This window comes from Hakea prostrata, chromosome 3 (genome assembly GCF_041222555.1).
Source record: "Hakea prostrata isolate BN-2017 chromosome 3, UWA_Hpros_2, whole genome shotgun sequence".
Lineage (NCBI taxonomy): Eukaryota > Viridiplantae > Streptophyta > Magnoliopsida > Proteales > Proteaceae > Hakea > Hakea prostrata.
The window spans coordinates 60204495-60276583 of NC_142602.1; the positions used below are offsets into that span (position 1 = coordinate 60204495).

The following is a 72089-nucleotide window of genomic DNA, read 5'->3' on the forward strand; positions in this document are numbered from 1 at the left end:
GGTTGTGTATGTTGTGACTGAATTGGGAATTCAATTGAATAGGTATGATTTGGGATTGCGAAGTGTCCTTTTGACATTTCTATCTTTGAACATCAATGGGAATAGTATGGGATATTTTCGATGGTGCCCTTCCACACTTTCCCGGATTATTGGATGTCATACCTAGGGCTTGTCTAGCGGTGTTTGGCTAGGAATACCCTGTTATATCAGACCCGATTCGGAAGGGTATTGAGACCGAACGACCCGTGGTAGCAATGGGGATTTGTGGGTGCTCAAGATAGGTAACCAACCCGTGAGAGAACATGAATCACATTATGGATACTCGTGAGAGGCCATTTATAGGTAGGGTTGCAAATAGTAGACTTGGGCTCATGGGCGTTCAAGACCGATAGCCAACCCGTGAGAGGACATGAGAGCTTCCCGTCTATTATTTGTGGATGACCAATAGGGTTGATGAGTTCGTAGTCCGGGACTATGCTAACTCTAGTGAAAAGGATATCGGAAAGGATCGCTCAAGGCGAGGAATGGATGTATCTGGACCTGTGTTGATATAACTAATTAGATGACTTGCATTTGGCTAGGCTTTACCTTGACAGACGCCAATACTTAGACCAAACGGTGATGTGAGAGAGCGGTGACCTAAACCCCAATCATGAAATGTCCCGAGGGATGAAGGACCCTTTGCCAACCAAGGATGAGTGATTTGAGACCTTCCCAAAGAAGTATAGGTGCTATAACTTAAAGCATGTCTGCCTATAGAGACCAACATATATAGAGTTAGATTCATACATGCATTGTTTGTTTCATATCATATTGCATCATGCTATGTTTGCTATTATGTTATTTATGTTGTTGTGGAATAACTTGCCTTGCTAAGTTCTTTTGAACTCACTCCTTTTTGTGCAAATATCTTTTGTTAGATTATTCTACAGGTGTTGATTACTATAACAGCCAATATGAGGAAGCGCAAGCTGAAGAAGCATACTTCACGCAAGGTGTTGGCGGTTACGAAGATCTCAGTTGTGAAACCCAGCCTTAACCTTGACCCGGAAACCCTGTTGTTTGTAGGTCCAGCAACCCGAAGTAAGGCAAGAAGTCAGCTTTGGGCCATTCCAGTAGAAGACTTGGTGGCTGTAGTGAAATACATGAGTGTTGATGTCAGTGTTCCATTTATGGAAACTGCACCCTAATGAAGATCGGATTAGTTGATGGACTTGGAGTGCTCTCTATATTGGTTCGAAGGCATTTCTACCTACTAGGTATGTCACTTTAGGTGTTTGCAAAACCCCTTGATGTTTGGACTTGATCTGAGCCTTCAATTCCCTGTTTTGAAGTTGTTGTTCTGATTGGTCGACTCATTGGTCGACTGGACCAGTCGACCAATCAATCGACCAATTGATTATGTTTTTGAAAATTAGGTCGTGGCTACTCTATTTAAGTTTAATCTCGGGAATACTCCGCCTCATCTACTTCCTAAGCCTCTGGAACGAGTTAGAACCCCTTTCTAATCAATTCCCTTGCATCCTTGGTTGATATCTCGCAAAAACTCAAGTAATCTTCATCCTCCTGCATCAAAGGTATGTTTATAATCTCTTTTCTTTTCTATCTCTAATTTTCTTTTCTTTGATCTATTCTGGATTGAGATCAGGAAGGAGATGCTGCATTCTTGCAACCATCTATTCCATGATCTCATTCGATTCCTTGAGATCTATGATCACCGTCATGATCTCAACCTTAACCAGTTAGATTCTTGAAACCCTAGCCAATTATTTCTTGAAACCCTAACCCTTGTATGATCATTCTGGAAACCTTTCAGTAACCTCCCATGTGAGGGAAACCTCATGGGTAATATTTAGGCTGATCTAAATTTAATATTCTTTAGTTTTTCTTGTTGTTATTGGCAAATCATTAATTCCCTCCCTCCTGTGATCTCAACCTTTTTCATGGGAGCCAAAAAGGGAGAAACCCTAATTCTTGGATATATGTTAATTGACCCTGTTAATAGCCAATCAATGTGTTTTCCTTACAAGAATTGTATCCTATCATCCTCTAATTATTTACCCTTGATCATACTGTGTTTTCTTCATGATCTATGATTTAACCTAATTAGGTTAACCTTTTGGTTCCGAAGTTGTAACTTGGAAATTTGATTTGGTTGGTGGTTTGATGTCCTCTATATACTAGGATACTACCATTATAGTTTCCCTCTTATTTTGTACCCTTTTGAACCACCAAACTCGGTTTCTTAATCTAAAAATTCTGATTCTTGAAGGCTACTGTCTCTGTTGGTCGACTCATTGGTCGACTGGGGCAGTAGACCAATCAGCCGACCAATGAGTACATCAACCTCATTCTTAGTCTGTTTTGATTGATTTGTGATCTTTCCTTCTATGTATCTTTCCTAACATGTTGTATACACTTGTTTAGGACTTTCTTCTCAAGTTTAGTCAAGGTCTTGCTTGATTTCCCTAAGTTCCTTTACAAGTTAGAAGGTAAGGACTGTTATTCTGTAATTACATAGATTGCATACTCTTGAGTTTATACTTTATGGAACTCTGAGTTTAACTATTGTTCTTATAATTTATACTTCTGATATACTACTGTAAGTGCAGTAGTACTTTACTTATGTTTTCTTTTTCATTATTCAAGCTTATAAGAATTGCTTATTACTATATTGTCTAATGATTTGATCATGATTGTATACTCTCGTTTATATGATGATGTGTTGACTGTGTATGTCATGACTGATCTGGGATTGTACCTGATTAGGTATGATTTGGGATTGTGAGGTGTCCTTTTGACACTTCTGTCCTTGGACATTATCGGAAAGAGTATGGGATGTTTCCGGGTTTGTCCATCGACGTTTTCTCGAATTATTGATTGTCATACCTAGGGCTGTCTAGCAGTGTTTGGCTAGGATGTCCCCGTTATATCAGACCCAAATCGGAAGGGTATTGAGACCGAATGACCCGTGGCAGCAATGGGGATTCCCGGGCGCTCAAGACCGGTAACCAACCCGTGAGGGGAGGGGAATCACATTGTAGGGGCCATGTATTGGAGGGTTGCATATGGTTAGACTTGGGCTCATGGGCGCTCGAGACCGATGAGTTATATCCGTGAGGGGACATAAGAGCTTCTCGTTTACCATATGTGGATAACCAATAGGGTTGATGAGTCCGTATTTGAGAGATTCGAATACGCTGACTCTAGTGGAAAGGATACCGGAAAGGATCCCGAGAGGGGAGGAATGGAAGTATCTGGACTTGAGTTGATGTAACTGAGTAGATGACTTGCATTGGGCTAGGTTCTACCCTGACATGCGCCAGTACTTGCACCAAATGGTGATGTGAGAGAGAGATGCCTTTACCCCCAGCCATGGAATGTCCGAGAGGGATGCCGGACCCACTACCAAACGGAGCCGTATGCGTGACCTACCCAAAGAAGTATGGTGCTATGACTTAAAGCATGTCTGCCAATAGAGACCATCATACATAGAGTTTAGATGCATACCTACATTATCTTTTTCATACTACATTGCATTTTGCTATGTTTTGCCACATGTTATTTATGTTGTTATGGATTAACTACCTTACTGAGTTTCTTCGAAACTCATTCCTTTTTGTACATTGTTTTGTTAGACTATTCTACAGGTACTGACTACTATGAAGAACCATACACTGAAGCGCAAGCCGAATGAAGCGTACTACAAGCAAGGTGTTGGCGACAATCAAGATTACTCTGATGATCCCTCAGTTGATCAAGTTGCGTACCACGATTAAAGGCAACGTGGAATTGGAACATCTCAAATGGATTGATGAAGTCCACTATTTTGAAGATGTCATCTATAGGATAGAAAACTCTTATGTTTAGTTATCTTTCTTAGTTCCTTTGATTTAGTTGTTATTTCTTTTAGACTTACATACTGCGTTCCGTTGTATTTTGTGGAGTGAATTTCTGCCTCTCTCTACTTCTTTTGATATCTTTGGATATCTGGTATCATTTTCGGCACTCTGATTATATTGTTTATTCACTCTATTGTTTTGAACCTTATTTATAATATTAAACCTTGATTATTTCCTGTTTATGATTATGTTATTGTATATGTGGGAGGATGATTTCCTCGATACTTGATCTTCGGGGCTGTGGATCACACTCTTGGGTATGCCAGTTAGAGTACCGGCTGGGAGGATGTGACATCGGTGATGATCCCTCGTGTGATCATACTACGTACCATGATTAGCCCAACCATGGAGTGGAAGCCGCCGTGCTTGATTTCCGAAGTTTATACTTATAAAGATGTTCTTTATAAAGTAGAAGATACTCTAGTTTAGTTTGATTACTTCTTTCCTTACTTTCTTTTGGAATTGGTTGTAATCCACTTCTTCACTTTTGAACTACATTTCCACTGTAACCGTAGAGTGAGATTCCACCTTCTCTACCCTTTTTGATTATATACATATATATTGGTATCATTTTCTGCGCCCTGATTATATTGTCATTCTCTTTTCTTATCTTGATCTCTTGTTTATGTTATTACGCATTGATTATATCCTGTTCATGATTATATTATTGTGCATGTGTGAGGATGATTTCCTCAATACTTGTTGTGAAATTCAGCCCTATCCTTACCTTGACCCGGAACCCTTGATGTTTGTAGGTCCGAAGACCCGAAGCGGTGATAGAAGAGACTTGTGGACCCTACTAGTTGATGATCTAGTGTCGGAGTCCGAACCCATGGACATTGACGATGATGCCCCTTACTTGAGCACATTGTCAGTGTTTAATGAAAATCTGCGCATTGAAGAGGGGTGAACTAGTTGAAGTACCTAATGAACTCCCGTGCACGATCTGAATGTATTTCCCAAAACTAGACTTCTTGATTGACTTATAGAAGAAAAACCCACTCAATTTGACCATGTATGGCCCTCCGAATCCCTATTCGAAGTTGCTGAAGTAGTGCTGATTTTCTGCAGAACTATGCTTGGTCGATCCCATCGACCAAGGAGCATCGACCAAGGCTGCCAGATTCGGGTTAATGATTCCTTTGGAATATTCCCTACCCTATTTATGCTAGCCTCGTGTTTTGAACCCTATTCTAATCATTGCAACACCTGAGAACGTGGAGAAGGTTCCCCAAAGCTCCTCGTTGGTATTTGTAAAGGAGATTCTACTCTAATCATTGCCAATCATTTGATTCTTGCCTCCATATTCATCTACAATGTATGAACTCTCATCTTCACTCTCTATCCTACTCTTTTCTTTTCTTTTCTTGCTGTTGCAACCTTGGAGTTGATGCTGCAACCTTGCAACCATCACTCCAAGTGTACACTCTTAGCTAATCATTGGTCTTATTCCATTTCCATTAATGGTATGCTCTCATTTCAATCCTTGCATATGCATTCCTTTGATTCTCTTCTTAACTTCATGTATTCTTGTCCTAAACAGAGGTATATAGTGTGCTATGTCTATGTTTATTGCTAGAATATGATTCTAACCCAATTCCTATTAGTTCCCCTAGCTAATTCATTCATTTCCAATGCATATTCATTTGATTTCAATCCATGCTATAATTCTTGTCTATAGAACTTAGTATTTCAATTTGGGGCTTTCTAATTAGACCTTTAGATTGTGTTAATTACTTGATTAGTAGTGTTCTTATACTGTTATTAATCATCCCTCCAAGTTCCGGATCGATCCGAGCCCCGGAATGCTGATTTTGGACCAAAATCCCAAAATCCACTATGCAGCCCCGAGAATGTCTTTGGTTGATCCTGCTTGGTCGATCCCATTGACCAAGGAGCATCGACCAAGCATGCTGCTGAACTATGTCCTTTGCCGTTTTGACCCGTTCGACCTCCGATTTTCCCGATTATTTCTCTAATCTTTCATTTATGTTTGTCTAGGGTCTTAATACCATCATTGGATCATTCTTGTGTGACCTTTGGATCATTATCATCACAACTTAAGGTAAGGATGATTATCGCCATAAATACATAGGCTATGTGACTATGTCTTGATGTTCATAACTTAGTGAACATAGTTTCCTTATTATATTTGAATATCATAGGACTGCTATACATGCCTTAGAACAGTAGTATTGTGTTTATATTTATTCTTGTTATAATGATTAGTTATTCTTGTAACTTATATATATGATGAACATTGCGATGTTATGACTTAACTTCTATTATGATGATGAATCATTTGTGTATGGTATGATGGACTTGAGCATGTGATTGCTTAGGTATAATTTGGGATTGGGGAGTGTCCTATTGACGCTTCAGTCCTTGGGTGTCGGAGGGAATAGTATGGGATATTCTCCGAAGGTGCCCATTGACACTTTCCTGAATTATTGGATGACATACATAGGATTGTCTAGTTGTGTGGCTAGGATGTCCTTGTCATGTCAGACCCAAATTGGAAGGGCATTGAGACCGAACGACCCGTGGTAGTAGTATGGTTTGATGGGTGCTCAAGACCGGTAACCAACCCGTGAGAGGACATAAACCATGCTTCGGATACCCAAAAGGGGCCATTTATTGGTAGGGTTGCAAATAGTTAGACTTGGGCTCACGGGCGCTCGAGATCGGTGAATCATATCCGTGAGAAAACGTGAGAGCTTCCCATCTACTATTTGTGGATGACCAATAGGGTTGATGAGTCTGGTGGGTAATATCCGTGACTCTAGTGTGAAGGATACCGGAAAGGATCGCCCGGGGTGAGGAATGGAAGTATCCAGATCTAACTTGATGCGACTGAGTGGATGACTTGCATTGGGCTAGGCTATACCTTGACATGCGCCAATACTTAGACCAAATGGTAATGTGAGAGAGCGGTGACCGAAATCCCAACCATGAATTGTCCGAGAGGGATGCAGGACCCAATTCCCCCCGGTGCTGAGTGACTGAGACTTACCTAAAGAAGTATGGTGCTATGACTTAAAGCATGTCTACTATAGAGACTAGCATTCATAGAGTTAGAATCATATTTGAATCATGTGTTTCATATCATATTACATCATGTTATGACTTGTCCTCATATGGTTTATGAATTACGGAATAACTGCCTTACTGAGTTCTTTGAACTCATTCCTTTTGTTCAAATGTTTTGTCAGATTATTCCACAGGTGTTGAAGACCCAGATGGTACGACCTACGAGACAGACCGTGATTCCGCATACTACCCTCCTGCTGGTGGCTACTATGAAGATCAGGGTTATGGTGTAACATCCCGTCCTAAATCCACCAAGGGGGTACCCTATATGGATTACCCGGGGGAGTGAATCACGGTCCCGCCGATCAAGTTTAGGAACGATCATAGTCACTTAGCACAATAATATAATAAAAAGCAAGAACAATTCTTTGTATTCAAATAATTTAATAATGAAAGTCAATAAAGGATCTCAGAAGGATCACAAAGGACATCAGAGTGCGGAAAAATACCAATAAAATAAATGATCAACATGAGGAAATGAGGTGGAAATTCCCTCATACAACATTAGCGGAAGGTAGATCGAATAAAATTAAGGGTTATAACTGGTTCCCAAAATGACAGGGGACAAACTAAACTACGGTCTCGACAAATCAAATAAAAAAGGTTAAAAAGGGAATGAGGTGATATCCCATCCCTAAAACATAAGTGCGAAACTGAACTGCTCAAGATAAGTCCCAATCTCGGACTACTAGTCTTTATCAACTTGTACCCCATGACCAGTGGGGTACAGGTCATCAACTTGGTCTTTAGAGTGTTGATTGTCATAGTCAACAGTAGTAGTACCTGTAATAGAGTCTAACAAAAGATGTTGGAAAAAGGAGTGAATTCAAAAGAACTCAGCAAGGCAGTTATTCCATAAAACATAAACCATATGATACAAACCATAACATGATGCAATATGATATGACACATGATGCAAGTATGATTCTAACTCTATGAATGCTAGTCTCTAAGGTAGACTTGCTTTAAGTCATAGCACCATACTTCTTTAGATAAGTCTCAGTCACTTAATCACCGGGGGGAATTGGGTCCTGCATCCCTCTCGGACAAATCCATGGTTGGGGATTCGGTCACCACTCTCTCACATCACCATTTGGTCTAAGTATTGGCGCATGTCATGGTAAAGCCTAGCCCAATGCAAGTCATCTACTTAGTCATAGCATATCAGATCCAGATACGTCCATTCCTCCCATCCCGGGATCCTTTCCGGTATCCTTCACACTAGAGTCATGGATATTACCCACCAGACTCATCAACCCTATTGGTCATCCACAAATAGTAGACGGGAAGCTCTCATGTCTCCTCACGGATATGACCCACCGATCCTCGAGCGCCCGTGAGCCCAAGTCTAGTTATTTGCAACCCCACCAATAAATGGCCCCTTTCGGTATCCGTAGCATGGTTTATGTCTTCTCCTGGGTTAGTTACCGGTCTTGAGCGCCCATCAAACCATACACTACCACGGGTTGTTCGGTCTCAATGTCCTTCCGATTCGGGTCTGATACGATAGGGACATCCTAGCCAAACAACTACACAATCCTATGAATGTCATCCAATAACCCGAGAAAGTGTCGATAGGCATCTTCGGAGAACATCCCATACTATTCCCTCGGATGCCCAAGGACAGAACCGTCAATAGGACACTCCCCAATACCAAGTTATACCTAAGCAATCACATACTCAAGTCCATCATATTGCATACACTTGATACATCATCATGATAGAAGTTAAATCATAACATCGAAATGATCCATCATATATACAAGTAGCAAGAATAATAAATCATTATGACAAGAGTATATGAAATCACAATACTACTGTTCTAAAACATGTATAGCAGTCCTATGACCTTCAAAAGCAATTGAGAGGTTATGTTCACTAAGTTATGAGCATCAAGACATAAGTATATAGCCTATGTATTTATGGCGATAACCATCCTTACCTTAAGTTGAGTTGATGACGATCCAAGAGTCACAAAGGAATGATCCAATAATAGTGTTAAGACCCTAAACAAACATAAATAAGAGATTAGAGAAGAAATTTGGAAAATCGGAGGTCGAATGGGTCAAAACTGGGTGAAGTTGTAGTCAGTAACATGTTTGGTCGATGCTCTTGGTCCATGGTATCGACCAAGGAGGATCGATCAAAACTGTCTTCTGGGCTGCATAATGGGTTTTGGGGATTTTGGTCCAAAATCGATCTTCCGAGGCTCGGATCGATCCGAAACTTGGAGGGATGATTAATAACAGTGTAAGAACACTACCTAGCAAGTATTAAATTAATCCAATTGTCCAAATGAAAACCCCCAAAATGAGGTCCTATGTTCTAAAGACAAAATCCTAGCATTCATGAGAAATAGATGAAATTGAAAGGAAAGCTAGAGAATAAGTTGGGGAATGGGTTAGGAACAAGATTACAATCAATTGCAAGCCAGAAGTTAGGCTAATCATACTCCACATTTCAGTCTAGTATAAGAAATCAGGTTGTTAAATAAAGAATCATGGTAATGCATATGCAAGGATCAAGATGCAAGTGAGGCATAGCAAGAATGAAGAAAAAGCAAGTATAAATTGGAAGAGACATTCAAGGCAAGGTGTTTGCAAGGTTGCAGCACCTTGGCCATGGTCTCATCAATAAAAGAAGAAGAAAAGTGGGTAGGATAGAGACCAAGAGAGAGAATCATACCTTAGAAGATGATAGTTGGAGAAGAGAGACAATGATTCTTGTAGAAGATCATCACCCAAGCCAAGGAGGAGCCTAAGAGGAACCTTCCCACGTTCTCAAGTGTTGAAATGAGTAAAATATGGTTCTAGGTTCGAGGTTTCACTTAAATAGAGGAAGGAATATCCAAAAAGCAAAATTTTCTCGAATTTGGGCTTCTTTGTTCGATGCTCTTTGGTTGATGGCATTGACCAGTTGACGCTCTTTGGTTGATGGCATCGACCAAAGAGGATCGACCAAAACAGGTTTCGGCAGAAAATCCAGAAATAGCTTAGCAACTTCGGACAGGGATTTGGAGGGCTATGTGGTGTCAAATTGAGTGGGGTTTTCTCCTACAAGTCCATCAAGAAGTCTAGTTTTTGGAAATACCTTCAGATTGAGTACAGGAGTTCATTAGGTATTTCAACTAATTCACCTCTCTTCGGTGCGCAGATTCAAAACTACACTGACAATGCTCTCAAGTGAGGGGCATCATCGTCAATGTCCATGGGCTTGGGCTCCGACACCAAATCATCAACCAAAAGGGTCCACAAGTCTCTCTTTCCCCCACTTTGGGTCTTCGGACCTACAAACATAATAGATTCCGGGCCGGGCCAAGGTTAGGATAAGGATGAATATTACAGATCTACCCTAAGGGAAAGGTCTGGCATGACTTCCTAAGGTGTTCATAGATAATAACACATAAATCAAGGTCCAACTTTAAGGTCTAACATCAAACAAGTCTTTCTTCACCCAAAACAAATAGGGTGTCCTGGCTAGGTTTGGGCCGGATTTTACATATGGTATCGAGGAGGATTACACTACGTACCAGGGTTAGCTCCACAGTGGTGAGGGAGCGGCCGTGTTGGGCTTTCTTTGTATACACTTACGAGGACGTACTTATTAAGATGGAGGAAACACTTGTCTAGTCCCCCTCCCCTAGATTTTGTTAAACACTTGGATATGTAATTAACTTTCACTGAGTTACTCTTTAGATGTTGGATTGTAACTTAATTTGATTTCTTACTACTTTTCCGCTGCCACTAAGGGAGTGACTTCCGCTCACTCTCTCTTTCTTTTGATCACACTTATACATTTGGTATCATATCTATTTCCGTACTCTGATTATTTGTTTTTATCATATCCATGATTGCTTTTACCTTGATTATTATTGTTCATGATTGTGTTATCACGTATTTGGGAGGCATGGTCCCTTGATGCTTGATCCATGGACTATGGATCACATACCCGGGTATGCCAGGTAGGGTACCGGCTGGGTGGATGTGACACTTGTTCTTCAGGGCTATGGATCATACACTCGGGTATGCCAGGGTAGGGTCTGGCTGGGTGGATGTGACATGAAGAACTTTAGAATTTGCAAGTAGATCTTCCACAACACCAAGAGAGGCTTTGAGAGGGGCTCTCCACATTTTCTAGGGGTTTTAGAAACAAAGAGGCTAAGAAACTTGAAGTTCTATTATATAGAGCACCAAAAGACCTAAACAAAGGATCTTCACAGATTTTGTCCCTATTGGTTGATTGGCTAGTCGACTGGCCCAGTCAACCACCCAGTCGACCAAGCATGACAGCAAGGCCAAAACAGGGACTTCAAGACCCAAACCTCTTCCAAATCCAATGGCCTTCTCCCAACTCAACATATGACTTACCTAGCATAGAGGAATGCCTTCAAATCATGTCCTACTAGGCTTGAGGTCCATCAACTAGACTCTTCTTCATAAAGGTGTAGTTTCATTTATAAATCTGCCAAAGCTTCCAAGTATGGAAACACCATCATCAACTTCCATGGGTTCTGAGTCAAACACCATGTCTTCCACTGAGATTGTCACATCCACCTAGCCGGTACCCTACCTGGCATACCCGAGTGTGTGATCCACAGCCCCGAAGATCAAGTATCGAGGTAATCAACCTCCCACATAGACAATAACATAATCATGAACATAAATAATCAATGTGCAAAAGATAAACAAAAGATCCAAATAAGGAAAGAATAAATCACATATCATTAGAGTATGAAAGGCAATCAAAATGTCTAAATCAATAAGTAAAGTGAGGCGAAATCCCACTCTACAACAAGCAGAAAGTAGATCGCAAGTCAAAAGAAAGATTACATCTGGTTCTAAGATAAGAAAGAAAGATATAACAAACTAAACTAAAGTCTATTCTATCTTATAAAGAACGTCTTCATAAACATAGACTTCATCAATGACGCTCAGACGTTCCCACTCCATAGTAGGGCTAATCCTGGTAACATGTAAGACCACTTGAGGAATCCTCAATGTAATCTTCATGGTTGCCAGCACCTTGCGTGAAGTACGCCTCTTCAGTTTGCGCTTCTTCATATTGACCTTCATAGTCATTAGTACCTGTAGAGTAATCTAACAAAAGATATTGTACAAAAAGGAGTGAGTTTCAAAGAAACCCAGTAAGGTAGTTAATCCATAACAACATAAATAGTAGGAATTTAAAGCAACGTAAAATGCTATATGATATGAAACACACGATGCATTATGATTCTAACTCTATGTATGCTGGTCTCTATTGGCAGACATGCTTTAAGTCATAGCACCGTACTTCTTTAGGAAGGTCTCATCACACAACGCCTTTTGGTAGTGGGTCCGGCATCCCTCGGGACATTCCATGGCTGGGGGTTAAGTCACCACTCTCTCACATCACCATTGGTCTAAGTACTGGCGCATGTTAGGGTCAAAGCCTAGCCAAATGCAAGTCTCCTACTTAGTTACATCAAGTCAGATCCAGATACGTCCATTCCTTGCCCCTGGCAATCCTTTCCGGCATCCTTCACACTAGAGTCCTCATAGTCCCTGACTACGGACTCATCAACCCTATTGGTTATCTACATATGGTAAACAGGAAGCTCTCACATCCCCTCACGGGTTGGTTACCGGTCTTGAGCTCCCGTGAGGCCAAGTCTATCCATATGCAACCCTACCAACAAATGGCCCCCACAATGTGATTCCTGTCCTCTCACGGATTGGTTACTGGTCTTGAGCGCCCATGAGTCCCCATTGCTACCACGGGTCATTCTGTCTCAATACCCCTCCGATTAGGGTCTAACATAACGGGACATCCTAGCCAAACACTACTAGACAACCCTAAATATGTCATCCAACAGTTTAGGAAGGTGTCCAAAGGGCATCTCCGGAAACATCCCATAATATTCCCGTAGTTGTCCAAGGAAAGAAGTGTCAAAAGGACACCTCTCCTTTCCAAACCATACTTAATCACTCACAAACATAAATCCATCACATATATGGTAACTTCTTATATGGAAAGAAATCAATAACAACATACAACTTGCATATAATTGGTAAGTAAATCATAAATGAATCAATTGTCATAATCAAGTAATGCTACTGTAATTCAAAGTAGTTGCACCAGTAGTATATCAGTGTAAAAATCTAATTAAGGAAATAAATCAAGGAGATTCAAATATAGAAACTAGATTCATGCAATCTATGTAATTAAGGAAATAACCATCCTTACCTTATATAACTCGCAAAGGATCTTAGGGAATCAAGTAAGACCTTGACTAAACTTGGAAAGAGAGTCCTAAACAAGTATATATAACATATTAGGAAAGATACCTAGAAGGAAAGAAACCAAATCATCCAAAATAGACTAAATATGAGGTTGTTGTACTCATTGGTCGATTGATTGGTCTACTGCCTCAGTCGACCAACAGAGACAATGGCCTTCAAAATCAGAGATTTTAGAATACAAAACTGAATTTGGTGGTTCAAAAGGGTGCCAAACAAGGGGGAAACTACAATGACAGTCTTCTAGTATAAAGAGGACTTCAAAACTCTAATCATATCAAGTGTTCAAATTATAAATTAGGAAACAAAAAGTTACCATAATTAGATCAATCATGGTTCTTGAAGAATTCATAGTAAAAATCATGGACAAGAAACAATAGGATGATGGATCACTAATGTGATAAAGAAATCATGAAAATCATGCATCGATCTTCAAGAAAAATAGATCTAAGACTGAAGAACATCAATCTAAATAATGAAAGAGAATGAATACAAGTTTTCCTTCAAAAGTGAGTGATGATCTTGATGAAGATCATCCACCAAGCTTTAGATCCTTAGGAAAAGAGAGGGAATGAGTAAAGAGATAGTTGCAACAAAGATACAACATCATCTCTACTATTCCTTAATCAGAAAAGGAAAGAAAAGTAATGGAGAATCAAAGATGAAACATAGAAGAGGATGATCACATACCTTTTTGTGTAAAAGCACGAGATTTGACGAAGATCCGTTAAGAAAATCACCAAGGATGCAAGGGAGATGACTTGCAGAGGGCTCTGGTACGTTCCAAAGAGTTTGGAGGCAGAAAATACGAAGTAGACTCGAGGTTGGACTTAAATAGAGCAAGCAAAGACCTAATTAGTAAATCAGATCTCATTGGTCGATTGATTGGTCGACTGGCCCAGTCGACCAATGAGTCAACCAATCAGGACAACAAGTCCAAAACAGGGAAATGAAGGCTCAGATCAAATCCAAACATAAAGGGGTTTTGCACACACATTAAGTGACTTACCTAGTAGGTAGAAATGCCTTCAAACCAAGCCAGAGAGTACTCGAAGTCTATCAACTAATTCCATCTTCATCAGGGTGCAGTTTCCATAAATGGAACATTGTCATCAACTCTCAGGGATTCTAAGCCAACCACCAAGTCTTCCATTGGAATGGCCCATAGCTGACTTCTTGCTTTACTTCGGGTTGTCGGACCTACAAACAACAGGGTTTTCGGGTCAAGGTTAGGGCTGGGTTTCATAGAGATGGCCCATAGTTGACTTCTTCCTTCAATTCGGGTCTTCGGACCTACAAACAACAGGGTTCCCGGGTCAGGGTTAGGGCTAGATTTCATAGCCTATGTTGTGGAGAAAAGTGTGAAATGCTTGTGTGATGTGTGATGCTATTGTGGTTGACCTTTGAAGCCCTAGAACCCTTTGGGAAGCCTAGAAAACCTTTCTATAGGTTTGTTATTTGTAGCCTTAGTTCCTGTCTTTGTTCGATTTGTCACCTATGCATCTCTTACATTCATATTACCTATTTTGTTTTGAGTTCCTCTATGTCGTTTAAGAAGTCAGCCAAGAGTTTAGTGTTTTGTACCTTTTAGATATGTTTTCTGTTGTAGCGAAGTGAATAGGTCCGTGTCCTACAACCATAGGTGATAGAACTTGAAGAGCCAGTTGAAATCCTCTTAGAAGTAGTTGTGGGACGGAATCATAATCTCTAAAGAAAATTCTGGGAAAAGGAAGTCAAGATGAAAGTGAAGTATCTCCATCTCTTTGGAAGCTAAGTACTCTCCCAATTTCGAGGACAAATTTTTTTTTAAGGGGGGGAGATTGTTAAATCTCACATAACCCTAACCTGGACACCCTATTTGTTTTGGTTGAAGAAGAGCTTGATTGATGTTTTACCTTGAAGTTGGACCTTGAGTATGGTGTTGTTATCTTTGGAAGGTCCTAGGAAGTCAGGTTAGACCTCTCCCTTAGTGTAGATCCGAAGTCCTAAGTTGAAGGAAGAAAGACTTTGCGGGCCATCTCAATAGAAGATATGGTGTTTGAATCAAAACCCATGTAAATTGATGATGAAGTTCCCTACTTGGAAACCTTCTCTAATTTGGAGAAGAAGCTGCTTATTGATGTTGAAGAGCTTGGTTGATGGACTTGAGGCTTAGTTGGACATGTTTTGGAAGGTCCCTCAATGCTAGGTAAGTTGCTTGTTGAGTTGGGAGAAGCCCCACTGAAAATTTTAAGGTTTGGAGCTTGAAATCCCTTAGTTTAGGCTTGCTGTTAGCCTAGGTCGACTTGGCCAGGCTACCTGACAGGGGCTTTTGTGTAAAACTTTGTTTTTTAGGGTTTTTTATGCTCTATATATTGGAATTTCGTGGTAATCAGCCCCATTATGTTCCTAAGCCTCTGGAGAACGTGGGAAGAACCTTAGAACCTCCTTTTCGAAGCCAAGGAAGATCCCCAAGCATCCGTTAGAGTTTCTCCATCAAATCTTCTTCTTCAAGGTTAGTAATCGATCTGTTTCTCTCTAGATCTACTCTCTCTACTATTTCTTTAATTGTTTTGATTGTGAGGAAGGTATTACACTATTGTAATGGCCTATTCTCTAATCTTCATAGTTTTAGAGTGAATCCCCATTCACTCTATGTTTCCTTGAAGCCATATGGTGAGTTTCCTATATTTTGATCTTGCATGAGACCATGAGTATTATGACGGCCAATATGAAGAAGCGCAAGCTGAGAAGGCATACTTCATGCAAGGTGTTGGCTGTTACGAAGATCTCGGTGATGATCCCTCGTGTGATCATGTTACGTACCATGATTAGCCCAAATGTGGAGTGGAAGCGACCGTGGGTGATATCTGAAGTTTATACTTATAAGGATGTTCTTTATAAAGTAGAAAACACTTTAGTTTAGTTTGAATATTCTTTCCTTACTTTCCTTTGAAAACAATTGTAATTTCTCTTTTGGTTTATGAGCTACATTCCGCTGTAATTGTGGAGTGAGATTCCGCCTCACTCTACTCCTTTTTGATTATATACATATTTGGTATCATTTTCCACACTCTAATTATACTGTCATTTTCTTTCCTTATCTGAATCTCTTGTTTATATTATTACACATTGATTATATTATGTTCATGATTATGTTATAGCATATGTGGGAGGATGATTTCCTCGATACTTGTTCTTCGGGGCTGTAGATCACACACTCGGGTATGCCAGGTAGGGTACCGGCTGGGTGGATGTGACATTTGTTCCTTATGTTCAGTAGATGCTTGTTTAGGGTTATTTTGGTGATTTTGTACTTGCCCATTGATCTCTCACTTGAAGGTTATAGATCCGGAATTTGAGGTGAGTACGTTCACTCACAGTATGCATATTTACATGCTTGTTATGATATGTTTCGAATGCATAAGTTAGCTACTGTTGTTTTACTTTCTTTACATTATATTACTTTTGTAACTATAGTAGCATGTTCATATTGAGATTTACATATTATAATTGATTATTGAGTAATGTGAATGTGATTTGGACTATAATGTGAATGTGAATGTGATATGTATGGGATCATGATATGATGTGAATGCCTAGGTTGTAGTTGTGGAATGGGGAATGCCCTTTTGGCGTTTTCGTCTTTGAACACTAGTGGACGTGGTATGGGACGCTTTCCTATGGTGCCCTTTGGCGCTTTCCCTAACTATTGGTTGACATACCTAGGGCATGTCAAGTGTTTGGCTAGGAATACCCCTGTCATATCTGACCCTATCAGAAGGGGAATTGAGATCGAGTGACCCGTGGCAACAATGGGGATTTGTGGGCGCTCAAGACATATACCCAACCCATGAGAGGACATGAATTACATTGAGGGGGCCATTCATTGGTAGGGTTGCAATAGTAGACTTGGGCTCATGGGCGCTCAAGACCGATAACCAACCAGTGAGAGGACATGAAAGCTTCCTGTTGTTTACTATTTGTGGATGACCAATAGGGTTAAGAGTCTACATAGCCGGGAAGGAGACAGTGAATTTAGTGGGAAAGGTAACTGAAAGGATTGCGGGAAGCGAGGAATGGACATATCTAACCCTAAGTAGATGTGACTCAGTAAATGACTTGCATTAGGCTAAGATTAACCCTATACACGTGCCAATCTTAGACCAATGGTAATGTGAGAGAGTGGTGACCTAAACCCCAGCCTTGGAATGTTCGGGAAGGATGTAGGACCCAATTATGAATAGAGAACCCAAGATGCCCGGAAGGCTGTGGGAGAGTGACTTGAGACCTACCCAGAGGAGTATGGTGCTATGACTTAAAGCGTGTCTGCTAATAGAGACCAGCATATATAGAGTTAGAAGCAGATTTTGACTAGTTTACTTTGTTCTTCTTGTCACATCCACCCAAAGGATACCCTATCTGGAATATTCGGTGGAGTGATCCACAGCCCAAAAGATCAAGTTTAGGAACGATCATAACCACTTAGCACAATAACTTAATCAAAAGCAAGAACAATTCATAGTTTTCAAGTAATTTAATAATAAAAGTCAAGGAAAGAATATCAGAAGAGTCACAAGGAACATCAGAGTGCGGAAAAGATACCAGTAAAATAAATAATTAAAATGTGGAAGGAGGCGGAAACCCACTCTACAACAATAACGGAAGGTAGATCGAATAAAAGTAAAGGTTACAACCGGTTCTCAAAAGAAGGGAAAGAAAAAGTAAGCAACTAAATTACAGTTTCTTCTAGCTTATACAATGTTTCCTAAATAACAAAATCATAAGAAACTAAGCCAGGCCGAATCTGCTCCTGACAAATATCAGTCACAGACTGCTAGTCTTTATCAACGTGTTCACCGCAACCAATGTGGTACGAGTCACCAACTTGGTCTTCAAAGAGTTGACCATCACAGTCAACAGTAGTAGTACCTGCAGAAAAGTCTAACAAAATATGTTGCAAAAAGGAGTGAGTTCAAAAGAACCCAGCAAGACAGTCATTCCATAAAACATAAGCCATATGATACAAGCCAAAACATGATGCAAGTATGGTTCTAACTCTATGAATGCTAGTCTCTAAGGTAGACATGCTTTAAGTCATAGCACCATACTTCTTTGGGTAGGTCTCAATCACTCAAGCCAGTGGGAATTGGGTCCTAAAACCTTCCGGACAACCTTGGCTGGGGTTTCGGTTACCGCTCTCTCACATCACCATTTGGTCTAAGTATTGGCGCATGTCAAGGTAAAGCCTAGCCCAATGCAAGTCATCTACTCATTCATATCATGTCAGATCCAGATACGTCCATTCCTCGCCCCGGTCGATCCTTTCCGGTATCCTTCACTCTAGTGTCACGCCCTCCCAGCCGGTACCCTATCTGGCATACCCGAGAGTGTGATCCACAGCCCGAAGATCAGGTATCGAGTAATCAACCTCCCACATAAACAATAACATAATCATGAACAACCATAACAAGAGTGCGGAAGATAAATCATAGATCCAATAATGAAAGAATGAATCATAAACGAAACGGAATAATAGATATAATCAGAGTGTCAAACAGATAAGTAAAGTGAAGCAAAAATCCCACTTTACATCCAGCGGAAAAGTAGCTCGAAAGAATAAACTAGATAAAAGCTAATCCCAGTAGCAAGTACATTGGGTAACTAAATTATTCTCCACTTTGTAGACGACATCCTTGTAGGTGTAGATCTCATAGATAGCACAAGGACGCTTCCACTCAATGGTCGGACTAAGCATCGTACAGAGCATAACCACCCGTGGAATCTTCTGAGTAATTGTGGTAACCGCAATCACCTTCCTGGAGATATGCCTCTTCGCCTTGCGCTTCTTCATAGGGACCGTCATAGTATTCCGTACTGCAGGGATAGTCTAACAACATTGTACAATAAAGGAATGAGTTTCAAAGAAACTCAGTAAGGCGATTAAAATCCATAATAACATAAATGGCGAGTTCCGAACAAACATAAATGCAATATGATATGAGACAAACAATGAATGAATGATTCTAACTCTATGTATGCTGGTCTCTATTGCGAGACATGCTTTAAGTCATTGCACCGTACTTCTTTAGGAAAGTCCACTCACATCCTCAACCATTTAAGATATCTTGGATTCCCTCCAACCATTTAAGATATCTCGGGCGACCGATTGGTAATGGGTCCTTCATCCCTCGGGACAAACCTTGGCGGGGGGTTAAGTCAACACACTCTCTCACAACCATTTGGTATAAGTACTTGGCGCATGTCGGGGTAATACCTAGCCAAATGCAAGTCTTCTACTTGGTTACATCAAGTCGGATCTAGATACTTCCATTCCTCGTCCCCGACGATCCTTTCCGGTATCCTTCACACTAGAGTCCTCATAGTCCCCGACTACGGACTCACCAACCCTATCGATCATCCACATATGGTAAACGGGAAGCTCTCACGTCCTTTCACGGGTTGGTTACCGGTCTTAAGCGCCCGTGAGCCCAAGTCTAACCATATGCAACCCTACCAATAAATGGCCCCCACAATGTGATTCCTGTCCTCTCACGGGTTGGTTACCGGTCTTGAGCGCCCATGAATCCCCATTGCTACCACGGGTCGTTCGGTCTCAATACCCCTCCGATTAGGGTCGACATAACAGGACATCCTAGCCAAACACTACTAGACAATCCTATATATGTCATCCAACAGTTTAGGAAGGTGTCCGAGAGGGCATCTCCGGAAACATCCCATAATATTCCCGTAGTAGTCCAAGGACAGAAATGTCAAAAGGACACCTCTCCTTTCCAAACCATACGTAAGCATACACATGCATCAATTCATATCATCACATATATGGTAACTCCATATATGGAAAGAAATCAATATTTACAATCATTTGTATAACATTGGTAAGTAAATCATACATGAATCAATTCAATATGAATAAGTAATGCTACCGTAATCAAAGTTATGCAACAGTAGTATATCATTGTAAGAATCTAATTTAGGAAACATATTAATGATATTCAAATATAGAAACTAGATTCATGCTATCTATGTAATTAAGGAAATAACCATCCTTACCTTTTATAACTCGCAAAGAATCCTAAGAAATCAAGTAAGATCTTGGCAAACTTGAGAAGAAGGTCCTAAACAAGTATATACAACATATTAGGAAAGATCCCTAGCAGAATATATATCAAAGCATCCGAAACAGACCATTCTGGAGTTGCTTTGTACTCATTGGTCGAGTGGATTGGTCGAGTGGTCCAAGTCGACCAATCAGTCGACCAATGCGAGACGATAAGCTTAGAAAATCAGAGTTTTGAGATATGAAATCCGAATTTGGTGGTTCAAAAGGGTACTAATCAAGGGGTAGACTACATCAGTAGTATTCTAGCATATAGGGGACCTCAAAACACTAATCAAATCAAGGTATCAAGATCCAAATTAGGAAACAAAAAGTTACCATAAATAAATCAAACATGGATCTTGATGAATTTTGAAATAGAAAACAAGGACAAGAACAATAGGAGGATGGATCATTGCTTTCGGTAATGAAAACATGAAAACATGCATAGGTCTTCATAGAATAAGGCTTAGAAGCATAAATCTAAATAAGGAAATAAAACCTACCATATATGTACTATCATGCATCATGAAGAACACATAGTAAGGTAGAAGAGAACAACTAGAATTCTATGGATTATGGATCATAGAAAGAAAACACAACCATTAACCACTAACATGATCAATGAAAGAAGATCCAAAGAGATCGGAATTCAGATTAGGAAATTAATGAGAGATTAAATCATGGTTTGATCATGAATCCTTCAAAAGCTTGCAATGATCATGGTTAAGATCATTGTTCTAGCCTTAAATCCTTAGGATGATCATGAGAACATGTTCAGAGATGTTTGCAACAGAGGATGCAGCATCTCTTCTACTGTCTCAACTCAAAAAGGAAAGAAAAACAAAGATGTAGGAGAAGAAGAGAGAGTAGACATACCTTTTGATGCAAAAAGAAGAGTTCCGACGAAGATCCGCCAAGAAAACTCCAAGGATGCAAGAGAGATGACTTGCAGAGGTCTTTGGTTCGTTCCGAGAGGGTTTGGAGGCAGCAAATACGAAGTGGACTCGAGGTTAGACTTAAATAGAGCAAGAATCAACCTAATTGCCAAAGACAGCACCCATTGGTCGAGTGGATTGGTCGATCGGCCCGATCGACCAATCGGTCGACCAATGCAGACAAAGAAGGCCAAAACAGGGAATTGAAGGCCCAGATCAAATCCAAACCTAAAGGGGTTTTGCACACAAGTCAAGTGACTTACCTAGTAGGTAGAAATGCCTTCAAACCAAGATAGAGATCACTCCAAGTCCATCAACTAATTAGATCTTCATCAGGATTCTGTTTCCATAAATAGAACCTCATCATCAACCTTCATGGATTCAAAGCCAGACACCAAGTCCTCTACTGGGATGGCCCAAAGCTGACTTCTTACTTTACTTCGGGTCATCGGACCTACAAATAACAAGGTTTCCGGGTCAAGGTTAGGGCTGGGTTTCACACTAGAGTCAGCGTAATCCCTGATTACGGACTCATCAACCCTATTGGTCATCCACAAATAGTAAACGGGAAGCTCTCACGTCCTCTCATGGGTTGGTTACTGGTCTTGAGCGCCCGTGAGCCCAAGTCTAGCTATTTGCAACCCTACCAATAAATGACCCCTTTCAGATATCCGTAGTATGGTTTATGTCCTCTCACGGGGTGGTTACCGGTCTTGAGCGCCCATCAAACCATACCCTACCACCGGTTGTTCGGTCTCAATGCCCTTCCGATTTGGGTCTGATACGACAAGGATAATCCTAGCCATAAAACTAGACAACCCTATGTATGTCATCCAATAACCCGGGAAAGTGTCGATGGGCACCTTCGAAGAACATCCCATACTATTCCCTCCGATGCCCAAGGACAGAAGCGTCAATAGAACACTCCCCAATCCCAAGTTATACCTAAGCAACCACATACTCAAGTCCAACATCTCACATACATTTGATACATCATCATAATAGAAGTTCAGTCATAATATTGAAATGATTCATCATAAGTATAAGTGACAATAATAATTAATTATTATAACAAAAATATATGAAATCACAATACTACTGTTCTAAAGCATGTATAATAGTCCTATGATGTTCAAAAGTAATAAAGACACCATGTTCACCAAATTATGAAAATCAGGGCATAAGCACATAACCTGTGTATTTATAGCGATAACCATCCTTACCTTAATCAAGTCAGAAATAATACCAATAATCACCAAGAATAGCCCAAAAGTCAGTGTTTGTACCATTGGAGCAATGATTAAGATGGAATGCCAATGATTAGAGTCAAAATCCTTCACCAACACCAAGAGATAGACTAGGGAATGCCACTCCTCGTTCTCTGGAGTGCCAAAGCTTAGTTTAGACCTTCATTCATGAGTTCCAAAAAGGTAGGGTCAAAATAGTCAAGATTTTTGTGATTTTTTGAATTTCATTACTGCTGGTTAACTGGCTGGTTGACTGGCCAGTCGACCTGGCAGTCAACCAGGCAAGAACAACAACTTCAGACTGGGATTCGGAAGGCTATACGGGGTCAAATTGAGTGGGGTTTTCTCCTACAAGTCAATCAAGAAGTGTAGTTTCCAGAAATACTTTCGAATTGAGCACAGGAGTTCATTAGGTGCTTCAAATAATTCAATCTTCTTCGATGTGTAGACAGGATTGGCCAGACATAGTTCAGCAACTTCGAACAAGGATTTGGAGGGCTATACGGGGTCAAATTGAGTGGGGTTTTCTCCTACAAGTCAATAAAGAAGTCTAGTTTTGAGAAATACTTTCGGATTGGGCATAAGTATTCATTAGGTCCACCAACTAAGCTCACCTTCTTCGGGCTGCAGATTCAAAACAATCACTAACAATGCATCCAAGTATGGAGCACCATCAACCATATCCATGGGTTTCGGGTCAAACACCATGTCTTCCATAAAGAGGGCCCACAAGGACAACTTCCATCACTTCAGAACATGGATCTACACTAAGGAAAAGGTCTGGCATGACTTCCTAAGGCTTTCAAGGTAATAACACTGAAATCAAGGTCCAACTTCAGGGTCTAACATCAAACAAATTTTTCTTCACCCAAAACAAATAGAGTGTCCCGGGCTAGGTTTGGGCTGGATTTCACAGTTCTAGACTTATATTTTAATTTTGATAGCTTTAGATTTTGCTTTAGATTTCGATCTACCATCCACGTTTGTTTGTGGGGTATATTTTTGCTATACTCTATATTTATCTTTTGATTAGTATCTTGTTATCCGCACTCTGATATTCTTTTGTGATCCTTCTAAGATCCTTTCTTGATTTTTATTATTAAATTACTTGAATACAATGATTTGTTCTTTTGATTATGTTATTGAGCTAAGTGGATATGATCGTTTCTAAACTTGATCTTCGGGGTTGTGGATCACACCTCCGGGTATTCTAGATAGGGTACCGGCTAGTGGGATGTGACACCTTTACTTTTAATTGTAATAGCTTGGACCTTGCTTTAGATTTTCGATCTACCTTCTGCATTTGTTGTGGGGTATATTTCTGCTATACTCTACATTTTTCTTTTGATTTGGTATCATTATTCCTGCACTCTAATATTCTTTTGTGATCCTTTTGAGATCCTTTCTTGATTTTTATTATTAAATTACTTGAATACAATGATTTGTTCTTGCTTTTGATTATGTTATTGTGCTAAGTGGATATAATTGTTCCTAAACTTGATCTTCGGGGCTGTGGATCACACACTTGGGTATTCCAGATAAGGTACCGGTTGGGTGGATGTGACAATTGGGCTTCAACAATTCAGACGGTGTGCCTTCTAATTTAGTGTGGTGAGCCTTTTGGGCAGGCAACTCACTTGTTGATTCAGGCAGTGCGCCTTTTGGGCAGACCAAGGGCGCATCGTTTGATCCGATGAAGTATTCCGCTTGAGCTACTGTGAGTGCATATTCTTTGCGCATGTCACATGGTGCGTAGTCTGACATTTTATGGTGGGCAGTCTGGAGCACCAAGAGTGTATTTCAAGGGGTTTTTGGTCCTCCCAGCCATCCCTATGTCAACACACACTCTCCTAACATATCCTAGGTCAATCTATTGACATGATTCCATATTTAAATGCAATTACAAGCATAAATGTGCATGAAGTGTGTTCTAGAACCTAAGGGTACTATGCCTTCATCTTGAGCTTGATTTGATATTCATTCTTGCTCTTGAGTCTTCTTGCACTCCATGCTCAGTTTGACTTAGTCTTCATGTGCATCTTGGTCTTCATGTCCATCTTGACTCCATTCTTCATTTGCACTTGGACGTATTTTTTTTGGCTAATCTCATTGCACTTTGAATTGGTCTAAAATATATATAACTGAAAGCACACATTAGTACCTTGTGTTTGTTATCATCAAAACCAATGGAGGTTGAAGTGGCATTGATGTAGCAATGTTGACATGGCATTTCCTCAACACCCTCGATCTCGACCGAGACCTTGTTGAATCTAGTTAAATAGTCTTGAGAACCTTGTCTTATGGCAAAGAGGCTAACCTTGGTCTTCTTACTATGAATTCCACTCTGGAATTGGGCTATGAACTTCCTCCTAAGTTGTTTGAAGTTGGTAATGGATCCTGCCTCTAACTTGAACCACTTAGTGGCTGGTCCTTTTATAGAGGCCAGGAAAGCTTTGCACAAGATTTCGTCATTGCATTCAACCACAATCATCATGGACATGAAGTGGTAGACATGCTCTACTAGATCTGCCTTTCCATCATATAAAGAGAAGACCGAGAGTTTGAAACCTGCTAGTAATGGGGTGTTGATGATCTCTGTGGCAAATGATTGTCAATTGAGGACTAAATAGTTATCATCTCTCTCTTGATCATCTATCTCCTTCAGTCTTTCATCGGGCTCATTTAGTCTCTTGTCCTAGATAAACTGCCCTCTATCTCCGATTAAGGTAGAATATGTACTATCCTTTGCTAGGTCATTGGAGGTTGTTCGGGTTCTGGTTGCCAACCTGCTACGAGTCCTCGTCCTAGTCGTACTCTCTTCTTCATGCTCCATGGATTGTCTCCTCGAGTGCCTTTGAGGGATCTATTGTCCTCCGTGGTCCAGATAATCAATCGAACACACTTCCTTGAGCTTGGTTCTCTTGGGCAAGAGATCTCAGATTTGATTGCTCTACTACATTCCTCTGGTCACCACCTCTAGATGCTGTGGTTGCTCCTCTAGGTGCTTGGAGATTCCTATGGCAGGTCGGGCTCAACCATCCTTGTCACCTCTCGTACTTGCTCTTCATCATGGGGGTTTGGATCAATGGGGACTCCAATCTGGGGAACGAGACTCCACAACATTCTCTATAAATAAAGAAATTGTCATTGTATAGTTTGGACTTCATTTACTGGAATTTGAATCGGGACTTTGTATGATGGTCCTCACCGCCTATTTGGAGGGCATGTTGTTTGGGGGATTTTCTCCATTCTGTTGTTGCTTGCACTACTGTTTCGATGGGAATGAAAAAATTGATCCAGCTAAAGAGTATTTTTTTGCATTTCTCATAGACCTCGTTCCCCTTCTTGTTACTTGGGGCCAATTACCAAAGTAACATGGGATGTTAATGCATTTGAGTAACAATTTGTTTGCTCTTTTCCCTCAAACGCTATCAAAATGTTGTCCAAAATTGATTTCACTGCCTTGATGCTTTACCAAACACCTATGTACTTAAAGAAGTGAGTGTGAGCCGACCTTGGAATGGTCGAGAAACCGCCTTAGCTAATCATGTCAACAATAACACAATGAAGGCTCCAAACTTGGTCGTCACATAACTTGAAAGAATTGAGTTTTAAATGAGTCTTGGCGAATGTTTGGTTCATATAATGTCACCTGTTTATTGTCGGCTGTTGGATGCTTGGTCTAGCGTAGATCTTCCTTGCTTTTTGATTGTTGGTCTAGCGTAGGCTTTCTGTGATCCTTACATGTCATCTCTAAATCTTGTAGGAAGCTATATTTGCCCAACAACCCACATCATGAGTACTGAAATAGGAGCTGTTTCTCAGGATCTGCCATTTCCAAGGCACGGTCTGTTGCATTTGCCACTTGCATCTATATTCCATGGGTTGAACTCGTATGGCACCATTCAGAAAAGGGTTCGCATGCCACTCCATATGCTGCACGTCATCTGCCCCTAACCCCAACAAGAAACATTATTCTTCCCCTCTCAGTGAACTGCTCAATGAGCTAAACGTTGCTCGACTAACAGATTGGGTTCGTTCTAATTAACCTTCAGTTTGGGGAGCGTATAAGTAGTTATATGATTCATGAAATGAACAAGTAACAGGAGCAAAATTCTGGGGATGAAGAAGTAATTTACCCTCCCTCTTCAACTACACGTTGTCGTGGAGCAATTGGCCAACCTGCAATCGCACTGTTGTATAATTCAGTTCGATTGCAGAGACGCAGAGGACTAAAGAAGGAATCCTATGCCATTTAAGATTTCTCACCTAATTTGGGTTTTTTTTTCTTTTTCACCTAAATATTGTTCTTGCCCATGGGTTAATCGCTTTCGGGCAGGTGGTTTAACAGACGGTGTCAAGAACGACTCCTGAATCTAAGGTTGAATGATCGAAGCACCCACCTACCCACCCAGATAACCCATTATTGTCGTGAAGGATTCTAGCTGGGAATGATGAACTCTTCCCTTTCAAGTGTCAAACGCATACGGTCAACAGGGAAAGAGAAAGGCCTCCCAAACGAGGGAGATTGTATAGCTAAAGAAGAACAACCATTAGTTTCTTTTCTTTATCTCCATCAGCATTCAACATTAAAGATTTCAAGAGCAATAAGAAGGGTGCATTCAAGGATTATTCTCATCTATTGCATTGATGTTGTAATTCGATACTAAACAAGATTATTCCAAATTCAATTACGACTGGTACCGGATTTGGATTTTCTCGCCAATGGGCTCCACACTAGGTCTTTGGATGCTTTGTGTTTCATTGAATTATGGGTCCAGGTGTCGTTCCTGACCTGGACTCCTAGCGGGTCCCTTTTGAGTACTTACAGATTATGCATATCTGCTTTCATTTTAGCTTCTTGTGACAATATTTATTGGTGAAAATTATCAATTTACCAGTTATGAGATCCATAAGAGTAAATGAATTTTCTGAACAAAAATGTCACTTTTCTTGGTTTGGAAATGGTTTCTTTCTGTTGTTCACTCCTCTGCTACAAAAAGTTAGTCTGTGAACTCTACCACCTCTTCTGCTGTAAAAAGCTTTTCCGTGAATTCTACAGTCTTTTATACACTTGTCCATTAACATTAACATTAAATGAAAAGGAAAAAAAGCTTAACAACTCCTCGTCTTTATAAGACGTAAACAAATGAAAGAAGGAAATAATCATTCCAAGATGAAAATTTATTATTATTATTTCTATTATAATTCTTATTAAAATTTTCAATTTTGTCATTTACGGTGGGCACGTTAAGACTCAAGAGGAGCAAACTTTTCGCTTCCTTTCTGCAACTGAACAGAACTTTCGAGCTTGTGTCGCAGAATTCCAGACTCTCTTCTACTTTTTATTTTTCTTTCGTTTTTTTTTTCCTTTGCCAAGAAACGAGAACCGTTTTCATAGCCCGAAAGGATGTCAGGTTTGTATGCTCAGAATTTCTCACCCGCGAGAGCTGTTTCGCCACAGATAAGGAATACCCCGGAGAGCATCGATAGGTACATACCCAGATGGTTGAAGTCTTGTTTGTCCTCCTTTAATCTTCTCTTTTGTTCAATTTTGTGTAAATGACTACTTTCAAGGTCTATCTTTTTGATTATTTTTTATTTTTTTTGATTTGGGTATCTTGAGTTATGGGCATTTTTGTTTCCTTCTAGTCAGTACTTAACAGAGTTAATAGCAGAGCATCAGAAGCTTGGGCCTTTCGCGCAAGTTCTTCCAATATGTAGCCGACTGCTGAACCAAGGTTTGTATTTTTATAAATATTCATGTTTTTGTAGGGTCTGGATCTAGGTTTTGTCAGTACTGCTGGTTACGTCCTTTGGTGTTTTGCTTTGATTAATTGCATTATTCGGCTGAGGAATGCTGTTTCTGTTTGGCTATAAAGTAGAATTAAAATCGGGTTAGTCAGTTACATCTATACCCAACTTGGGTACTTGTTTTGACTGTTCTAGAACTGCAGTTTAAGCATATGTGTATGTACTACTTCCACCTCATTTTCTTCCTCTCTGGGCATAAATGTGACTGCATAATTAACACAATCCTGTATTCAGAGGGGTTTTTTCATTATCCCTGAATTTCAAGGTTTGTTTTGGTATGGAGTGTTTGCTGGAATGGAAGTGATAGTTGCTGGGTATTTGTCATTTGGTGTTGATTTGAAGTTCTGCAATCAGCATTCATAGTTGATATCGACATCCCACTTCACGAAGAAGAGGAAGTAAAATTAGTAATATTGATAGTTGTAGTAATAGTGCTAGGACTAACAAGGTTTGAATACCCTATGTCTAATCAAGATTAGTAGCCAGTAGAGTACATTTGACACTCCAGAGACCCTGCTAAATGAAGGAGCCTAATGCATTGGGTGTGACCTTTCTTTTAATAGCCAGTAGAGTATTTCGCTAGTGAAAAACTATTAATCTTGGATTGCACAACTGAGCGGTGCCAAATTCAGAAACTGAATTGCATTTGAATGAATCTGCTATGGTGGCACCAAATCTGGTAATTTTGCATAAACTGTCGTGTCACTTACTAGTTGTTGCAGATGATGAAAAGTTTTGACCATTTGTGGAAAATAGAGCAACTAAAGATTTTCAGCACACAGTTGTGCTCAGCATCAGAGCAGGTTTAGAATCTGAAATGCATACAAAAATAGAATGCAAGTTAACCATTTGCAAGACAATTCTACATTTGACATTTGGCTCAATTGGTCCTCTAGTCCTCTTAACTGTGAGAATGATCAATCCAAAAGCATAACTATTTCCAGGTCTGGCAACTTAATGAATGGTATTCAGGAAAATTCATAATCTGGACAGCCTTATAATTGGAAACCCCTTTTCTTGATCCATCTCACATCAATAACGCGACTCCTTCCACCTATGGGTAATTTTGGACAAGTTTCTTTTGAAGTGGATGGCTTGTAATAATCTATCTGCTGGAGCATATGGTGATTATCTCGTGACTCTCGTCATATGAGGCATTAATTTACCTACTAAAATATCACCCATTTCTATGAAGATCCCAAGCGACATCTCAATTTCATTTATGTCTAAATAATGGAGCAAATGGGCTTTTAAATGTGGTACGAATCTTGAATCAAGGGAATGATCCATCCTCAAGCTGGAGTAATAGGACTATTGCAAATGCAACTTCATGAATTGCTTTAGTTGTTTAATTAGTGTGGTTGGCATTGTAGCTAACTTCAATAATCTCTTTTTAGTTCATACTTTTTGTTGTTTTCTTTCATTGAATGTGGAATCTTTTTAATTCTTGTTTACTGGAAAACAAATATATTTCTTATTTTTCAACACTTATGTATTTGTACCTTTTTGTGGGACAGAGATTATGCGTGTATCATCTATGGTCTCGAACCAAGGTTTTGGTGACTACGACAGGTTGCAGCATGGAAGCCCCAGTCCCATTACTTCTTCAAATTTCTTGCCAAATGTTGGCGGAACAGGTTTAAATGTTTGGAACAATTCCCAACATGAGGTGAGTGATTGCTTCCTCCTGTTTTAGTCTCAAAATGGATGTCTTCTCTTTGTAAGTTATTATTCCTTCCTGATTTTGATGACTGGAAACATGTACCATCAACACATTGTTTGTCGGGTAGACTTGTAGATTTTCTCTATGCCCAACTCAGCTATAAGCCTTTTGCCAACTAAATGGGTTTGACAGTGGATCCTATTCCACAATTCAACTCTGTTTAATGCCATGTTGAAATGCAAATCCGTGCATATCTATTCTCACCATTTCTTCTTGAGTCATCTTGGTCTACTGTAGTGCTTTGTAACTTTTTCTTGAGAATCAGCTATGCATTTACTCTGTGCCAGCTGTCTACCTGGCCCACCATCTCTTTTTACCTTGGGTTTGTAACTTACAGTATAAATATCAGTGGTGGAAAGTGGAAACTACTGAGATATTTCATTATTGGAATATAATATTCATTTGATAGATATGGCGTTTATCATCTACAATCCATGCATGGCAAATTTGGTTCGTCCATTCAGTTCAATGTTCAAGTCTACTTACTTCTGAAACGGGCTAATGTAGTACTGTATTTGATTGATCAAAATAGTAGCCAAATAAGACCTTTCACAGGGAATCAAGTTCAGATTTGATAGACTTAAAGATGAAACAAAATTTAGATGTGAAAGAGGGCTGAAACTAGAGTAGTATTATAAGGATAATAGCATAACAATACGGGCTGAATAGATCTTCAAAATAGGGGCAGAACTATGATGAAGAAATTGAAAGAACAATATGAGGGAATTGAAAATAACAATGTAAATCCAGGCTTCACACCGCAGGGTAGATCGATTGGATTGAACACCAACCTACCTTGATCAAACACAAGGATTCTCCATAGAGAAGGAATGCTAACTAAACAATTTGATTTCAATTGACGAGTTATCTCCTTACCTCTTGTATAAGTCTCTTTATATAGCATTTTAAAGAGACATAAACATTAATGGTAACAACCAACCACTAGTTAGCACTACCTATCTATTAATAACTCAACTACTACCTAACTTTTGACAAAGGAAAACTCTTTTGACAATGAGTTCTTTTATTTTCAAAGCACAACCCCTTTTATTGACTTTTCAAGAACTAGACTTGGGCTTAGGTCTAGACCATGAAGATCAAAATATGTGGGCTAACTTTAACCCACGAAAACAGTCCTAGCCCATGAAAGTCATGGGCTGATTTGGGTGATATCTTTAGGCCTTTGATGGGCCTGACCCAATGGGCTTCTTCTTTTTTAAATGTCTTCAATTGTACATCAACTCTCCCTGGCTTGAAAACAGTCGTCTCCGATGAATGAATGAATGACATGTAATGTTCATACAAATCGGGATTGAGTTTCTTGAAATCATCAACATGAATCCAAGTACTATCATACTGTAGACTATTCTTCCAAAACATGGTATCCAATGCCACGACGAGTAGTTTTGTAAGAGTCATCCAAAACCTCCTCAATGATACCAGTGTGTGGTGGTTGGAGTTGGGGCAACCTCACATTTATTTAGTGTCACCATCATCAGAGTGGTGTCCTACATAAAGATATAAGTCAACCACGTTGAAGACATTGCTTATGTTCATTTCTTTTGGTAGCTCGAGTACATAAGCATTTGGCCTAATGCATTTCAGCATCTTGTATGGACCCCTCTTCTTTGGATGGAGTTTGTTGTTGACCCCATGTTGGAACCTTTCTAGATTGAAACGAACCATCACCATGTCTTCCAGTTGAAACTCCATATATCGTTGATGTGTATCTGTTGTAGCCTTGTAAAGATCATTGTTGAGAGCTATTCTTCGGTGAACATCAGCATGTACCTCTGTGATATGGCACATAAACTCGTCATCCTCAATACTCACACGTGCTTGTGATGGTAGTGGGATGAAGTCTATAGGCCTTCGGGGTTGAACTCCAAGTACAATTTCAAATGAAGTACGACCTGTCGTACAATTAACTGAGCAGTTGTAAGCAAACTCAGCTATGTCGAGTATGGACGGTCATGTCTTCTCATAATCACGAACCTAGTACCTCAGTAAGTTTCCCAAGCTTCGATTCACCACCTCTATCTGCCCGTTAGCTTGTGGATGGAATGCGGTTGAAAACTATAACTTTGTGTTAGTTTTCAGCCACAATGTCTTCCTAAAGTAGCTCACGAACTTGACGTCACGATCTAAGACAATGCTACTTGGTAACCATGTAGTCGTACAACCTCCTTAAAGAATATCTTTGCAATGTGAGATGCATCAAAGGCCTTGCGACATGGTATAAAGTGAGCCATCTTTGAGAATCGGGTCAACCACAACCATGATGGAGTCATGTCGCTCTTTTGTTGAGGGTAGCCCAAGTATGAAATCCATACTAATATCAATCCAAGGTGCATGAGGAACTGGTAATGGTGCGTACAGACCTGTATTTTGCTTGGTTCCCTTGGCTAACTGACAAACTTTGCATCTCTTGATTACATTATCAACATCTTTTACAATATGAGGCCAATAATACCGATCGGTAACTTGTATGATAGTCTCATCCTTGCTGAAGTGACCTCCCAAACCTCCGCCATGCAGCTCCCGTATGATGTGATGTCGTAGGGAAGAATTTAGAATGCATAACCGAGTTCCCATAAACAAATACCCATCGTGAAATGAGTATTTTTTATGTTGCCTGCTTTGCTGTAACTCCTTGTATGACATGTTGAAATCTTCGTCAGATGCATACTCATCACGTATCTGATCAATGCTAACTGCATGTGCTAAGAATGTGCTAAGAGTAAGTACTTTTCGGCTTAATGCATCAACCACTGTATTCTCCTTTCCTGCTTTGTACTTCATTGCGAACACAAACTCTTGTAGATAAGCAACCCATTTAGCGTGCCTGTTGCTAATCGACTTCTATGAATGTAGATACTTGAGGGCCTCATGATTGGTATAGAGAATGAACTCTTTGCCGATGAGATAATGTCTCCAATGGCGTAACACCTGGACAATAGCATAGAGCTCTAGATTATATGTCGAATAGTGTCGCTTGGCATCATTGAGTTTCTCGCTATAGAAAGTGATAGGGTGCCCTCCTTGCATTAATACACCTCCTAGACCAATATGCGAGGCATCAATTGCTACCTCAAATATACTGTCAAAATCTGGCAGGCAAAGTATTGGAGCCTCTATCAGTCTATCATCTGTTGCTTGATAAGATGAAAGGCTTTGGTTGTTGCCGCTACCCACTTGAACTCACCTTTGCCTTGCTTCGAACACTCGGTAACAGGTGCCACGACTGCACTAAAGTTTTGAATGAATCTCCTGTAAAACGATGCAAGTCCATGAAAACTACGAACCTCGGTGTTGTCTTTGGTGTAGCCCAATCTGTTATGCATTTTATCTTCTCTGGATCAGCTTCAACCCCTTGTGATGAGACAATATAACCAAGGAACACAACTTTTGGCAGCATAAACGAGCATTTCTTGAGATTTATATATAGCTTCTCATGGCGAAGCACTCTCAAGACTTGCCGTAGATGATCGATGATCGTCTGGATGCTTGCTGTAGATTAATATATCATCAAAGTATACGACCAAAAATCGACCAATAAAAGGACGGAGTACTTGTGTATCATAACCCTCATGAATGTGATCGGTGCATGCGTTAGACTAAAAGGAATGACTTTCCACTCGAATAGTCCATCCTTGGTCTTGAAGGTAGTCTTCCACTCATCTCCTGGCCGAATACGAATTTGATGATAGCTACTTCTAAGATCCAATTTAGAAAAGATCTTAGCCCTGGATAGCATGTATAACATGTCATTAAGCTACAGCATAGGAAACCTATACTTGACTGTAATGTTGATTGCTCTACTGTCTACACACATGTGCCATGAGCCATCCTTCTTTGGAGTGAGTAACGCTGGTATAACACATGGACATAAGCTCTCCTGAATGAATCCTTTATGTAGCAACTCATTCACCTATCTTTTGAGTCCATTGTGCTCTATTGGGCTACGGTGATAAGCTGATAGGTTTGGTAACACCGAACCCGGTACCAATCAATGGCATGTTGAATATCGCGCATAGGAGGTAGCTTATTAGGCAACTCATCAGGAACCACATTAGAAAAATCAGAAAGTAACTCTTTGATGGGAGGAGGGAATGTCGCCTTAGGTGGAGGGGTAACTTCCCTTGTAACAAGAGCCAATACCAGCCTTGTATCATAGCTAGTGTGAAAGAACTCCTTGTGAGGAACAACCAACAGCTTCTTTTGCGGGATGAACAACAACTTTTGTGCTTCAATGGTCCCCTTTTGGTTGATCCTCAAGGAGCTCTGCTGACACATTTCAGCTGGGACATTGACTGGGTGGAGGATAGTGTGAAGTCCCTTGAACTTGAATGTACAATGGTTTTTCTACCCCCCCCCCTCGACCACCATAACATCATTATCATACATCCATGGTTGACCAAATAGAACATTAATAAGATACATAAGGATTACATCACACCATACCTCTTCCTCATATCAATGGAGCTTTAGTGGTATGGAACACCGTTGATTTACCTCTAGGGTATTTTCATTTAGCAAGGATACCCTATATGGTTGAGGGTGCTTCTCCACCTTCAAGTTTGCTTTCTTTGCAAAGGTGTCTGAAGTAATGTTGACGCAGCTCCCACTGTCAACTATCACCAATGCAATATTATCTCCAGACTTCATACGGCTGTAGAAGATACAATTGCGTCGTGAGTCCTCTCCTTTGGTTTCAGCCACCAAGATGTGGCTTACTATATGAATGCCATAAGCATCACATCTGTTAGCATCATCCTCATCATATGCAGCTTCGTCATAGTCGCCATCATCGAGCGGGTATGGGAATAGATTAGGATCTTTTTCCTATGTTGACTTTTCAATCTCAGCAACATTAATCTTTTGATGGTGTGGGCAATATTTAGCATAATGTCCAACTTCTTGACAATGAAAACATTGTGCTTGGCTTCCACTAGTTATAGGAGCCTTGCCCTTATCTTGTCAGGTAGGAAATGTGGGTTGAGTAGGAGTTGTTGCTGTAGGTTTTGGTGCTAGAAAATTTCACCTAACCTCCCCAGCTTGGTATCCAAACCTTTTTTTGTTGGATGCCAATAATTTTTCCACACGTAGGGCCTTTTCAAAACAATCCCGCACATTCTCTACATCTACAACGCCCAAACCCAATTTGAAACGTGACAAGATTTGGATCTCCCTCTCTCGAATTCCTGTACGAGAAGAAACAAAGTCAAATTGTTCCATATATTCTGCAATTGACAAGTTCCCTTAACGAAGAGAATTTAACTTGTCTTGTAGTCACAATCGAAAAGTAGATGACAAGTACTTCTCTCTCAGTTCTTCCTTCATTTCCTCCCATTAGTAGGAGCTCTTCCACGATCTTCCAACTCATATTCGCGAGTTCTCCACAATTCACGTGCAGCTCCAACTAGCTTAGTACGTGCTAGCTTCATCTTTTGTACCTTCGATAGTTCATACCAATCAAAATAGTCATCCAACGCTACCAACCAATCAAAAAAGACTTGAGAATCATGCTACCTGAGTATTCTTTGACTTCAAGCTTAACCCTATGAGAGTCACCAACATGCCTATTGAATGTAGGTTGTTCTCTAGCAAAATAAATTCGTAGGTGCTCTTCAAAAGTTGGTTGCACCATTGGAATCCTTTGGGGTCCTCTCCTCATATTTCTCTGAGTAGGAAAATTGGCTACCGAATGAGCTGATTGGGATTCTTCACCTAGTGGAGGGTGAGGAGCATGAGTAGAGGCAGCAACTCTGACCTCCATTTCTGATAACCTCTCATCCATTTGCTTTTGGCTCGCAATGATTTGGTTGCTCAGTTATTGAAACATCTCCATCATTGCCGCTATAGGATTAGTTGGACTGGATGGTCCACAATTTTCACTCTCTGTCATGGCTCTGATACCACATAATATAGTATTGTATTTGATTGATCAAAACAGTAGCTAAATAGGACCTTTCACAGGGAATCAAGTTCAGATTTGATAAACTTAAAGATGAAACATAATTTAGATGTGAAAAAGGGCTAAAACTAGAATGGTATAATAAGGATAATAGCATAACAATACAAGCTGAACAGATCTTCAAAACAGAGCAGAACTATGATGAAGAAATTGAAAGGACAATATGAGGGAATTGAGAATAACAATGTAACACCTGGGCTTCACACTGCAAGGTGGATCGTTGGATTGAACACCAACCTACCTTGATCAAACACAAGGATTTTCCATAGAGAAGGAATGCTAACAAAGCAATTTGATTTCAATTGATGAGTTGTCTTCTCACCTCTTACATAAGTTTCTTTATATAGCATTCTAAAGAGACATAAACATTAATGGTAATATCCAACCACTAGCTAACATTACCTACCTATTAATAACTCAACTACTACCTAATTCTTGACAATGGAAAACTCTTTTGACAATGAGTTCTTTTATTTTCAAAGCATAGTCCGTTTTATTGACTTTTCAAGAATTAGACTTGGGCTTAGGTCTTGACCATATGTGGGCTAATTTTAACCCACTGAAATAGTCCTAGCCCATAAAAGTCATGTGCTGATTTGGGTGATAGCTTTAGGCCTTTGATGGGCCTGACCTAATGGGCTTCTTCTTTCTTAAATATGTTTTCAATTCTGCATCACGGGCATGGTCGATAATTTGACTTGCTAATGTGCTTCTGACTTTCATGACTGTTACCCTAATCTTTGCAACAGTTTTAAGCTGTATGATATGGGAGCATCCTAGAGAAAATTTTCCATGGTTTTGTAAAACCCTTGGATCCATGTCTAGTGACTGGGTGTAAGCATTGCATGTCAGGAAATTGTGTTCTTTTCAGAGCTTACTTTTGGATGGTCAAAATTTTCTCTATCTTGTGGGTATCCTTGTGTTTTCATAGATAGTTGAGTGTCCGATGTGACCAAAGTCTTGCAATTCTTACTTTTTGTTGGGAGAGTTAATGGTCAACTTATGTATCAGTGTCATCTTTTGCTGGATGTCTTATTTAGAAAGTCTAATTTGTTCAGTAGTTTTATTTCAAGTCTATTTCTTCGATTAAGAAAGGTTTGAAAAGTCAGGGGCGTTACCATATTATCATTAGGCCTCAAAGGAAATTTTCCTGCTTAAGAGGGCCTGTTTCCTGGTTGATTTATGATTTTGTCTTAATGTTGATCATCATCCACTTTTGTGACGTAAGTGAAATGTGGTAAACAGCATTTTTTTTGTGGTTTTGAGTTAATGAAATTCAGCCTCAGGGTATTCAGTATTGTTATCAGTTTATAGAAAGAATCATCAATGTGTTTTTCCTTCCTTATTGCAGGTTGTGGCCTGGTATATATATCACGTTTGATATTTCTTTTAGTTTCTTGCTTATTTTTTCTACTGTTCCTCTTGATTCAATTTAAGAAGTATTTCCTTTGAATTCCATTAAATTATAAGTCTTCCTGGCTTTTAGTATTCAGTAGACCTGTTCAATTCCATTGCTAAGTTATGCCTTGGTTTATTTTGTTCCTAAAGTATTACAGCTTTGGGTTCGAGCCTTTATCCACAGTGGATTTCTCCCTTTTAATGTCTGAAGTATATCAAGAGTTGAAGAAACTGAGTTTTCTTGAAGAAGACTCTCAAAACAGAAAGAGATTTCTTCTTCCCTGGTTTGACTAGTACTTTGAAACCATGTCACTTTGTATATAGAATTTAACCAGAGAAAGAGAAGAAGGAGATGAAGAAGATGGAGAGAACTGATGGGAGGGATTGCATGAGACTGAACTGCAATCTCTTCCCCTTTTTTTTCATGAAGCGCCTTGAAAAAAAGACTGTTTCATGCACCCCCTCAGAAAAAAGCATATCTTACATTTACAACCCCCCCCCCCCCAACAAAAAAAGAAAAGAAAAGTAAAAGAAGACACTGTTAACTTTCAGTAACGGCCTTAGAAGGAACTGTGAAATGACCTTCATTCATGCCCTTGCTTACTATGGGATAATTGAAAGTATTGTTTTGCCCGTCTCTTTCCTTCTCTTCTATTTACCTGTACTATTTAAACCAACTCAAATCGATAACAGGAAAAGTGAAATTAGAAGAATGGCCTTACATGCTCTCCTTTCCCTCCCTCTCTTCCCAGCTTAATGGAAAACCCTGGGGTTCCCTTTTGCTTACACAGGTGTTTCATCCGGCCATAATTTGTGAAATTGATCGCATGCCAAACTCATAGAAACTTGGAGAAAGCCTTGCAATAGAGCAATGCTTTCAATTTGTCTTACTTCTCTCCTATTCTCTCTTCATCACGACCCCAGAGGGGGGGGGGGGAAATAATAATAATAAAAAGAAAAAGGAAAAAGATACCAATTGAATCTGATAGATACTCTGAATGTGGGCTTAGTGAAGATTCTCTCAGTATACAGAAGACAAAGCAGGAATCAGATGGGATAATTGAATCTGATGGTTAACCCACCAATCTTTTTTAACGGTGGAGAAAAGTTAAAGAAATCAGACAGAAGTCTTAATCTTCCTTCTTCCACTATCTTCTTCTTCTTCTTCTCTGGTAATCTTATATTGGAATGATTCAACAACCACCCAGACTAACGAGTAGAAAAAAAGAATTTATGGAATCTATTTGCAAATAAATGTGATCTACTTAGCAACTATTGTCTTTGCGGGCCCCTTCTGCAACATGAATTTAATTTCTATAAATTCATTAGTTACTGAAACTAAACATGGGAGTAAGTAAAAGTTTGTTTCCATCTCCAAATCTGATTCTCTCAGTAAAGGGGGTCATTTGAGGGACAATTGCAGGATGTGGATCACTTTCGAAAACAAAGCTTCAATCTAGGTGGTTTTTTAACCGATCTTGTTTAAGTTCGCTATTAATGATCTCCCCATGCATCGAATCCATGAAAAATGATCTTATAAGATGGGATTAACAATCAGAAGAAGAATGGGGTGGAAGATTATATTGTCAGTTTTAGCAGAGTTGGAAGCGGGAAGATGAAGACTGAGGTCCTTCGGGGGCTTTCCATTCTTTTCTTAAATCATCTATAGACGAGGAGGTGGTTTTTTTTTTTTTTTTTAAATAATATCTATAGTTTAACTTGATATCATGTGAAACGGTCATATTACCCTATAAGGGTAGCATGACCGTTTAAAAAAAAAATTGGAACCTTGATTGTTTGAGGGGATAAATCAAAATGGCCAGTCTTTTTTTTTTTTTTTTTTTTGGGGGGGGGGGGTGCATGTAAAAAACCATAATATAATTTATAAAAGAAAAAGTCTAGTCTAGGAAAAACTCCTTCCTTGTTACATCAATAAAAGGAAACAAGTATCAAAAGAATAATGGAGACTTCAGCACCAAGCCTACGGTTGCTATACAAGACAAGGTTAAAAAAGGAAAACCCAATAATAACGCGCACACACACATGACCCCATGATACAGGTCCCCCATAAAATCAAAACTCCCAAGTTGGAGCATATAGATCATCCATGCTTGGTGGCCCCTGCTTGGAATGCCCAATTTTGAAGGTTAGGGCCAAACAGGAGCTTTATAAAGATATCTCCAAGTTGATTAGCTGATGGAACAAAACGGAGTGATGATTAATTTACTTGTAGACAACACATCTTAGGCAAAGTGAGAATCAGATTCAATATGCTTTGTACACTCATAGAAGACAGGACGACTTGCAATGTAGATAGTAGCCTGATTATCACAAAACATCTGCATAGGCAAAGAGACAACAAATTCAACTTAAGAAGAAAGGATTTCACCCACATCAATTCAGTTAGAGTTTGAGCTAGGGCTTGATACTCTGCCTCATCCAGTCCCATATACCTTTGTTGATCATCAAAATGTCCACCATCTATGGGTGTTACTCAGTTCAGTTTTGGTTATTAAGTCTAGTTAAATCCGAACCTCCTTGATTTCGGTTCGGTTGCTGTTCTAGTTCGGTTCTGAAACATGGTTTCAAAACAGTTCTAAGTATGGTTTTAGTTCAAACACAACACGTTTCTAAAGGGTTTTTATTACTATTGTATTTCTAAATTAAAAAAATATATATTTTAGAAATAGAAGATGAATAGACAATGGAACAAAAGCTACTTAAATTAAAATATTAAGAGATTCAACCACTAATTAAACTTCTTATGTTAAAAGATATGTTGAAATTTTTATAGTTCACTAAGGTAATTGAGGGGATAAAGATTACACTAATGTGGTAATACACTAATACTCCTTTAAAAGTAAAACATTGAATAATTAAGTCAATTCTGCTACGCGGTTCAGTTTTGGTTAGATCCAAAGTTTCTGGCCTCCAAACCAGATCCAATCTGGTTCCAATTCTAATTGCTATTAGATGATTCAAATCTGACCAGATTTAATTCGATGGTCTGGGTAATTCGGCTTGGTTTTGATGTCACGGTTACAATTTGACACCCTTACCACCATCATTAGTACCACACTTTTGATGTGGGTGCACAAGAATATGAACAGGTTTGGTAGCAGACAGACCTGTTTTAGACAATAATTCAAGGACATATTTCCTCTGAAATAAAGTGGTTCCTTTCTGGCACATTGAACTTGAGTACTAAGAAAGTAACAGAGAGCACCCAAATTCTTCATTTGGAAGTGACAAGGATGAAATGGTTTAACCTTAATAATCTCAGTGACATCATTACCAAATATAATGATGTCATTTACATGAACAAGTATCTTAACGCCTAACAAATGCAAAATCATCCAAATAACAATATGAGGAACCCCACTGTTAACAATAGAGTTCAACTTATCAAATCAAGCATGTGGAGATTGTCTCTGCCCGTAAATGGCTTTATGCAATTTGTGAACCTTGTTAGAAGATGAATCCTAAGCAACAAATCCTAGAGGTTGACCCATGTAAACCTCCTCTTGAAGTTCACCATATATGAAGGCATTTGACCATCAGGTTGAGAGAGAGGCTAGTCAAGATTCACAGCCAAGGAAATAAGTGCACGTGCAGAGTTCAACTCATTGGAGGCAAGGTCTCAAAGTAGTTGACCCCATAGGTCTGAGAATACCCTTTCGCTACCAATTGATCTTTGAGATGCTTAATAGACCCATATACTTTGTAGTGTAAACCCAGTGGCAATGGACAAGATCCATACGAGGAGGTAAATCCCAAGAGACCAAGTCTTATGTGATCACAGTGCCTCCATTTCCAGGTCCAATGCACACCTTTCCACCTTGCATGAGTTAGAGCCTTAGGAGGAGACTTAGGGACAACATCGTTAGATAAAAAAGAAACAAAAATGATAATGAGAATGAAGATGACTGACACAAACAAGACTTGCAACAGGATAAGCAGGGGCAGATTTCTATGTATAAGTGTACCTTTTCAAACAGCAACTAGTAAGTTTGTAAGATCAGTAGGGAAGAAGGCACCACTGGGGAAGCAGTTGAGGAGGAAGGTTGGAACTAAAGGCTATTGTTGCTGCTGCTTGCGTTGGTAAACCTATAAGGGGGCATTGGAAGACCAGTAATGGTGGTTGAAGAGAAGAGTCTGTTAGAAAAGTTAGTGACACCCCAAGAGATGACTAATATGCAATATTCTCAGAGAAGGTAACATCTACACTAACAAATTGTCAATGAGGAACAGGGTCATAACATTGATACCTGATCTAAGAATATGAGCATCCCAAAAAAATGCATTTGATCGCCATAGCAGAGAGTTTGTCAATGCCAAGCTATAAGATATGAAACAATCACAACCAAAAATTCGTGGAGGTAAGGGAAACATGGATTTGTCAGGGTCAAGAATAGTAAATGGAACCTGATTATCCAATACTGAAGAAGACATTCAATTGATAAGAAATCAAGATGTTAGGTTAGCATTGCACCAAAAATTGTTAAGCACATTCGTGTGAAGCATAATAGACATCACCCAACAAATGTTTATTATTACGTTTATAAACTCCATTTTGTTGTTGAGTGCATGAACAACTGGTTTGATGAACCACTCCCATTGACTAGCAAAAATTAGAAATTCCATTCTGAACAAATTTTAAGGCATTATCAGACTGGTATATTTTAATAGACGTATCAAACTGAGTTCACATTTCATGATAAAAATTCCGAAAAACTCAACAAACTGAAACCATTGCTTTTAAAAATTAACCCATGTCAACTGGGGATGGTCATCAACAAGAGTAAATAAATATTAAAAGCTTAATCTATTATTGACATAAGATGGACCCCGAATGTCGAAATGAACTACGAGGAAAACCAAGGGAAAGAAATCAAGAACGATATGTTTCCCTAGTCCAAATGCTTCACATATAAGGCTAGAAAAAGAACGACAACTAGGAACCATCTACTGGAACTTGGACAGTGAAGGATTACCAAAACAAAATGCTACTGAAGAGGAGATGCAGTTGTGAGAATCATAGCAGTAGCTGAAGATGTAGTGTCCAAGTAATATAAGCTAGATTGTTCAAGCCCTCCACCAATTGTCCTCCATGTATGATGATTGATGATCCTAGTACACAAAATAAGAAGCTAGAAAAAAAGAAACATAATTTTCTTGGCAGGTAAATTTTTGGAAGGGAACAATAAAGGTGGTTGTTATGGATTTCTTCCTAATGGGCACACAATCTTTACGTCCCTAGCAAGAAAAAAGAGAGAGAACATGAGCTGTAGGTGAGCCAATTAGCAAATGTATGAACACAGTTGTGCTTTGTATGCATTTATGTGTGGGAACTGGGGTTGCATCATTGTATATTCATCTACTCACTTCCGTTACTTGTTAGGAGTTAAAAGTCGTCTGTTTGTTTTTGTTTTGGACAAATTCTAGTTGGACTTGGCATCTTAGTTTTGACCCTTTTTTTGCTATTATTATTTATTTTGGTATGTAGGTTTCTGCACCTAATTAGCAGCTTCTTTGGTTGGACCATCCAGCTAAGGTCAACTGGTTAGCACCTATTTGTGCCACATGGCAGGTCAGATGGGGCTGAAAAATGAATTGGCAGACCCAAGGTCCCCCTGCCTGCGTGTCAAGTTTCAGCAGAATCCAAATTGGCCTAGTGGCATGACAAAGCATTGCAAGATCTGGATTACCAAGAGGGCACCTGTGACATTCGAGGGTGCATGGACATACACAGGAGTGTTTTCCCATTTCTGTTTGAAATTTGACATGTGGGTGATCTAGACCATTTATTAGAGATCAAATAGAAGAAATTGATACATCATCCTTCTATGTGGCATTTTATGTGTGCTACCTTTACTGGGTGATCTGTTCAGAGATCGTTTTGGCTAATTGTTTTTACTCTAGTTATGTGTCACGAAAAGGGTTTTAATAGGAATTGTGTTACAAACCGTCTATAGAACATTTGAAACCCTATTGCATTGATTTTTGTATACATCCTAATTAGTATCCCTAGGTATCTAACTGAGATATTATGATGTGTATTCCGTTGATAACAGAGACTAGGCGGGCCACAAGGGATGTCAATGGACTGGCAAGGGGCACGAGCAAGCCCCAGTTCTCATGTTGTTAAGAAGATTTTGCGCTTGGAAATTCCAGTAGATAGTTACCCAAATGTAAGTATTTACCCAATGTGATTCAGAGCGAGCTTAATGAATCTTGGCTAATTGAGTGAGATTGCAATTAATTGTAAAAAAAATAACAAGACCTTACTGAATCTCATCAATTCTTTTATGGATACTAGTTCAATTTTGTTGGTCGACTTTTGGGCCCGAGAGGCAATTCACTAAAACGAGTGGAAGCTTCTACAGGCTGCCGTGTGTACATTCGAGGAAAAGGTTCAATAAAGGACCCAGGAAAGGTAATACATTTTTGAAAATGTGAACTGTGACACTGAAAATTTTCATTCGTCTCCTTTTAGGAAAAAGTCAAAACTATAACATGATTTCTTAGAGAAAACAACCGAATGAGGAAATAAGCTTTTGAGATTGTTTTACTTTTCATAAATTTGAAATTGGTGTTCTAATGTTTTTTTGTTGGGTCTTCTGTTTCTAAGGAGGAGAAGCTAAGAGGAAGACCTGGCTATGAGCACCTGAATGATCCACTCCACATCTTGGTTGAGGCTGAGTTACCTATCAATATTGTTGATAAAAGGCTAAGACAGGCACAAGAAATTATAGAAGAACTGCTTAAACCTGTGGTATTTATTTCTTTTGAATCCATTGGACTTCTATTGGAAATTCTCTCTTTATGTTGCTTTTACTGAACATATTCTGTTGTTGGCATTGCCTCTCAGCACTAGCATTGACAGTGGAAAATAAAAAGACGTGTTTTTCCTTTTGAAACCATGCATGTATTATAAGCTAGCTCTAATGAACTCTCTGTCTTACCATGGTTGCATATGCTGTAGCTGTGATGTCACCCCTATGGAGTCTTTTCCCTGGAGTTCTTTATGTCCCAGTATTTAGGTTTCCCTAACTATCTTTTCATTTTGAAAACTATATCATTAATAGAATTGATGGCTGCAGTTAGTCCATTCTCCTCTGGCAGCTGCACTTCTGTGTATTGGTGGTTGGTACTGAGGAGGGAAAATTTTCAACTTAAGTATTCTCCTCTGTTGTATTTCTGTGTATAAGAACCAATTCATTACACACTCATGCATAGGCATCACATAAGCATAGAATGCAAGATGATGCCTCCCCTTACTAGATATAGGTAACTCAGCTGCCTTGGATGCCTTGATATTCTTAGGTGGCTGGTGGGGCACCTTATTCTGTTTTCTGGTTTTATTTTTCTGGTTGTATCATATAGATTCTTAAAGCTTTAATTTGGCAGTTTACGGGATTATGATGGCACCAATACATGGGATCTGTAAATATTAATAATTTTTGCTATGTTGTTGTATTTGGTTATACCGTTATATTTTATTGCTAATTCTCTGTTAGAATCAATTCTGATCCTCTGTGACATCAAATATCATTTTAATGAAGTGCAGAAATATCTTATTTGTTCAAATTTATTTTTCTGAAATATCTTACTTGATCAATTTTTATTTTACAGTTAATTTGCTATGGTAGTTTGTTGTGAACAATGGAATGGTCTTACCATGCATACTAATTTATATGTTTTGCCCGTTTCTTTAATTGGCTATTAATTTTCATGTAGTTGTGATCCATCTGTGCTAGATATTGTTATGGTTTGCTCATGTAATAGTGGTACATGAGTCCTAGTTTACGTTTATCTGAGCTTAGATTGTAATTTTTGTTTCTGCTGTTTTACCTTTGACCGCCCTAGGGAGGTAGTTGTGGTTTATGGAATACGAAGTAATCAATAGAGGCAAGAGCATGCGTTTGGCAATGTTTTAAACATTTCTCTCTTCTTCTTTTGTCTTCATTTCAATCTCCTCTAAACTTGTTCTTTGTTCCTTCTTGATCATCTTAGTTTCTAACTTAGAATCAAGGCAAGTTTGAGAGTAGGCCAAGCTCTCTCTTGTCAACATCTCTTTTGGGAACCCCAGAAAATGTAAAGGGTTCCATTATAAGTTATACTATGTAAGATAAACCATATAGGAGTCGTCTTAGAGGTATGTTACTTCTCTCAAAGTTCAGATGGAAGAGTGCCTTCAATTGAAACAGCCTTTTGAAGCTCCTTGAGTCTCTGTAAGCTGCAACCAGTCAGACTCCATTTTTGCCAGCAGCAGCTTATTTATTTGATTGTCTCAGCTAAAACCTTGGAATACATTGAGCTTGGGCTCAATGGAGTCACCTAGAGGGATTTTTTTTATAGATCTGAGGCCTTGGTAGACATCTGGTAACCAAACCCAACTTCTCTCAGTCAGTAGTCTTTGGTTTTTCTATTTTTGGCTTAAGCTTCTATGCAGAATGTTGACGATTTTATGCTTCAGCAGTTTCTATTTTGGTTACATTCTGATTTTCTTATTGCTTGGTTGACAAGATTTGGGAGATTCTAGGCTATATATTATTTTCCTTTTTGCTGTAACTCAGTTTAGGTATGCGTTCTTAAACTAAGATTTGATTTTATCTTATAAATGAAGCACAGGGGGGGAGCCTCAACATATAAATGCAAGCCGTCTTCCTCTCTCTCCCTTTTACCTTCTCCTTCTTCTTCTTCTTTCTGAATTTCCTTTCAATGCCTAGGCTGATTACAGACACTGATCCTAACATGATATTAGAGTAGGTTTAATCAGCCAAGGGACTGCTTCTTCAGTCTCTTGACTGCACAGTTTTTGATGAAGTCTCTTAACAACTTCTAACAACTTTAAATTATGGCATAAAACAGTAACTTCACTTTCTATGTTTTTTCCCATTCCTATTCTCTGCTTCCCTTGCTCTTGCACTTTCTAACCCTACCACACAGTTTCTCCAGCACCAGGTTCTTCTTCTCATTGGCCCACTGAAAATGGAGGCTTGTGAGAAGGGGTACTTAAATAGGACAATTTTTGGATTGTCAAGAACTGCATCTAACTGCCATAGATTTTCACTGATTTAGGGAACACATTCTTTATAGTGAATTTCCAAACTCTGTCAAAGCAATGGCTGTTGTCATTATAAGCTCCAGGGATTGAATAGATTTCCTATCATAGTAGTTGCTCGTTGCACGCAGGTGAGTTCTAGTTCAGAAACCCAACACTTGAGGAGCTCAGGTTTGTATTTGCATTCATGAAAACCTTGGCTCTTGTTCATCCATTGCTTCAGCAAGACAAAGAAGCTGCTCCTAAATGGTTAAGGTTTGATGGTATTTAACCGTTTATTTAAGCAATTGATGTGAAGTGATCTTCTGAAATGGCATAGGGTTTAGACCTCGTTACAGTTGCACGTCCACCTGCTTAGCCTTATTAGGAAAAAGATAACGACTAACTGAACAAGAAATCAACTAATGTTTGACAGTCTGATGACTCTGATCACTGATCACTTGCTCCTGCAGTTTCAGGAGTGAGGAGTTTATCTCTTACTATAATGCATATAGCAACCACCTCAATTTTAAGTACTTGATTTGCATTTGGATTTGAGATTTTACCCAGTTTAGGGTTTCTTTCAAGATTTTACCCAGTTTCTGTTATTGCAGCACAAATGTTTGATGAAATTATGCAATGATCAGGTGAACAAATAATTATATAACATATCATGCACATAAGATTAGCAAGCTTATTATTAATCATACAATTTATTGTACAAATTATATTTATAGACCCTAATTTGTTATTATTAATGATTTCTCAAAAATAGGTAATAAATACCACAAACATTATACTAAGAGAGCCTTGATTGAGAAGAAAAATCTACTGGTTGGATATATGTTGTTTTGCTTTTTACTGTAGGTGAGACCAACCGAGTTGTTAGTCCAAACTTTTTGAGTTAAAGAAGAGGATTGCTGACCACAAGAGTGGAGCAACATATATTGAACTTCTTGTGTATGAAACTAGCTGCTGAACCATGTGCATGGAAGATTAATTTGTAAACCTTTTTTTGGTTGAAATTTTATGAACCATTTTGTTATCACTGAAGAGATAAACTTGACCTATGATGTCAAATGTTATAATGTTGCAGGATGAATCACATGATTTCTATAAGAGAGAACAGCTACGGGAACTAGCTCTTTTAAATTCTAATTTTAGAGAAGACAGCCCTCATCCAAGTGGTAGTGTTTCTCCTTTCAATTCTAGTGGGATGAAGCGAGCAAAGACGGGGCGGTAAAGGATCGAAGTCGCATCCATGTCCTTCCCATTGGTTTCGCATATCCTTGTTGCAGATACTCTGTGCACTTGTATACATATCGATTTTGTCAAATGAGGGCAGGGACTAAAGAAACTAGCTGGTGAGTCCTATATGGTTCCTTTTGAATTTTGCCTTTAATGAGAAAAGAAATGGAAAGATACAATGTGTCATATTTAAGTGTTTTTTTCCCCTGGTTGGTGGAGGGGGGGGGGGGTTGTGTACTTCTCTAACATTTAGAGTTGTTTGTGGTGTTATCATTTTTTCATTTTGGTGCTCATGGAAGCTGCTTCTTGTAACTTTAGTATCATTGGATTTATTTTTGTGTTAATCACTGCTTGATTTCTGTGGAAGATTTAATTAGCTGTGGAACAGTTGGCCTTGGTCTGAGCCATTAGTCATTACTTCTGCTCCTTTTTCACTTCAGTGCGGGAATTCATATCATCAAAGAAGACTGGAAGAAAGAAATTAGTTAATGTTCATTACGAAAGTGTTCTGTAATAAAAATTTACTCAACTTCTGGATTTGGGAATGTTGCACAAAGCTCAGATTTTCTTTCTACTTGTTCATTTCGGCTAATTATCCCTCCAACCCCCCCCCCCCCCGGCTTCTTCCACATTCCGTCTCTTCCATATGATTCCCTAAACCCTAAACCATTGAGATGGACATCCTGGAGTGGGTAAGATTTCATTGTATTGAACAGTTGGACATCTTGGAGCACCTATGATCCGACACAAGTCAGGGAGGGATTTTTGTTGGCGCCTGCACAGATATCTTTTGCACAGGCACAGGTATGCGACATCTGTCCCACTTTTAATCCAATGGTGCTCAAAAGATAATTAAATCTATATAGGGTTTTTCTTTGTTGAAAATTCGTATACCACCCCAGAACTTATGTAATTTACAGCACAACACCCTAATAGGAAAAAATCTACTTACCCAAAAAGCTAGTCATCATCGTCTATGATGATCCTAGCCATCGTTGGAGTTGCAGCGTTTTGGGTCTACCTTGACATATTTGTAAAGCATCTTATGCAGAGAACTATATTATTCCTTTAACCATGAAATATCAGATGCTTCAGATCAGTATCGATCGCAATGATGAAAAAATCGACAATGAAAGTTGGAAAACAAGGAGGGAAAGAGAGGAAGTGAAAACCCTACCAATTGAGTGAAATTGAATAACAAACCCCTGATCCATGAACAATCATGCATTAACTCTATTGCTGCACCTAATATATTTCATAAAACTAGATATGAATCCTAACCCTAGATAAAAAAAAGCTTCAAGAATCGGATCTGAATGTTGCAACATGGGACTGTGATTGTAATCCTGAATCATCCATCGTATCAAAGTCGGAGATAATCTGAAATTTTCACATACCATTATACAACAAGGAGTTAGAAGAAGCCATTTTCCATGACAGATCTTAGAAAATAGGGTTGCTAAAACAGGGTATATGATATAGAAGAATTAAACCCAAAAGTGAGTGAAAGATAAATTAAAGACAACCCAACTCAGCAATGGAATCTCCAATTTTAATTGGATTTATGTGAGAAAGGAGTAACGCTGATTTTGAGAGAAATCGAAGTACTAGACCAGATTTTCTTTGTTGCTACAATTTTATCCCTAAAGAAATCGTGGGAACTCAAGTAATTTTTTGGGTTTAAACCCCTTTCTCTGCAACTAGGATACAACTAGGGTTTAACTGAACAGGAATATGAGATTTGGTGAAGAAGATGGATTTTGAGTGTTGGGTATTTTTCTCTTTTTTTCTGCTCAAATTATACCAACATACGGAACATTTAAGAATTAAAATTTTAGTCTACAGAGTAAGAAGGTGATGGTCCATTCCCTCATCTTTTTCTCAAACATTCGTCTCTCTCAAGTCAAGTGTGGGATTTATGGTACTAGTTCCTTTCCTTCTGGTAATACTCAACTCAGTGTCTTCATCTCCATTTCTGGATGCAAAGACGCGGTAGAGCTAATAAGATCTTCGCAGTGGAGGGGGGCTAGGGTTTTCTTGAATTAGAATCGTTTTCGGACTCTTCCAAGTTTGGCCTTGTTTTGTAAATTATCCTAAATTAGGGGCCTGTAATTGTAAATTGCAAAAGGTTTTAAAAATTAAAATAAACAGACTTTGTGAGCACCGTTGGATTAAAAGTGGGACATATGTTGAAACCCTGTGCCTGCGTGGACGATATCCGCGCAGGCATGAACAAAAATCCAGGGCCTCCCCTACAATCTTGGAAGTTAATCAAGCTCCTATTTTATTTACGAGATGAAGTTATAATACTTAATTTTCTGCACATCATGGATAGCTATAATTTGTCGTTACTTGTCTCATATATTTTTTAGTGCAAATCTTATTCCATCAGCCTGCTCCTCCACCCATACAACAATATTCACATAAGTGTGAGATCAACATTGTCCTTGCTTGACATGGGTAGACCTTGTGATTGTAGCTATATGGGTGAAGTAGGTTGGGTGGAGAGGATTTGGACCATAGGAAATTCAAAAACGACAATAGTTTAGGTACGGTTATGTATGGCAATATGTCATGTACGTCAATTGTACTTTATGTGTATAATACGTCTTTTTATAAGATTGATTTGAATAAGTACGGAACAAAAAATACCCCAGGGGAGGGGGTTTTGTCTTTGTGAAAACCAATTTGCAAAATCAATAGTAAATTGATTTTTTTTTTAATTAATCCAAAAATTTTATGCTTCATAATAAAAACAAATTTTCATACAAAAAACAATAAATAAAAATCTGTTCTAAAATGGAGAAGAAATATTAAAGACAATGAAGAAAATTAAGACAAGAATAATAAAATTCAAGACCTCTTTATTGAGGATTAGTGGTTTTTTTCACTGAGTAGCAATGCATTGCATACTTATAGTAAAAGTAGCATTTTCTTTGATATGAAAATATTAGAATTTATAAAGAAATACAATATATGATTTTTAACACAGAATAAGATGTTCTTATTATAGAATGATAGATTGATGTGATCTTCAGTTAATATGGGAATATGGATAGCCAAGATTGCATTTGGAAGTAGTTGTGATATTCATTTTGAAGTTACATATTTTGGTATGATCTCTTTACGGGTGATGGATATTCATAATCAATATTATTTATAACATTTCTCCTTGAATGTTCATCAATAGATAATGTACCTCATTAAAACCTTACTAAGAAATAAAACCTTGTGGGAAAAAAACTTAGTGAAGGAAAAAAAAAATATATACATATCTAAATGTATTGCTAGTTGGCTTGTTAAAAGCCTTACTAGAAAAATCCAGTGGGAGAAAACATTGATGAAGGGAAAAAGAGTGCAAGTGTGCAACACGTATTTTATTCCCCCCCCCCCCCCCGATGATAATATAATTGAAGATCTTTGAATTTAGACATCCCAATCTCATATACTAGCTTCTCAAAATTTAAAGTAGGTAATGCATCAGTAAATAAATCTGCCAAATTATCACTTGAACGAATTCGTTGAACATCGATTTCACTATTTTGTTGAAGCTCATCAGTGAAGAAGAATTTTTGTGAAATATGTTTTGTTCTATCTCCTTTGATGTATCCTCCCTTCATTTGAGCTATGAATGAACATTCTCTTCATATAATCTTATTGAAATCCCTTTTTATAATAGAAGATTGCATTATTCTTGGATCTGTTGGGTTATTGATTTTAACCAAACACATTTTGTACTTCATGAATTGCTATTATCTTTCCATGATTTGAAGAAGTTGCAGCAATAGTTTGTTTTGTTGAATGCCATAAAGTAATTGTACTTTTACTTGTGAATAAATAGTCTATTTGAGATCTAGCTTTCTACGAATTAGATAAATGTGTTACATCTAATAAGTAAGTTGATATCCACATTCATTTGAATAAAATAAGCCCATGTCAATAGTTCGTCAAGTCCAATGTTTTTGTGTTAGAGAATAACTAAATCTTGCTAATAGACTTAAACAAAATGTTATATTTGGTCATGTACTATTAGCAAGATACATTAATGTTCCAATTATGCTGAGATATGGTACTTCAAGATCGAGAAGTTCTTTATTATTTTCAAGGGATTGAAATTAATATTTATTTATATCGAGCGATCTCACAATTATCGGTGTGAAATCTAGCCCTAACATTAACCCGGAAACCTTGTTGTTTGTAGGTCCAAAGACCCGAAGTGAAGGAAGAAAGCAACTATGAGCCATATCAGTGGAAGACATGGTGTTTGACCTGGAACCCATGGAAATTGATGATGGTGTTCCATACTTGGAAACTTTGGCAATGTTAGAGAAGAAACTGCACCTTGGTGAAGAAGAGCTTGGTTGATGAACCTAAAGCCTAGTTGGACATAATTTGAAGGAATTCCTCTATGCTTGGTGAGTCATATATTGAGTTGGGAGAAGTTCATTTGATTTGGAAGACGTTTGGCCTTAAAGTCCCTGACTAAGCCTTACTGTCAGGCCTTGTTGACTGGGCCAGTCAACCAAGCAGTTGACCAACAGGGACAACATGATCTAGTAAGATCCTCTGATTAGGGTTTTGATGCTCTATTTAATAAGACTTCGTGTTTCGTAGCCTCTTTTGTTTCTAAAACCCCTAAAGAATGTGGAGAACCTCTCTCAAAGCCTCTCTTGGTGTTGTGGAAGATCTACTTGCACTTCTCAAAGTGTTCCTCAAGGGTTGTTGAGATTTGGAATCATTCCCCCTCTGTTCTATGAATCTAGTTGAGGTATGTGAATCTCCATTCACCCATTCTCTTTCTTTAGCTTTTGAATGTGTCCTCCTTTTTCGTTAGTGGTTACCCAATCTTGTTAGCTGTATCCCTTTTTCAATGTTATTCAAAGGATCATGTCTGGAAAACAAATCCCGCATTCAAATAAAGGATAGATCTAATCAAGGGGGAGGAGTTTGGTGATAGACCTATGTTAATTTTAGGGTTCTGTTTGCTCCTTGGTTATAGATTTGTTAAGTTTGGAATTCGGATTGAGATCATCCCAAAACTGGATTGAAATCGGATGATCAAAAGTCTAAATTTTGGAGTAGGAAACAATCTGTTTTTGGGGCAGTTGCTCAAGGTGGTCGCTTGAGCCAAGCGACCGGCTGGGTCATAGTAGCAATGTGACTTTTGTCTTTTACTCGATATGACTCATGTCTCTTATATAATATTGTAACCCTATGTTTAGGTGTTCTCTAATTTTATTGAAGGTCTTCTAATTGTGATTGTTTTGCACTCTAAGAAGCTTTTACTTATTTACAGGTAATGACATATATTATTGTCTATATGCAATGACATGTACATGATGAATCAATTGCTTTCTTTACTATTTACTAATCATGTACCTTGCTATAACTATATAAAGCATGAGAATACTATTGTATACTTGCTGTTAGTAATGTCCTTTTATGTACTTTATCATTTATGATATTGAGCAACTGGTTATGGTATGATGGTGAATGATGTAGTGTAGTTGTAATGGAAAGGGTATCCCATGAGATATCAGAGGGGTGTGGTATGGGACACATGCTCACTGATGCTTCCAGCACTATCATGATTATTCAATGACATAACTATTGCATGGCTAGGTACCCCACATACTACTTGTCACATCCACCCAGTCGATACCCTACCTGGCATACTCGAGTGTGTGATCCACAGCCCCGATGAACAAGTGTCAAGGAAATCATCTTCCCACATGTACAATAACATAATCATGAATAGAATATAATTAATGTGTAATAATATAAACACGAGATCAAAACAAGAAGAAGAATGACAATATAATCAGAGTGCAGAAAATGATACCAAACATGTATATAATCAAAAAGGATAGGGTGAGGCGGAATCTCACTCCACAATTACAGCGGAATGTAGTTCAAAAGTCAAGAGGAGGTTTACAACTGTTACCAAAAGAAAATAAGGAAAGAATAATCAAACTAAACTATAGTGTCTTCTACTTTATAAAGAACATCCTTATAAGTATAAACTTCGAAAATCAAGCACAGCCGCTTCCACTCCACGGTTGGGATAATCATGGTACATAGCATGATCACACGAGGGATCATCACTTAGATCTTCGTAACCGCCAACACCTTGTGTGAAGTATGCTTCTTCTGCTTGTGCTTCCTCATACTGGCCGTCATAATACTCAACACCTGTAGAATAATCTAACAAAAGATATTTGCACAAAAAGGAGTGAGTTCAAAAGAACTCAGCAAGGCAAATTATTCTACAACAACATAAATAACATGATTGCAAAACATAACATGAAGCAATATGATATGAAACAAATAATGCAAGTATGAATCTAACTCTATGTATGCTAGTATCTATAGGCAGACATGCTTTAAGTCGTAGCACCATACTTCTTTGGGAAGGTCTCAAATCACACATCATCGGTTGGTATTGAGTCCGGAATCCCTCGGGACATTCCATGGCTGGGGTTTAGGTCACCGCTCTCTCACATCACCATTGGTCTAAGTATTGACGCATGTTAAGGTAAAACCTAGCCAAATGCAAGTCATCTACTTAGTCATCAACTCAAGTTCAGATACGTCCATTCCTCGTCCCGGGCGGTCCTTTCTGATATACTTTTCACTAGAGTCAGCATAGTCCTGGACTACGGACTCATTAACCCCATTGGTCATCCACAAATAATTGACGGGAAGCTCTCATGTCCTCTCACGGATTGGTTGCCGGTCTTGAACGCCCATGAGCCCAAGTCTACTATTTGCAACCCTACCAATAAATGGCCTCTCACGAGTAACCACAATGTGATTCATGTCCTCTCACGGGTTGGTCATACCACTCTTGAGCGCCCACAAATCCCCATTGCTACCACTGGTTGTTCGGTTTCAATACCCTTCCGAATCAGGTCTGATATAACAGGGTATTTTTAGCCAAACACTACTAGACAAGCCCTAGGTATGAAAATCAATAATCCGGGAAAGTGTCAAAGAGCACCATCAGAAATATCCCATACTATTCCCACTGATGTCCAAGGACAGAAATGTCAAAAGGACACTTCCCAATCCCAAATCACACCTATTCAATCACATTCTCAATTCAGTCATAACATACACAACCAATATCTCATCATATAGAAGATACACATAAACATGATCAATCACATATGTAAATGACAAGAATAAGTATTCATAATCAAAAGAATACATGAACATGTTGCTACTGTACTTGGAGTACTTACATCAGTAATGTAATAATAATAAAATACAATTATGGTAGTGAATCTAAGAAATTTCCAAAGTAGATACGAAGATTCACACAATCTATGTAATTATGGAAATAACTGTCGTTACCATAAATAGCTTTGATGAATATCCAAAGATCAAAGTGAATGGTTCCAAACTTAGCAAATAAACCCGGAAGAAGCATAGATACATCATTAGGAAAGAGGCCTAAAAGATCGAAGATCGAACAAATCAAATTGGATGAAGAACACAACTACTGTCTTGCTTGGTCGATTGGGTGGTAGCTTGGCTTAGTCAACCAAGCAATCGACCACCTGAACAGTACACAACAAAATTCTGATTTTTTATCTAAAACTCAATCTACAAGATTCGAAACACTACGAAACTTGGAGGAAACCTCTAGAACAGTAATCTAACACTAAAATAGCATAGATTAGACACTAACAATGATCCAAAACACTACTTACTAATTTGGATACATGACTTTCTAATTTGGTAAAATTCATAGTTTTCAATGAAAACATGCTATGAACTCAAAGGAAAAACTAGAGATGATAGGATCTCATTTTAGAAGAAGATAATCAGAAGATCATACATGAAACCATCATGCAAAACAGATCTAGCATGCTAGAGAAATCAAATCGAAAGAATGATCATGGCTTCATGAAGAATTCACAAAGATCATGGCTAAGATCGATATGAAGATCATAAAACCTTAAGAATGAAAGGAGATTGCAGAAGAGATGGTTGCAAGGATGCATCATCTTCTTCATAGTCTCAACACAAAGAATAAATCATAGTAAGAGTAGATCAACACAATACAAGAGAGATTACTAACCTTTGATTGAAGAATAAGAGATGAAAAGCTTGAAGTCTTGCAAAGTTCTTCACAAACACCAAGGAGAGGCTTTGAGAGAGAGTCTTCACACGTTCTCTTAGGGTTTTAGAAACAAAGGAGGCTAAGAAACACGTACTTCTATTATATAGAGCACCAACAGACCTAATAGAGGATCTTTGGTAGATTCTGTCCCTGTTGGTCGATTTGCCCAATCGACCAAGCAGTCGACCAAGCAAGTCAGCAAGGCCAAAACAGGGAATTGAAGGTCCAATTCAAGTCCAAACCCAATGAGCTTCTCCTAACACAACATATGACTTACCTTGTGAAACCCAGCCCTAACCTTGACCCGGAAACTCTGTTGTTTGTAGGTCCGATGACCCGGAGTAAAGGAAGAAGTCAATTGTGGGCTATCTCAGTGGAAGATATAAAGTTTGACCTTGAACCCATGGATGTTGATGTTAGTGTTCCAATTATGGAAACTTGCTCGGAACTAAAAAGGAAACTGCACCTAATTAAAGATGAGATTTGTTGAAAGACTTGGAGTATTATCTGACTTGGTTCGAAGGCATTTCTACACCCTAGGTAAGTCACTTGATGTGTGTGTAAAAGTTCTTTAGGTTTGGTGTTCATTTGATCCTCCAAATCCCAACCTTGGACTTGCTGTTCTGCTTGGTCGATTGGGCCAATCGACCAACCAATCGACCAATGAGATCGGATTTTGCTAATTAGGTCGTGGCTGCTCTATTTAAGTCCACACTCAAGGTTATTCCATCTCCTCTGCCTCCTAAACCTCTGGAACGAGTCAGAACTCCATTCCAATCAATTTCTTTGCGCCCTAGGTTGGATTCTTGTAAGAACTCTCGCATTTCTCTTCTTGCATCGAAAGGTATGTCTATACTCTCTTCTTCTTCCCCATCTCTATTTTTCTTTTCTTTTGGACTGAGACATTAGAGTATATGCTGCATCCTCTGTTGCAAACATCTCTCCACTCATCTCTCATGGTTTCCTAAGGATTAATGGCTAATATAATTATCTTGGTCATGATCATTGCAAGCTTTGAAGGAACCATGATCTTCTTCTTTGATTCATCCCTTGATTTTAATTCTTATAGTCTTAGATCTGTTTTCTTGATTAAATTAGTGTACAATCGCTACGTTTTCTTTACTTGTTTAGTAATCTATCAAATCCTTGGTTTTTCCTTCATGATCGTACCATGTTTTCTTCAAAAACCCTAATTGTTACTTTTATGGTAAGTTTTGTTTCCTTATTTGTATCTTTAGGTTTTGATCAATGATAGTGTTAGACTTGCCCTTTAGTACTAGTACAATGTCAATGTGATTCCTTTCTTGTATAGTAGTGTTTCGGATCGTAAATTTCTGTTTTCGAATAAGAAAACTCTGTTTTTCTATGTTACTGTCTTCTTGGTCGATTAAAAAAACTTTAAAAATTATGAGCGGAATTACCCCACTCATGATTTAGAGCTTGCCACTGTTGTCTTCGCTTTAAAGATTTGGAGACATTACCTCTATGGTGAGAAGATTTCTATTTTCATGGATCATAAAAGTTTGAAATACTTCTTTACCCAAAAGGAGTTAAATATGAGACAAAGAAGATGGTTGGAATTGGTCTCTGATTATGACTGTGACATTCAGTATCACCCTGGTAAGGCGACTGTGGTTGCTAATGCACTTAGCAAGAAAAGTCAGAAGAAAGTACTGGACTTGAATGCCCTGAGTCAACCTCTGTTGTCATCAATTGCAAGTTTCGATTTGGAAGTGGTCCTTGAAGGTTCAGATTTTGTTCTTTCTGCCATGACAGCAAGATCCACCCTTAGAGACATAATTGTTGCTCTACAAGGTTTTGATAAGGAATTTAAGGAAAGGATTGAGAAGATTTATTCAAATCCTGATTCAGACCCTGACTTTGGTATATCTATAGATGGTGCTCTATTGTTTAGAGGTAGACTCTATTGTTTAGAGGTAGACTTTGTGTGCCAGCTAATGAAGGAATCAAGAAAGAGATATTGAAGGAAGCACACCAGTCGATCTTTACAGTACACCCTGGAAGCACCAAGATGTATAAGGACTTAAGAGAACATTTTTGGTGGATTGATTTGAAGGCCGATGTAGATGATTTTGTTGCCAAGTGTGAGACTTGCCAGCATGTGAAAGCCGTTCGTCAACCCCCATCTGGATTACTTCAGCCTCTTCCTATTCCTAGTTGGAAGTGGGAAGATATCTCTATGGACTTCGTGACTAGCTTGCATCGAACAAGTAAAGGCAATGACCTTGTATGGGTAATTGTTGATAGGTTGACCAAATCAGCCCATTTCATTCCTATGAAGAATACTCATACTTTGGATAAGCTAGCTCGGCTTTACGTGGACAATGTAGTTCGTCTGCATGGAGTGCCAGTGAGTATTGTTTTTGATCATGATCCTAGGTTCACCTCAAGGTTTTGGAACAGTTTGCAAAAGGCCTTGCGAACCCAATTAAACTTGAGTACAGCTCATCATCCACAGTTTGATGGACAATCTGAGCGGACAATTCAAACACTGGAAGATATGCTTAGATCTTGTGTAGTGGATATGGATGGAAATTGGGATGAACACTTAGCTTTGGTTGAGTTTTCCTATAACAACAGTTATCAAGCAACAATAGGCACTCCATTCAAGGCTTTGTATGGTAACACTTGTAGGAAACCCTTGTATTGGACTGAGACTGGTGAAAGAAAAGTCTCAGGTCCAGAAATGATTGAAGCTAAAAGCGCAATGGTCGACATGATTAGAGAAAGGATTAAGTCTGCTTAGTCAAGACAGAAATCCTATGTTGATAAGAGAAGGACCGATTTAGAATTCCAAATTGGGGAGAAAGTTTTCTTGAAGGTTTCACCTATGAAGGGTGGAATGAGATTCAATGTCAAAGGAAAGCTTAGCCCTCGTTACATTGGACCCTTTGAGATTCTGGAAAAGGTTGGACCTGTTGTGTATCATTTGGCTTTGCCTCCATCTCTTGCTGTAGTGCATAATGTGTTTCATGTTTCGATGCTTCGGAAATACATAGAAAATCTAGAACACATACTACAACAAGCGCCCAAAGGACTTAGTGCTGATCTTACCTATGATGAAGAGCCAGCTGAAATCTTAGATAAGATGGACAAGCAACTACGGAATCATACCATCCCTTTGGTGAAGATTCGGTGGAAGAACCATACCCCCGAAGAAGCTTATTGGGAGAAGGAAGAAAATATAAAGGAGAAGTTTCCTCACCTTTTTGGAAGTTCAGGTACGCTTTCAATTTCGAGGACGAAATTTCTTTTAAGGGGGGGGGGGGTGGGGAGAATGTAAAATCCAGCCCTATCCTAACCCTAACCCTGATCCGGAAACCCAGTTGTTTTTAGGTCTGATGACCTGGAGTAAAGGAAGAAGCCAACTGTGGACCATCTCAGTATAGTATATGAAGTTTGGCTCTGAACCCATGGATGTTGATGTTGGTGTTCCAATCTTGGAAGTCTGTGCAGAACTAGAAAGGAAACTGGACCTGTCTGAAGATGAGATTAGTTGAAAGACTTGGAGTATTATCTGACTTGGTTCGAAGGCATTTCTACACCCTAGGTATGTCACTTGATGTGTGTATAAAAGCCCTTGAGGTTTAGTGTCCATTTGATCCTCCAATTCCTTGTTTGAACTTTGCTGACCTAATTGGTCAATTGATTGGTCGACTGGGCCAAGCATTCGACCAATAATGTGTTAAATCCGAGAAACTCCAATTTTAGGGTTTTTCACTCTCTATTTAAACACACTTCATGTTTCTTAGTGTCCTCTACTTCCAAAACACTCTGAGAACGTGGGAAGACTCGTTTGAAACTCTCTTCGGTGATTTCGAAGATTCTTCTTCAAGATCTGAAGTCTCTCATCTCAGATTTGCCAATTCAAGGTTAGTAATTCTTTGGTGTCAACATAAGAAAACCTTCATTCTTACATATCTTTGTTTTCAATTTCATTACCAACAACATGATTTTCTTCAAAACTGAGAATTGTTTGCTGATATTGGTTAGAAACATGCCTAGGGGTGTTTAGAAACATGCTCCAACTGATTTCCGCACAAGCCAAGCTTCAACCAAAAAGATTTCCCACACTTTGCACCAATTTCACTATTCACTTTACCAAAATTCCAATTTCACAAACACTTGTCCCATTTTCAAACCAAAGGAATTTTGACACCAAACCAATTCCTACATGATTGTTTCAACATGAGGAAGGTGCTCATACACTTCGTTTGGTCAAAATCCGACTTTCCAAAAATCACAAAACCTTGCCCAAAAGAGGATTCCTTCATCTAAAGTTGCTGAATTTTCACATCCACACTGCAAAATTGATAGATTCTCTTCAAACAAACCATCCTAGCATGTCCGTCCAAGTCTTATGCATATGCTAGTATATTCGTATCACAATTTTGACAAAATAAATTTTCAAAAAATTACAAAAATGCCACTCTTTCATGCAAAACAGCTCAAGAACTCATCCAATTGAAAACTTCTCTTGACTCGACAGGTTCACTATGCCTAGAGGAGGTAGGAGGGCTGATAGAGGTCAGGGACACGTTCTACGACTAGTAGTTCTACCGGAGGGTTCTTCCACAACTTTCATCCTTGCTAAATTTTTTTGAAAATCCAAGGGTTTTGATGGATCTTCTCCGAATAACCTTCTTAGCATGTTAAACCAATGCTTGTACACATGCTAACACGCCCAAATCACAGCTTCCATTGAAAACAAAAATTTTATTTACCAAAATACCCTTCTTCACAAACTATTGCATTACTTAACATCCTTTACTCATGCAATGCAATCTCAACTTGTCTCTTCAGATTCTCATCAAACCACCACGAAGAAAACACTTAAGGGTTAGGAGAGGTAGAGACAAGGATTAGAGTACTATTCATACGCCACAAGCGGAGGTAATACAAGGATAAGGAGGTAACAATCCAAATTCCGGATGAGCTTTAAAATCAGGATGAAGATGATGATGAGGACGAGGATAATGAGGATGAGACTTAGGATCAAGAGGATCAGTCAGGTGAGGAGGAAACTATTCCAGCTCGATAATTTGAGGACGGGGGTCCATTCAATTTTTGAGGCACCGGGTGTGGTTTCTCAGTTGTCAGCAATAACTTCCACACAAGAGAGGATAGAGACACACATATGCATTATAGAAGATCGATTGATATGACTAGAAGAGTAGTCTCAAGCTATGAGAGGTTAGTTCTGTTCTCAGGAACAATTTCCTAAACAGATAGCACTAGGATTATCTTCGAGTCTACGGTTGGAGGCAAAGCGATCAGCTTCACACGGCTAGGTCAAAGGATGAGGGTGATATTGCCAAGACTGATGGCACATAGGACGATCGTGATGAGTAGGATGAGGATGATTATGGTGATGCTGTTGGTGATGAGCACAGGGATGGTGATGATGATGATCATGACGGGGTTCCGGCTTGGGATGAGGATGATATTGATAATCAGGGAGATGAGGATCATAGAGATGAGGATCGAGGTCAGGATGAGATTCCGAGACACTAGGAGATTCCTACACCATGCTTCCGCTGCGATTAACGGTCCATTACATACGACTTTTGAGGCTCCAGGTGTGGCTTCTCATCATTCATCGATTTCTTCCACACTTAAAAGGATAAAAGCTCGACAGGAGAGGATACAGTCCTATATGTATACCTTGGGAGAGAGATTTGCATGACTGGAGAAGGAGTTCAGATCCAAGAGGGACCAAACAGATCACCGGAGTCGATCACCTAGATAGATAGTACTAGGAGTTTCCTTTTATGATTTCTTAGGTGTATTTCCTTTCAAACTGGTAAAAATCTCTTATGTGATTAATGAAATTCAGTTTATTTCACTTGTGTTATTGTACATTATGCATTTTCTTTTTTTGCATTAGAAGTTGTTAATGTTTAGTTATGACTTATAACTCATGACGACTACTCACAAGCATTACTCCCAACGACAATACCCAACTCAGACTCATATGACAACACACGACGACAACACAACTCAGACTCATGACAACCCACAATGACAACACAACTCACTACAAAGACTTACTCACAAGGATGACTCTCGATGACAACTTTCAACTTAGGACTCAACACACATACCCAATAACTCAAAACTGACAACTTAACTCTAACCATGACTACAACCCAAGTACAAGTGATAGACTTTTAATTATTGTGTATTATTCAACCAAGATGTATTATGCTTCATTTATTCGAGTTTCTAATCCAAGTTTTCTATTATTCAATTCTAAGAAAGTTTGAGTCACTTCTAGATCTATGACTCAAGGATGCTTCATTATTGTGTTCTGTAGTTATGATTGTCCGAAAACTTGGGCTCTGATACCATCTGTCACATCCCACCCTAAATCCACCAAGGGGGTACCCTATCTGGATTACCTGGGGGAGTGAATCACGGTCCTGCCGATCAAGTTTAAGAACGATCATAGTCACTTAGCACAATAATATAATCAAAAGCAAGAACAATTCTTTGTATTCAAATAATTTAATAATAAAAGTCAAGAAAGGATCTCAGAGGGATCACAAAGGACATCAGAGTGCGGAAAAGATACCAATAAAATAAATGATCAACATGCGGAAATGAGGTGGAACTTCTCTCTACAACATTGGCGGAAGGTAGATCGAATAAAATTAAGGGTTACAACCGGTTCCCAAAATGACAAGGGAACAAACTAAACTATGGTCTCGACAATTAAAATAAAAAGGTTAATAAAGGAATGACACAATATCCAATCCCTAGCACCCAAGTGCAAAACCGGACTACTCCGGATAAGTCTCAATCTCGGACTACTAGTCTTTATCAGCCTGTTCACCGTAACCAGTGTGGTATGAGTCACCAACTTGGTCTTCAGAGTGTTGACTGTCATAGTCAATAGTAGTAGTACCTACAATAGAGTCTAACAAAAGATGTTGCAAAAAGGAGTGAGTTCAAAAGAACTCAGCAAGGCAATTATTCCATAAAACAAAAGCAATATGATACAAACCATAACAAAATGCAGTATGATATGACACATGATGCAAGTATGATTCTAACCCTATGAATGCTAGTCTCTAAGGTAGACATGCTTTAAGTCATAGCACCATACTTCTTTAGATAAGTTTTAGTCACTCAAATCACCGGGGGGAATTGGGTCCTGCATCCCTCTAGAACAAATCCATGGTTGGGTTTTCGGTCACCGCTCTCTCACATCACCATTTGGTCTAAGTATTGGCGCATGTCACGGTAAAGCCTAGCCCAATGCAAGTCATCTACTTAGTCATATCATATCAGATCCAGATACGTCCATTCCTCCCATCCCGGTATCCTTTCCGGTATCCTTCACACTAGAGTCACGGATATTACCCACTAGACTCATCAACCCTATTGGTCATCCACAAATAGTAGACGGGAAGCTCTCACGTCCCCTCACGGATATGACCCACAAATCCTCGAGCGCCCGTGAGCCCAAGTCTATCCATTTGCAACCCTACCAATAAATGGCTCCCACAATGAGATTTATGACCTCTCACAAATCATTTCACCAGTCTTGAGTGCCCACAAATCCCCACTACTACCATGGGTCGTTCGGTCTCAATGCCCTTCCGATTTGGGTCTGATACGACAGGGACATCCTAGCCAAACAACTAGACAATCCTATGTATGTCATCCAATAACCCGGGAAAGTGTCTATAGGCATCTTCGGAGAACATCCCATACTATTCCCACCAATGCCCAAGGACAGAAGTGTCAATAGGACACTCCCCAATCCCAAGTTATACCTAAGCAATCACATACTCAAGTCCATCATATTGCATATATTTGATACATCATCATGATAGAAGTTAACTCATAATATCAAAATGATCCATCATATATACAAGTAGCAAGAATAATAAATTATTATGACAAGAGTATATGAAATCACAATACTACTGTTCTAAAACATGTATAGCAGTCCTATGACATTCAAAAGCAATTAAGAGGCTATGTTCACTAAGTTATGAGCATCAAGACATAAGTATATAGCCTATGTATTTATGGCGATAACCATCCTTACCTTAAGTTGAGTCGATGACGATCCAAGAGTCACAAAGGACCGATCCAATAATAGTGTTAAGACCCTAAACAAACATAAATAAGAGATTAGAGAAGAAACCGGGAAGATCGGAGGTCGAACGGGTCAAAACAGAGCAAGGTTGCTATCAGTAGAATGTTTGGTCGATGCTCCTTGGTTGATGGCATCGACCAAAGAGGATCGACCAAAAGTGGTTTCGGACAGCAAGTTGGATTTTGGTGATTTGGTCCGAAATCGGTCTTCTGGGGCTCGAATCAATCCGAAATTTGGAGGGATGATTAATAACAATGTAATAACACTACCAAGCAAGTATTATCACAATCCAATGGTCCAAATTAAAACCCCCAAATAGAGATCTTATGTTCTAAAGACAAGAATCCTAGCATTCATGAGAAATCGATGTAATTGAAAGGGAAGCTAGAGAATTAGTTGGGGAATGGGTTAGGAACAAGATTACAATCATTTGCAAGCCAGAGATTTGACAAATCATACTCCACATTTCAGTCTAGTATAAGAAATCAAGTTGCTAAGCAAGGAATCATGGTAATGCATATGCAAGGATCAAGATTCAAGTGAGGCATAGCAAGAATGAAGGAAAAGCAAGTATAAATGGGAAGAGACATTCATGGCAAGGTGTTTGCAAGGTTGCAGCACCTTGGCCATGGTCTCATCAGAAAAGAGAAGAAGGGAAGTGAGTAGAATAGAGTGCAAGAGAGAGAATCATACCTTAGAAGATGATAATGGAGTCAAGAGACAATGATTGCAATGATTGGGAGCAAGAATCCTTCACAAATACCAAGAGAGTGCCTTGGGAAGCTCCACTTTTGTTCTCAATGGTCTAAATGAGTGTAATAGGGCTCAAAACACGAGGCTAGCATATATAGATGAGAGAATATTCCAACAGCATCTTTTTACTCGAATCTGGGAAACTTTGGTCGATGCTCTTTGGTTGATGGCATCAACCAAAAAGGATCGACCAAAACAGGTTTCAGTAGAAAATCCATAAATAGTTCAGCAACTTCAGACAGGGATTCGGAGGGCTATACGGGGTCAAATTGAGTGGGGGTTTTCTCCTACAAGTCCATCAAGAAGTCTAGTTTCGAGAAATATCTTCGGATTGAGCATGGGAGTTCATTTGGTACTTCAACTAATTCACCCCTCTTCGGTGCGCAGGTTCTCACTAAACACCGACAATGTACCCAAGTAAGGGGTATCATCGTCAATGTCCATGGGTTTCGGGTCAAACACCATGTCTTCCACAAAAGGGCCCACAAGGACTTCTTCCTTCACTTTAGGACATTGGATCTACTCTAAGGAAAAGGTCAGACATAACCTCCTAAAGCTTTCAAAGTTAAGAACATTGAAATCAAGGTCTAATATTAAGGTCTAACATCAAACAAGTCTTTCTTTTTGTCAAAGCAATTAGGGTGTTCTGGTTAGGTTTGGGCTGGATTTCACAGACTTAACACATGAAAATTTATCTAGTCGTTTATTGATTTGTACACCTACTGGACCTGTTGAGTAACTAGATAAATGGTTAGTTAAGTGTCCTGTTTTGATTGGTGGGAAGAACTTGGAAGTCAATTTGATACTTCTGGATATGAAGGATTTTGATATCATTTTGGGTATTGATTGGTTGACCGCCCATAATGTTGTAATTCTTTGTTCTTTGAAGAGAATTCTGTTTCAGATTAGTGGGGGTTCAGTTTTTGAATTCCAAGGCGAGAAAGGAAGAATTGGTAAGAAGACCTTGTTCGCACTGATGCAAGTCTATGCATTAGTAGAAGGGGTTCCATCTGAAGGAAAGGCTAAGGAAGGAAAGAAAGTAGAAGAAGTCTGGATTGTATGTGACTTTGTTGATGTCTTTCCTGCTGATCTGTCAGGAGTGCCACCTGATAGGGAAGTGGAGTTTTCTATTGATCTAATCCCTGGAGCTGCCCCAGTATCTAAAGCTCCATATAGCATGGCTCCTACCAAGTTGGAAGAGTTGCAAAAACAGTTGAATGAGCTCTTAGATAGAGGTTTTATACAGCCTAGTGTATCACCTTGGGGAGCTCCAGTCCTGTTTGTCAAGAAGAAAGATGATAGTATGCGTTTATGCATCGATCACTGTGAGTTGAACAAGTTGACAATCAAGAATAGGTATCCGCTACCCATAATTGATGATTTCTTCGATCAGTTGAAGGGTGCAGCAGTGTTCTCAATGATTGACTTGAGGTCTGGATATCACCAGTTGAAAGTGAAGTCAAGTGATATTTTCAAGACAGCGTTTAGAACAAGGTATGGGCATTACGAGTTTCGAGTCATGCCTTTCGGTTTGACTAATGCTCCTGCTGTGTTCATGGACCTCATGAATTGAGTATTTCATATTGATAAATTTGTGATAGTTTTCATCGATGACATCTTGATTTACTCAAAGAATGAAGAAGAGCATGCAAGGCATCTAGATCTCACTTTGCAAAGACTGTGAGAAAAGAAGCTTTATGCTAAGTTTAGCAAGTGTGATTTTTGGCTCAAGAGAGTAGTATTCCTCGGCCATGTGGTTTCAGCTGAAGGTATTTGTGTTGACCCCGAAAAGGTACAAGCAGTTGCTGATTGGGAAAGACCAATGACTGTGACGAAAATAAGGAGTTTCCTTGGTTTGGCAAGATACTACAGAAGGTTTATTGAGAACTTTTCTAGGTTGGCTGCTCCCATGACTAAGCTGACTAGAATGGAAGAGAAGTTTGTTTGTCTGACGCGTGTGAGAAGAATTTCCAAGAATTGAAGGATAGATTAACAAGTGCCCCGATTTTGACTATACCAGATAGTTTTGGCGGTTTGTCAGTCTACACCGACGCGTCAAAGATTGGTTTGGGTTGTGTGCTGATGCAACATGGTAGGGTCGTAGCCCATGCTTCTTGGCAACTGAAAGATTATGAGTGGAATTACCCCACTCACGATTTAGAGCTTGCCGCTGTTGTCTTCGCTTTGAAGATTTGGAGACATTACCTCGATGGTGAGAAAATTTCTATTTTCACGCATCATAAAAGTTTGAAATACTTCTTTACCCAAAATGTCACGCCCTCCCAGCCGGTACCCTATCTGGCATACCCGAGAGTGTGATCCACAGCCCGAAGATCAGGTATCGAGTGATCAACCTCCCACATAAACAATAACATAATCATGAACAACCATAACAAGAGTGCGGAAGATAAATCATAGATCCAATAATGAAAGAATGAATCATAAACGAAACGGAATAATAGATATAATCAGAGTGTCAAACAGATAAGTAAAGTGAAGCAAAAATCCCACTTTACATCCAGCGGAAAAGTAGCTCGAAAGAATAAACTAGATAAAAACTAATCCCAGTAGCAAGTACATTGGGTAACTAAATTATTCTCCACTTTGTAGACGACATCCTTGTAGGTGTAGATCTCATAAATAGCACAAGGACGCTTCCACTCAATGGTCGGACTAAGCATCGTACGGAGCATAACCACCCGTGGGATCTTCAGAGTAATTGTGGTAACCGCAATCACCTTCCCCGGAGATATGCCTCTTCGCCTTGCGCTTCTTCATAGGGACCGTCATAGTATTCCGTACCTGCAGGATAGTCTAACAACATTGTACAATAAAGGAATGAGTTTCAGAAGAAACTCAAGTAAGGCGATTAAAATCCATAATAACATAAATGGCAGGATTCCAGAACATTCATAAATGCAATATGATATGAGACAAACAATGAATGAATGATTCTAACTCTATGTATGCTGGTCTCTATTGGCAGACATGCTTTAAGTCATAGCACCGTACTTCTTTAGGAAAGTCCACTCACATCCTCAACCATTTAAGATATCTTGGATTCCCTCCAACCATTTAAGATATCTCGGGCGACCGATTGGTAATGGGTCCTTCATCCCTCAGGACAAACCTTGGCAGGGGTTAAGTCAACACACTCTCTCACAACCATTTGGTATAAGTACTGGCGCATGTCGGGGGTAATACCTAGCCAAATGCAAGTCTTCTACTTGGTTACATCAAGTCAGATCCAGATACTTCCATTCCTCGTCCCCGACGATCCTTTCCGGTATCCTTCACACTAGAGTCCTCATAGTCCCCGACTACGGACTCACCAACCCTATTGATCATCCACATATGGTAAACGGGAAGCTCTCACGTCCTCTCACGGGTTGGTTACCGGTCTTAAGCGCCCGTGAGCCCAAGTCTAACCATATGCAACCCTACCAATAAATGGCCCCCACAATGTGATTCCTGTCCTCTCACGGGTTGGTTACCGGTCTTGAGCGCCCATGAATCCCCATTGCTACCACGGGTCGTTCGGTCTCAATACCCCTCCGATTAGGGTCCCCACATAACAGGACATCCTAGCCAAACACTACTAGACAATCCTATATATGTCATCCAACAGTTTAGGAAGGTGTCCAGAGGGCATCTCCGGAAACATCCCATAATATTCCCGTAGTAGTCCAAGGACAGAAATGTCAAAAGGACACCTCTCCTTTCCAAACCATACGTAAGCATACACATGCATCAATTCATATCATCACATATATGGTAACTCCATATATGGAAAGAAATCAATATTTACAATCATTTGTATAACATTGGTAAGTAAATCATACATGAATCAATTCAATATGAATAAGTAATGCTACTGTAATCAAAGTTATGCAACAGTAGTATATCATTGTAAGAATCTAATTTAGGAAACATATTAATGATATTCAAATATAGAAACTAGATTCATGCTATCTATGTAATTAAGGAAATAACCATCCTTACCTTTTATAACTCGCAAAGAATCCTAAGAAATCAAGTAAGATCTTGGCAAACTTGAGAAGAAGGTCCTAAACAAGTATATACAACATATTAGGAAAGATCCCTAACAGAAAATATAGCAAAGCATCCGAAACAGACCAATTCTGGAGTTGCTGTACTCATTGGTCGAGTGGATTGGTCGAGTGGTCCAGTCGACCAATCAGTCGACCAATGCAGCGATAGACTTAGAAAATCAGAGTTTTGAGATATGAAATCCGAATTTGGTGGTTCAAAAGGGTACTAATCAAGGGGTAGACTACATCAGTAGTATTCTAGCATATTGGGGACCTCAAAACACTAATCAAATCAAGGTATCAAGATCCAAATTAGGAAACAAAAAGTTACCATAAATAAATCAAACATGGATCTTGATGAATTTTGAAATAGAAAACAAGGACAAGAACAATAGGAGGATGGATCATTGCTTTCGGTAATGAAAACATGAAAACATGCATAGGTCTTCATGGAATAAGGCTTAGAAGCATAAATCTAAATAAGGAAATAAAACCTACCATATATGTACTATCATGCATCATGAAGAACACATAGTAAGGTAGAAGAGAACAACTAGAATTCTATGGATTATGGATCATAGAAAGAAAACACAACCATTAACCACTAACATGATCAATGAAAGAAGATCCAAAGAGATCAGAATTCAGATTAGGAAATTAACAGAGATTAAATCATGGTTTGATCATGAATCCTTCAAAAGCTTGCAATGATCATGGTTAAGATCATTGTTCTAGCCTTAATTCCTTAGGATGATCATGAGAACATGTTCAGAGATGTTTGCAACAGAGGATGCAGCATCTCTTCTACTGTCTCAACTCAAAAAGGAAAGAAAAACAAAGATGTAGGAGAGGAAGAGAGAGTAGACATACCTTTTGATGCAAAAAGAAGAGTTCCGACGAAGATCCGCCAAGAAAACTCCAAGGATGCAAGAGAGATGACTTGCAGAGGTCTTTGGTTCGTTCCAGAGGGTTTGGAGGCAGCAAATACGAAGTGGACTCGAGGTTAGACTTAAATAGAGCAAGAATCAACCTAATTGCCAAAGACAGCACCCATTGGTCGAGTGGATTGGTCGACTGGCCCAGCCGACCAATCAGTCGACCAATGCTGACAGCAAGGCCAAAACAGGGAATTGAAGGTCCAGATCAAATCCAATCCTAAAGGGTTTTGCACACAAGTCAAGTGACTTACCTAGTAGGTAGAAATGCCTTCAAACCAAGATAGAGATCACTCCAAGTCCATCAACTAATTAGATCTTCATCAGGATTCTGTTTCCATAAATAGAGCCTCATCATCAACCTTCATGGATTCAAAGCCAGACACCAAGTCCTCTACTGGGATGGCCCAAAGCTGACTTCTTACTTTACTTCGGGTCATCGGACCTACAAATAACAAGGTTTCCGGGTCAAGGTTAGGGCTGGGTTTCACATTCTCCCCCCCTTAAAGAAATTTCGTCCCCGAAATTGAAAGCGTACTTGTGCTTCCAAAGAGGTAAGGAAACTTCTCCTTCATGTCTTCTTCCTTCTCCCAAGAAGCTTCTTCAGGGGTATGGTTCTTCCACCGAATCTTCACCAAAGGAATGGCGCGATTCCGCAGCTGCTTGTCCTTCCTATCCAGGATTTCGGCCGGTTCTTCATCATAGGTCAAATCAGCACTAAGTCCTTCAAGTGCTTGCTGCAAAATGTGTTCCGGATTCTCTATGTATTTTCGGAGCATCGAAATATGGAACACATTGTGCACACCAGCAAGAGACGGAGGTAATGCTAATCGATACGCAACAGGTCCAACCTTTTCCAAAATCTCGAAAGGTCCAATGTAACGAGGGCTAAGCTTACCCTTAACATTGAATCTCATCACACCCTTCATTGGTGAGACCTTCAGAAAAACTTTCTCTCCAACTTGAAATTCCAAATCGGTCCTTCTCTTATCAGCATAAGATTTCTGTCTCGACTGGGCAGACTTAATCCTTTCTCTTATCATATCTACCATAGCACTTGTAGCTTCAATCATCTCAGGACCTAAGACTTTTCTTTCACCTGTCTCAGTCCAGTACAAAGGTGTCCTACAAGTACTACCATACAAAGCCTTGAATGGAGCCATGCCTATTGTTGCTTGATAACTGTTGTTATAGGCAAACTCAACCAAAGCTAGGTGTTCATCCCAATTACCACCCATATCCACCACGCAAGATCTGAGCATGTCTTCCAATGTCTGAATTGTCCGCTCAGATTGTCCATCAGACTGTGGATGATGAGCTGTACTCAAGTTCAATTGGGTTCCCAAGGCCTTCTGCAAACTGTTCCAAAACCTTGAGGTGAACCTAGGATCACGATCCGAAACAATACTCAAAGGCACACCATGCAGACGAACCACATTATCCACATAAAGCCTGGCTAGCTTATCCAGAGTATGAGTGATCTTCATAGGAATGAAATGGGCTGATTTGGTCAACCTATCAACAATCACCCACACAGTGTCATTGCCTTTACTTGTCCGAGGCAAGCTAGTCACAAAGTCCATGGAGATATCTTCCCACTTCCAACTAGGAATAGGAAGGGGTTGAAGTAATCCAGATGGAGGTTGTCGAACGGCTTTAACACGTTGGCAAGTCTCACACTTGGCAACAAAATCGTCAACATCCGCCTTTAGACCAATCCACCAAAAATGTTCCTTCAAGTCCTTGTACATCTTGGTGCTTCCCGGGTGTACAGTAAAGACTGACTGGTGTGCTTCCTTCAATATTTCATTCTTAACTTCATCGTTTGCAGGCACACACAGTCTTCCTCTAAACAACAAAGCACCATCCATGGATATACCAAAGTCGGGGTCCGACTCAGGATTCGAAGAAATCTTCTCAACTTTGGTCAAAAACTCCTGATCAGAACTCTGCAGAGCAACAATCTTATCTCTAAGACCAGATCTTGCCGTCATGGCAGAAAGAATAAAATCAGAATTCTCGGGGACGATTTCCAAACCAAAACTCTCAATAGAAGACCACAATGGTAAACTCAAAGCATTTAAATCCAAAGTCTTCTTCTGGTTCTTCCTACTAAGAGCATCGGCAACAACATTTGCTTTCCCAGGATGATACTGAATATCACAATCATAATCGGAGACGAGTTCCAACCATCTCCTTTGTCTCATGTTCAACTCCTTTTGGGTAAAGAAGTATTTCAAACTCTTATGATCCGTGAAAATGGCAATCTTCTCACCGTAAAGATAATGTCTCCAAATCTTCAAAGCAAAGACAACGGCGGCAAGTTCTAG

The 72089-nt window shown here is 39.3% G+C and overlaps 1 protein-coding gene across 1 annotated transcript; it reads left to right on the forward strand.

The window, feature by feature from the left end:
* The first annotated feature begins 27750 nt into the window (after positions 1-27750).
* Positions 27751-48352, forward strand: LOC149022641 (KH domain-containing protein SPIN1-like). Its single transcript, XM_089150645.1, has 7 exons — positions 27751-28047; positions 28207-28295; positions 29886-30037; positions 43541-43657; positions 43786-43902; positions 44098-44241; positions 47609-48352. The coding sequence occupies exons 1-7, from the start codon at positions 27965-27967 to the stop codon at positions 47753-47755; spliced, it is 849 nt and encodes a 282-aa protein (XP_089006771.1). The 5' UTR covers positions 27751-27964; the 3' UTR covers positions 47756-48352.
* Positions 48353-72089: the final 23737 nt, after the last annotated feature.

What these genes read in the sequence shown, in the direction of transcription:
- LOC149022641 (XM_089150645.1), top strand. Translation starts at nt 27,965, where the DNA reads ATGTCAGGTTTGTATGCTCAGAATTTCTCACCCGCGAGAGCTGTTTCG. An exon ending in TAGCCGACTGCTGAACCAAG is followed by an intron (nt 28,296 to 29,885) that starts GTTTGTATTTTT and finishes TTTGTGGGACAG; the next exon opens with AGATTATGCGTGTATCATCT. An exon ending in GGAACAATTCCCAACATGAG is followed by an intron (nt 30,038 to 43,540) that starts GTGAGTGATTGC and finishes CGTTGATAACAG; the next exon opens with AGACTAGGCGGGCCACAAGG.